This window comes from Palaemon carinicauda, chromosome 29, assembly GCF_036898095.1.
Source record: "Palaemon carinicauda isolate YSFRI2023 chromosome 29, ASM3689809v2, whole genome shotgun sequence".
In the NCBI taxonomy this organism is placed as follows: domain Eukaryota; kingdom Metazoa; phylum Arthropoda; class Malacostraca; order Decapoda; family Palaemonidae; genus Palaemon; species Palaemon carinicauda.
In genome coordinates this window covers 79,635,474-79,707,562 of record NC_090753.1, presented here as the reverse complement: position 1 = coordinate 79,707,562, position 72,089 = coordinate 79,635,474, and the positions used below count along the sequence as shown (strand labels likewise).

Here is a 72,089-nt window from a genome sequence, read left to right as displayed (position 1 = left end):
GGACAAGACGCTAGAAGCGGTCTCGATCCCGATTTCCGAAAAGATGAAGTCTTGTCTGACTTGGTGGAAGGACAATATCAACCTAAGAGAGGGTCTTCCCCTGGCTGTTCAGACTCCCAACCACGTTCTCTTCTCGGACGCATCGGACGTGGTCTGGGGCGCGACACTAGACGGTCGGGAATGCTCAGGACTGTGGAACTCGAGTCAGAGGAGCATGCATATCAACTGCAAGGAGCTGTTGGCAGTACATCTGGCCTTGAAAAGCTTCAAGTCTCTCCTTCGAGGCAAAGTGGTGGAAGTAAACTCAGACAACACCACGGCCTTGGCGTACATCTCCAAACAAGGAGGTACCCACTCACTGACGTTGTACGAGATCGCAAGGGACCTGCTCATCTGGTCAAAAGGTCAAGACATCTCCCTAGTAACGAGGTTCATCCAAGGCAGCTTGAATGTCATAGCAGATTGTCTCAGTCGGAAAGGGCAAGTAATTCCAACAGAATGGACCCTCCACAAGGATGTGTGCAAGAGACTTTGGGCCACTTGGGGCCAACCAACCATAGATCTCTTTGCAACCTCGCTGACCAAGAGGCTTCCAATCTATTGCTCCCCAGTCCCGGACCCAGCAGCAATACATATAGATGCCTTCCTCCTAGATTGGTCACATCTGGATCTCTACGCATTCCCACCGTTCAAGATTGTCAACAAGGTACTGCAGAAGTTCGCCTCTCACGAAGGGACAAGGTTGACGTTAGTTGCTCCCCTCTGGCCCGCGAGAGAATGGTTCACCGAGGTACTTCGATGGCTAGTAGACGTTCCCAGAAGTCTTCCTCTAAGGGTGGACCTTCTACGTCAGCCTCACGTAAAGAAGGTACACCAAAGCCTCCTCGCTCTTCGTCTGACTGCCTTCAGACTATCGAAAGACTCTCGAGAGCTAGAGGCTTTTCGAAGGAGGCAGCCAGTGCGATTGCTAGAGCAAGGAGAGCATCCACCATTAGAGTCTACCAGTCGAAGTGGGAAGTCTTCCGAGACTGGTGCAAGTCAGTTTCTGTATCCTCGACCAGTACCTCTGTAGCTCAAATAGCTGATTTTCTCTTATACCTGAGAAAAGGACGATCCCTTTCAGCTCCCACTATCAAGGGCTACAGAAGCATGTTGGCATCGGTCTTCCGGCATAGAGGCTTAGATCTTTCCAACAATAAAGATCTTCAAGACCTCCTTAAGTCTTTTGAGACCACCAAGGAGCGTCGTTTGGCTACCCCTGGATGGAATTTAGACGTGGTGCTAAGATTCCTCATGTCAGACAGGTTTGAGCCGTTACAATCAGCCTCCCTGAAAGATCTCACTCTAAAGACTCTTTTCCTGGTATGCTTAGCCTCGGCTAAAAGAGTCAGTGAGATTCATGCCTTCAGCAAGAACATCGGATTTTCGTCAGAAAAAGCCACCTGTTCGCTACAACTTGGTTTTCTAGCCAAAAATGAGCTGCCTTCTCGGCCTTGGCCTAAATCTTTCGATATTCCCAGCTTATCGGAGATTGTAGGCAATGAACTAGAAAGAGTCTTATGCCCTGTGAGAGCTCTTAAGTTCTATTTAAAGCGTACCAAACCTTTACGAGGCCAATCTGAAGCTTTATGGTGTTCAGTTAAGAAACCATCTTTGCCTATGTCAAAGAATGCTTTATCATACTTTATCAGACTGTTAATACGAGAAGCTCATTCACATCTGAGTGAGGAAGACCGAGCTTTGCTTAAGGTAAAGACGCACGAAGTTAGAGCTGTTGCAACTTCCGTGGCCTTTAAGCAAAATAGATCTCTGCGAAGTATAATGGACGCAACCTATTGGAGAAGCAAGTCAGTGTTCGCGTCTTTTTATCTAAAGGATGTCCAGTCTCTTTACGAGAACTGCTACACACTGGGACCATTCGTAGCAGCGAGTGCAGTAGTGGGTGAGGGCTCAACCACTATAATTCCCTAATTCCATATCCTTTTAATCTTTCTCTTGAAATGTTTTTAATGTTGTTTTTATGGGTTGTCCGGAAGGCTAAGAAGCCTTTCGCATCCTGGTTGATTTGGCGGGTGGTCAAAGTCATTTCTTGAGAGCGCCTAGATTAGGGGTTTGATGAGGTCCTGTTGTATGGGTTGCAGCCCTTGATACTTCAGCTCCTAGGGGTCTATCAGCATCCTAAGAGGATCGCGAGGCTCCGTAAGGAAGACGTACTTATAAGGCAGAGTAATCGTTCAAGTCGACTTCCTTACCAGGTACCTATTTATTTTGTTTTTGTTATTTTGATAACTTCTAAAATGAAATAAAAACTCTTAGCTCATAAAATGTAAACATATTTTACTGGTCTCTACCCACCATCCTGGGTGTGAATCAGCTATATATTCACCGGCTAAGTTAAATATTTAAAAATGATATTTTAATTATAAAATAAATTTTTGAATATACTTACCCGGTGAATATATAAATTAAATGACTCTCCCTTCCTCCCCAATAGAGACGCAGTGAGACGAGGAGAAAATTGAGTCTTTGTTTACATAGAGCTTGGTATCTGGCCGACAGATGGCGCTGATGGGCACACCCGCAACCTGTATAGCGATCGCTGGCGAGTTTTTTTGTACAGTTTTTGTCTGTCGAGCAACAGAGTTGCAGCTATATATTCACCGGGTAAGTATATTCAAAAATTTATTTTATAATTAAAATATCATTTTATGCAGTAGAAACATTGTAATTTGACAAGAATTTAGTGCACATGAAATGGAGTGATTTCAAAATCATGAAGTTCATGGCTTACTAGAACTCTATATAGTTATACATGTAAGATAGATAAGAATCTTGCTGAGCGGGTTTATAGTGGATGTGAATTACAGTACAGTACAGTAGATTGATATTTTCAGTGCTTAAGATGGTATGGGTACATGGTGAAAATGGAAGAGAACCCATCCCCTAGAAAACTGGTTAGTCAGTGTATGATAGGGGTTGGGGTAATCAGACACTGGCCAATAGATTTACCAATTAGATTTGGAAGAAAAGTTTTGAATGAGAACTAGACTTGATGAGATTTCCTGAAATGGAAAACGATTAGAACAACTAATCAGATATGTAAAACCCCCAAAGGGAAAATTATCAAATAAGAATATGAATGGTATTTGTATAAACTAGTTTTCAATTATATTAAAATTAAGCTTTAAAGCTTTTTCAGCCTTCAAATTGAAGCTTATGTACAGTGATAGCAAAAATACCATCACGATAAAGGATAATTTTTTGTGTCTGTAGATTTAGTGTTATTCTAAGATATTGGTTGTATTAGGGGCTATATATTCTAGAATGTTATCTACTAAAAACTCCGTCAATCAGCACTTGTTCGTCAGGTAATCATTGTTCATTTAGTATTGTTAGTTCTTTCGTCTTTCCTTATTGTGATCGGAATTTGGAATTACAAATACATTTCTGTTCTAAGAGTTACCCAGTATTTGTATTGGTTAATTTTCCTACACCATAATTGTTCAAATGAATTTGGAATTTTACTAAATGTCATTTTGTGCCAGAATTTAGAATTTAGGATTAAGTGTGAAGATGATTTTATAAGTTTCTCAATAATTTCAAATGGAATAGTGAAAATAATTTTAATATTCTATAATATATGAGGTTTCAGTAACTTTTCAAGAATTTTTATGTTCTTACAGTGGTCTGGTTTTGCCTGTTACTGACCTCAAGATATTTCTAATTGTAAATTTGTTTTCAATTTATTATATAGACAACCTGCTTTTTCCAGAACCTGTCAACTCGAAAGAATTTAACACAGTACAATATAACAAATGCACGTGGGAAAGTAGTGCATTTTTGCATCTATAAAACTAGCTTCAGGCTGGGGGAAGATATCATAGCTACATTCGATTTTAGCACTGCTGAAGTTCCGTGTGTGCAGGTAAGTCACTTTGTTTATTGTAAAGAACCTAATGTTTGAAGCACCAGTCAAATCTATTAGGTATAGTAGTACTTTATATGATAAATATGCCAGTTTCATAGCTAGACTCCTATACAAATAACTTGATAAAGTATTTCTCTGTGAGTATGTTTAGTAAGATTGCATATGTTTTTATTTCATGGAAATTATTAAAAGTACAGCAAAGCCCTGGTAATTTGATCTTTAAAAATTAATCTTAGATAAACACAGTCCCATGAAATAGTAACCTTTGATTTTTACTTTTTTCCAGTGTGTTTGAAATTAATAAATTGTACTGGTTTCTTTGTAATGACTTAACTGTACTAGTGTTTGTATCTTCTTTGCTTGCATCAGCTTGGGAATATATGCGTTCCTGTTTGCTGTATATTACTATTGGTGATGGAAGAGAATAACTTAGTCTTCATTCTTTCTTTATACTATTCTCTTTTCCAATCTTATTCATTTGGAAGATTTATTGAAAATAGTGTCATAGAAGTGGGACAGTTTTATATATTAAAATGTATACTCAACATAATACATTTTTAAAACTGCCAAGATTGGTAATGATTATATAAAGCTTTTGTAAATAAGATTTAAATTGAAAATATATAAAAGATAAGGTAAATTAATCCTAAGCACTATTGTTTATGTAAAGGAGACTACCACCTAAAATTAAATATAAAAAGTCCCTTGTGAAGTGAACTGATAAGGTTACTTACATTAGGTAGCAGCAGTAGGGGACTCAGCAGTATGAAGCTTCATCTGTGGTGGAAATGTGGGAGGGTGGGCTGTGGCACCCTAGCAGTACCAGCTGAACTCGGCTGAGTCCCTGGTTAGGCTGGAGGAACGTAGAGAGTAGAGGTCCCCTTTTTTGTTTTGTTTCTTGTTGTTGTCGGCTACCCCCCAAAATTGGGGGAAGTGCCTTTGGTATATGTATGTATGTATTAGTTTGAGGAAGTATAATAAATAAAGTAGAGTATAAGTTTATTTTATACCATTACTGCAAAGGGCATATACTGCATTCCTATGGTAGTGATGTCCATTGGTTGAAAAATAGATAATCTTGCATTCTCAATTTTGCGCAGTGTCCACAACAGCTCAGGAATTTATCTTAACGTAAATGTATATTCTTTCCCTTTCAGTACTCGGTAACTCTTCAGAGTGAAGAAGTGATAGCTGAAGCTTGTCGACAGCGTCCGTCGCAGAAACCCATGATTATGGCTTACAGCAAAACTCATGAAATGTGTCTGAATATGACTCATACGCATTTGTTACTTCCAGTACCTCTCCATGTCACTCCAACATTTAGTACTGATATAGGTAAGTTATAGCTTATTCTTCTAGGTGACAAGTGCAATCTTATTCTCTTTGTGTCCTCTTAATATGGCTTCATGCATTTGTAATGAAAAAAGGGAAAGAAACATAAAATTTAGTCAGAAATGGGATATTGAAGTTTGTGTTGAAGTATCAATTACTTAATTTGTATCTTGATTATCAGTCAACTTCTTTTAAGAGCTGTAGACTGGTTCTGACTACTTTTAAGAGTTCTATTGTAATATATTATAAGTTTGGTTCTTCCAGTCTCCTATTTTTTCCATTATAAATGAGGTAATTGTGAGTATGAATTATGGAAAATCAGAGAGGGAAAAGGGGTCCTACCATATTTAAAATACAGTAAGTCCTTGGGTTACAACAGTTTCGACTTACAACGTTTCATGGATGCAATGCAGTTCTGATAAAGGAATTGTACAATCAGCCCTCCGTCTTTGTGGGAGTCGGGTAACGGATACCCGTGAAGGTAAAAAACCATGTAATATTTATGCCCTAAGGGGAATCAACTCATAACTTCCTGAAACCAGTGACCATTGCCAAAGTGCAGTAGATTAACACCTAAGATAGCTCAGTGTACATTGTTTTCATATGGTTTCTACTATGGTATTGTAGTTTATATTACTTTATAAAAGTAATTATTCATTATTATTATTAATTCAGTATAAGAAAGTAAGGTGACCCATAACACGTAAGTCATTGCCATGCAACCCTGTGTATGAGTAACAATAAAACACTTTTGCTCCTAACAAACAATACTCAGTGATATAGTAGTGTACAGTGTACATTATTACTCTCATAGGGGATTGTTGTTTTAGTGAGGTCGCCTCACAACCCTAATAACTTGTAGCCAAATTTGTAGCATGTAAGTACATGCATTACTGTATTTCATATACAGTACTGTACTGTAAATACAGTGTTAATAATTCTGTTTCAATGAACGCATGAATTCACTTAGACAATTAATATTAAAAGTACTGTAAGAGAAAAAAAAAGACTACAGTTTGTGTACAACACCGCTTGGTGTTTACAAAGTTCTATGCAGCAAAATCTCTTGATACATGATGCAGTCCTTGGAGTGCAGTAGTAGCATTGAATATTGAACGTGAAATTTTTATTATTATTATTAATTGCTAAGCTACAACCCTAGTTGGAAAAGCAGGATGCTATAAGCCCAGGGGGCCCAAGAGGGAAAATAGACGAGTGAGGAAAGGAAACAAGGGAAAATTATTAAATATTTCAAGAGCAGTAACAACATTAAAATAAATATATCCTAAATAAACTATAAATACTTTAACAAAACAAAAGGAAGAGAATTCAGATAGAATATTGTGCCCAAGTGTACCCTCAAGCAAGAGAACTCTAACCCAAGACAGTGGAAGACCATGGTACAGAGGCTATGGCACTACCCAAGACAAGAGAACAATGGTTTGATTTTGGAGTGTCCTTCTAGAAGAGCTGCTTACCATAGCTAAAGAGTCCCTTCTACCCTTACCAAGAGGAGAGTAGACACTGAATATTTACAGTGCAGTAGTTAACCCCTTGGGTGAAGAAGAATTGTTTGATAATCACAGTGTTGTCAGTTGTATGAGGACAGAGGAGAATCTGTAAAGAATAGGCCAGACTATTCGGTGTATGCGTAGGCAAAGGGAAAGAACAGTAACCAGAGAGAAGGATTCAGTGTACTACTGTCTGGCCAGTCAAAGGACCCTATAACACTCTAGCGGAAATGTACATGTTATTATTCTGACATACGCAGTACGTAACATCGTTACATAAGATACGTAATTTAACACTGCTGTAAACAAAAGAAAAATAATTATTAGTTTTATATACGAATGGATTGATCTCTCTCTCTTACGCACTCATATAGAGATCATATTTAAAAAAAGAAAGCACTTTTTCTTTTTTATCTGTATTTAAGGCTTCTCTGTGTTTTTAGTCTTAGATTATGACTTTACTACTGATTTGGCATAGCTATATGACTTTGGTGATTACATACAGTACTGTATTTAGGTATGTTCCAACTCGTATCAAAACTAGAGTTACATGTTGTAGGAACGGATATCCATTATAACCATAGGGTATACTGTAAATCATCGTACCTATCCACAAATATAAGGGACAGGGCTCTGCCAAATGAAATAAAAATGCTATATTGTTCCCTCTGAGTTGGTGGAGATGATAATTAGTGTTAATGCTCTGTATTACCCATCGAGGGTGGGCTGTGGCACCCTAGCAGTACCAGCTGAACTCGGTTGAGTCCCTTGTTAGGCTGGGAGGAACGTAGAGAGTAGAGGTCCCCTTTTTTGTTTTGTTTCATTGTTGATGTCGGCTACCCCCCAAAATTGGGGGAAGTGCCTTGGTATATGGATGTATGTAGTACCCATCCAGAACACTGTATACATGGTTTATTCAGTATGATGTCATAATGCTATGTTTTATTTTACTGAAATGCAGTACTGTATGGAGCTCATGTTACAAATAAAGTGACTGAGATCTCAAAATTTGAGATGTGTGAAATGTAATAAGAAAGGATATAATATAGTTCATAAGAAAGCATTAGAAATGGAATGAGTCGAGTGACAACCAGCATAAATGCCTTCAAAATCATAGAGAAATGGGGTGGATGAAAGTTTAGACTAGATTATAGTTTGAATTTAGGTTTATTTACCATTTGTTGCAGGTTACGATAGTTTACCATTGATTTTTTGCTGGCTTGGTTTGGGTATTTGGAAAAATTACTAGAATTGGCTAGAAAATTAGATACAGTAGATTTATCCTATGTGGATATCATGGTGAGGGGTAGATGGAGATGGTAAGTTATAGAAAATTAGAAAGTGAAAAGGGGTTCTACCATATTTGAAAAACCATTCTATAAATTGAAAGTAGAGGAAAGCCAAATAAAAATCAAGATGCTGTACTGCACTGTATTATTATTTTTGAGGTAATACAGACACATCATGGTAAAGAGAACAACTGAATTTCCTTGTGAATTCATAGTCTATTAAATCATTCTGGAAAAAGGCTTCATGATTTGCATTAATGCACTGTATTAAGCATCCAGAACATACATGACTTGCTAACTGCGACAATATTATGCTAAGATTTTTGGCTGTAATGCAGTAGGGAGCTCATACTGTATTAACAAATACTGTAGAGTTTCCGAAAGGTGTTTATTGGACTGAGATTTCAAAGCTTGAGAGGGTTGGAACTTGGGATGAGAAAGGATAAGGATAGGATGTATAGCCAATTTCTTTTAGCGAAGCATATTTGCACCGACTCGCAGGGTTGCCCTTTTAGCTCGGAAAAATTTCCTGATCGCTAAAAGCACCGTTTCGAGTTGGTGCAAATCTGCCTCGCTAAAAGAAATGGACTATAGTTGATTTAATAGAAGTAGAAATGGAAACAGTTGAGGTATTACCATTATGAAGGCTGAGAAAATCATGGAGAAGTGGGATAGGTCGTGATATACTGTATAGTACTAGACTAGACAAGAATCTATTCACATTTAACCTTGTGAAATAAAATTTGATGTAAAAGCTTAAATGAAAATGATGAGTAACATAATTATGAATATAAAGTTAAATTGGAAATAATATCAAGGAGCAACCATTTATTCTTGATAGGGAAGTCTATGTTGTAAGTGGCGTAGACTTTTAATATATTTGCCGCTAATAATTTCTTAATGCCTTTAAATTTCCTCTGATATAAATATATTAAAAGGAAAAGAGATCAGTTAATTAAGTTAATGATACATTATGACTGATCCATCTTTTTCAGTGACCCTCCAGTGGCGTTTACATTTTGAGTTTGTGACGAGCGTAAATGAAATTGCTGGACCATCACCGCCGTCCGGAACCAAAGATCAAGTGGAGTGGCGTGCACCGAGTGCTTTGAATATTGAAACTATGGTTTGGGATTTGCCAATCACTATTCTACCCACTACCCCAAACCAAGTAGCCCAAGCAATATGTATGCCTGCGCAACAAAGTCTTCCGTTATAAAAACTTATAAAGTTTAATATAATTTTTATAGCGTATCAGATTATAATCTATGGATTTTGTTATTGTTGTATGTATGTTTGAGAAATTATATATATATATGTAGTTTGGTTCATAAAAGGTGAGATTGAGTGAGGAAGTTTTTCAACCTGTACTTTTTAAAAACTGGAAGTATTTATGGTAATTATTATTCTTGATAGATTTGGTGAGCACCATCTTGTAATGAATTCTATGTCCAGAATGAAAGCAACTTATAACCAGCCAACACACTTCAGAAGAAAAGGGCAAAGGGGAAAAAGGAGAACAAGATAAGGTAGTGTCCCTATCCAACAAAAGTAAAGTAGTTTCCGATGATTTAATACAGTTCATGCAAACTATTAATGATCCAACTATAACCTATTCCCACAAAATCATAGAGTTAATCTTGACAGGTAAAAATTAAATGAATCTTCGGCCCTTGGACTGTTCCAAGTAACCTCTATAGTGCTCTCATCATTGAATGTTAAATAAAAGACTTCTTGATCAAGAGTAACTTGATGCCTCAGTCCCACATCAGTTGATCATAGCAGACAAGACTGGAGGACAGTACTGTATTAGGTACAGACTATGAAAGGTAAGAAAAGTACACAAAGTATGAATTAATTCAATCTCTAGTATTTTCTTTAAAAAAAAGTTTATTTCCTCTTCCATTTTCCTATGGAATATTTAGTTGTTACTGTACCTTGCCAAGCAGATTGTGTTTAGCTTGCAAAGAAATAATTATTTCTATGAATCTCCCCTGATGTTCATATAGCTTTATCTTGAAGCTGACTCAATACTTAACTTTTAATTGGGGATGTTTTTTTTAATTGTTTGTATGTTGGCAAAAGTAGTTCACTTGCTTTGATAATGTGTTTTATTTTTATGTTTGGAGGATAGTAGTTTGCTTACAGTAACACACTAAGTTATCTTCAGTCAACAGTGGACCTCTTTGAGTATTCAACGTTAAGTAAAGTAACATTTACGATTATCATCATCATCATCATCTCCTCCTACGGCTATTGACTCAAAGGGCCTTTGTTAGATTTTGCCAGTCGTCTCTATCTTCAATACTTTTCCATTCATCGTCTCCTACTTCCTGCTTTATAGCCCTTAGCCATGTAGGGCTGGGTCTTCCAACTCTTCTAGTGCCTTGCGAAGCCCTGTTAAACGTTTGGTGAACTAATCTCTCTTGGGGAGTGCGAAGAGCATGCCCAAACCATCTCCCTCTACCCCTCACCATGATCTCAGCCACATATGGCTCTCGAGTAATCTCTCTTATAGTTTCATTTCTAATCTTGTCCTGCCATATAATTCCCAATATTCTTCCGAGTGCTTTGTTCTCAAATCTAGAAAATCTGTTCGCTATTGTTTCATTGTCATACCACTACTCATGTCCATACAGTAACACCAATCTCGCTAAACTGATATACAGCCTGATTTTAGTATGTATTTCAGGGAATTTGATTTCCAAATATTACTTAACCTAGCTATTGTCTGATTTGCTTTTTTCAATCTGTCATTTAACTCTAATTCTAAAGACCCTGTATTAGAGATCATAGTTCCTAAATATTTAAATGATTCCACCTCATTAATCCTTTCTCCTTCCAATGATAATTCATCTTGCATTGCATATTCCGTTCTCATGATCTCTGTCTTTCTTCTATTTATCTTTAGCCCAACTTCATGTGATATTTCATGCATTCTGGTAAACAAGCTTTGCAAGTCCTGTGGTGTTCTGGTTATAAGAACAGCGTCATCAGCATACTCTAGGTCAACTAATTTCCTGTTACCAATCCAGTCCAATCCTTCTCCAACATCCCCAACTGTTATGTGCATTACAAAATCCGTGAGGAGGATAAACAACATAGGTGACAACACATTACCTTGGAGTACTCCATTGTTCACTGGAAATTCATTTACTGTATGCCTTAGTAATTTTGCTTTGTTTATATTTAGTTCAGGGAAAGTCCAGAGAAGATTGTAAATTGTCCATTTCTATTTGTGCTTCCTTTGCTATTTCCTGAATCTTGTTCAAATTTTTGGACAGGCAGTTTTCGAGATATTGTGCGAGAGTTGAAGTAGATGCTGATGATCAACCTCTTGTTAACTGTAGAGTATAAAAGCAGAATATTGTAAGTTTTTGGTAGAAGGGAAAGAGAATTTTCTGTACAATTATGAATTTACTTTAGTAAGCTTAAAGTTGAATCTTGTTTTGAACAGAAGTGAGCCCAATTTAAGTAGGATCGAAACATTTACTGAGTTAGTACTAAACAAAGCAAGAGCTCTACTTCTTCTTCTACTTCTTAGTCTGCATCTTTTCCCACCTTTATGTGGGGTCGATGTTCTAGCCAGCATTCTCCATCTACCTCTGTCCCACACTTCATCACCGGGGTCAAGGTTTAAAACCACTTTGGGTGATAAACTTGGTTTTGACCTTAACTCAGGTTGAAAAGATGCGAACATCTTGGTAGCTGTCCTTGAAGTCATTATGTTTACCTTACTAGTTATTATTATTATTATTATTAATATTATTATTTTTTCAATATTTAACTTAGCCGGTGATTATAATAGCTGCAGCTCTGCTGCTCGACAGAAAACTCTACGGAAAAAATCCGCCAGCGATCGCTATGCAGGTAGGGGGTGTACTTCAACAGCGCCATCTGTCGTCCAAGTACCCAGTACTCATTGTAAACAAAGAACTCAATTTTCTCTCTGTCGTGCTACCGGCAAGACCTACTAATTCGCTGTTGCTAACTGGATTTGTTTTCACAACTATTTGGTGAAGTACACTATTCTAGTTTTGAGCTTTCGCTGTGCAGGCTTTCTCTTCAATAAATCCTTGCATTCTTTTTTTGATATCGGATTATTTGTTGATGACTTTGGATAATTTTTTAATTCCCCTTTGACCAATTCAAAATGGCTGACCCTTCTCAAGTCCCAAAATTCAGGAAGTGTAATGCTAGGGACTGTTCAAGGCGTCTTCCGAAGGCCTCTATCGATCCTCACACCGTTTGTTCCAATTGTCGGGATAAAACCTGTCAATTGGAAGATCGATGTGAGGAATGCGTTGGGCTTTCGGAATTCGATTTTATCGAATTCCAAAAATATACACGTAGGCTAGAGAGAGATAGAGTCAGGAGAAGTTCATCTCGTTCTGTTGATTTTTCCTCTCCTCATGCCCCACAACCTATTCCTTCCCCTGTAGTGGTTGCTCCTAATCCCCCTTCTGGCACTCAGGAACCTTCGATGGCTGATATGATGCGTGCCATCCAAGCTCTGGGTGAGAGAGTTGAGTCCCTGGCTAGTGACCGTAACCAGCTCATGGCGGACGTCAAGGAGCTGAAGTGTAAAAGTGCAGTGGGAACTGATCAAGTGAGTGATAGTGTTGTGGATAGTGTTGCGCTTGAGGGTTCGTCTGTTCGTGCCTGTCGTCCTCCTAGTCCGGGACCTCTTGCAAGCTCCCAAGTCCAGGGGAGAAGCAATGTCGTACGACCAATGGGTTCGAGAGGCTTTAATCAGCGAACAGACGTTCCCTCCGTGGTTTCGGGCGTATCTACCCAAGATCGCCCCACCCACACAAAGACGAGAGAGCCCATTTATTCCTCGTCTGCGGAAGAGGTTTCTCGCAAGAAACCATGGACCAAGGTCTCACGACCACTTAAGCGCAAGTCGGTCCCTTCCGCGCAAGTCCAACGGCCCAGTTGTAGCCACTGGGTCAGTTCGGACTCGCTGCAGTCTTCCGATGACTGCTCACCTCCTAAGAGAGGCAAAGCGGTACCGCCTCAGGCAGTTACACCGTCTGTCGCCGCACCTGCTCCTGCAGACCCTAAGTGGTCTTTGCTGCAGACCATGCAGTCCCAATTAACGTCTCTGATGCAGGACTTTCGTGCGGAGAAGGTTGCTGCTGCACCAGCCTCTTGCCTACAACCAACCACACACTCGGTTGTGCGTCCTGTGGACGCTGAGGCAACCTTCTTGCGCACTCCAGCTGAGAGAGTCCCGCCACCCATGCGTTCCAGTGTGCCCTGCCAGCCGCATGTTGACGTTCAGCGACGCACGGAGCCTTCCGTTGACGTTCGCGAGGTACAACAACCGTCAGAGTTGTTTTGTTTTGACGCGGTGCGTCAACCTCCGCAACCCAGTGTGGTTGCCACTGCTCACCCTCATCAGATTAGACAGTCTGGAGTAGACGCTGTGCGTCCCCGCGCTGCTATGGTTGTTGCCAGCTCACAGACTGGGCAACAGTTCCATGACGTTGCGTCCGGTTCAGTCACGCGTGCACCCGTGCGACCGGACTCAGCTAACCAGCCGTTATCTACTCCATTGCCGCTTCCTCCTCAATACTCGGATGATGGACTTTCTGAGGATGATGATGCGGCACACGTTGATGAACCACATTCGGACCTTGACGAGCCTAAGTCCACGCAACCCTCTTTGGACTTTAGAAAAGTTCTTGCTCTGTTCAAAGAGATGTTTCCGGACCAGTTTGTGTCTGTGGCTCCGCGCTCTCCTCCGTCAGAGTTTGTATTAGGTACGCCGTCATCCTCGCCTGCCTTTACTAGACTCGTCCTCGCACGCTCGTCCAAGAGAGCTTTACGAGTGATAGGAGAATGGATGCAGTCCAAAAAGAGTCTAGGGAAGACAGCCTTTACGTTTCCCCCTGCTAGACTCTCTTCCAGATCGAGCGTCTGGTATGCCACGGGAGAAGTTCTCGGCTTGGGAGTTCCTGCCTCTGCCCAGGGCGACTTCTCAAGTCTTGTAGACTCTCCCCGCAGGCTAGCCATGAGACGCTCTAAGATATGTTGGTCATCTTCGGACCTAGACCACCTGTTGAAAGGGATATTTAGAGCCTTCGAGGTCTTCAACTTTTTAGACTGGTGTCTGGGAGCTTTGAGCAGGAAGATCTCCCCGACAGAGAAGGAAACTTCCTTGCTCATCATGTCCTGCATGGACAAGGCCATACGTGACGGGTCTAGTGAGCTTGCTGCATCGTTCGTATCCGGAGTCCTCAAGAAGCGTGAGAACCTTTGCTCTTTCCTGTCAGCTGGAGTGACACCTTGTCAAAGATCCGAACTTCTGTTTGCTCCTCTTTCTAAGTGCCTTTTTCCAGAGGACTTGATTAAGGAGATTGCTGCTTCTTTGATACAGAAGGACACTCATGACCTGGTTGCGTCCTCTGCCCGCAAAGCCACCCCTTTGCCTACCTTGTCAGCTAGACCAAGGATGGACACTCCAGCGTCCCGATTTATTCCGCCCTTTCGTGGCAGAGCCTCCAGCAGAGGAGGTGCTCGTGCCGAAGGGAGACGTGGGAAGAAGAAAGGAACCAAGTCCTTTAAAAGCAGAGTCTGACTGCCAACTTCTTCAGACAGCAGTGGGAGCCAGACTCAAGAACTTCTGGCAGACCTGGGAGAAGAGAGGCGCAGATGCACAATCTGTGAAGTTGCTCAGAGAGGGGTACAAGATCCCGTTTGTACGAAAACCCCCTCTAGCAACGTCTCCCATCGATCTCTCTCCCAGGTACAGAGAGGAAGACAAGAGACGAGCATTGAAACAGGAGGTGTCTCTCTTACTAGAAAAGGGAGCGGTAGTCAAAGTCCTGGACCATCAAACCCCGGACTTCTACAACCGTCTCTTCTTAGTGGCAAAGAAGACAGGAGGGTGGAGGCCGGTGCTAGACGTCAGTGCGCTGAATGTCTTTGTCACAAAGCAGACGTTCTCCATGAGACCACAAAGTCCGTTCTAGCAGCGGTCAGAAGGGAAGACTGGATGGTCTCTTTAGACCTAAGGGACGCATACTTCCACGTCCCCATCCACCCAGACTCCCAACCTTTTCTGAGATTTGTTTACGAAAAGGTTGTCTACCAGTTTCAAGCCCTGTGCTTTGGCCTAAGCACAGCTCCTCTTGTGTTTACGAGGCTGATGAGGAATGTAGCCAAATTCCTTCATTTAGCGGACATCCGAGCCTCCCTCTATTTGGACGACTGGCTTCTAAGAGCTTCTTCCAGTCGTCGCTGTCTGAAGGATCTAAAGTGGACTCTAGATCTGACCAAGGAATTGGGTCTCCTTGTCAATATGGAAAAGTCTCAAGTGGTCCCATCCCAAACTATTGTGTATTTAGGGATGGAGATTCACAGTCTAGCTTTTCGGGCTTTTCCGTCGGCCCCCAGAACAAGTCAAGCCCTGTTATGCATCCAGAACATGCTGAAGAAGGAACGATGTTCAGTCAGGCAGTGGATGAGTCTGATAGGGACACTATCATCCCTGGAACAGTTCGTATCATTAGGAAGACTACACCTCCGTCCTCTTCAATATCACCTAGCTGTTTACTGGAAAAAGGACAAGACGCTAGAAGCGGTCTCGATCCCCATTTCCGAGAAGATGAAGTCTTCCCTGACTTGGTGGAAGGACAGTATCAGCCTCAGAGAGGGTCAGCCCCTGGCTGTTCAGACTCCCAACCCCGTTCTCTTCTCGGACGCATCGGACACAGGCTGGGGCGCGACATTGGACGGTCGGGAATGCTCGGAAACTTGGAACTCGAGTCAAAGGACAATGCATATCAACTGCAAGGAGCTACTGGCAGTTCATCTGGCCTTGAAAAGCTTCAAGTCTCTCCTTCAAGGCAAAGTGGTGGAGGTGAACTCGGACAACACCACGGCTTTGGTGTACATCTCCAAGCAAGGAGGGACCCACTCTATGACGTTGTACGAGATCGCAAGGGACCTCCTCACCTGGTCAAAAGGTCTAAACATTTCACTAGTAACAAGGTTCATCCAAGGCAACTTGAATGTCATAGCAGATTGCCTCAGTCGGAAGGGACAAATCATTCCAACAGAATGGACCCTACACAAGGATGTGTGCAAGAGACTTTGGGCCACATGGGGCCAGCCAACCATAGATCTCTTCGCAACCTCGAGGACCAAGAGGCTCCCAATATATTGCTCACCAATCCCGGACCCAGCAGCAGTTCATATAGATGCCTTTCTCCTAGATTGGTCACATCTAGACCTATATGCATTCCCCCCGTTCAAGATTGTCAACAAGGTACTGCAGAAGTTCTCCTCTCACGAAGGGACAAGGTTGACGTTAGTTGCTCCCCTCTGGCCCGCGAGAGAATGGTTCACCGAGGTACTTCGATGGCTAGTGGACGTTCCCAGAACTCTTCCTCTAAGGGTGGACCTTCTACGTCAGCCACGCGTAAAGAAGGTACACCAAGGCCTCCACGCTCTTCGTCTGACTGCCTTCAGACTATCGAAAGACTCTCGAGAGCTAGAGGCTTTTCGAAGGAGGCAGCCAGGGCGATTGCTAGAGCAAGGAGGACATCCACCCTTAGAGTCTACCAATCGAAGTGGGAAGTCTTCCGAAACTGGTGCAAGTCAGTATCGGTATCCTCGACCAGTACCTCTGTAACTCAAATAGCTGACTTCCTTTTATACCTGAGGAAAGAACGATCTCTTTCAGCTCCCACTATCAAGGGTTACAGAAGCATGTTGGCATCAGTCTTCCGTCACAGAGGCTTAGATCTTTCCAACAACAAAGATCTACAGGACCTCCTTAAGTCTTTTGAGACCACGAAGGAGCGTCTTTTGGCTACACCTGGTTGGAATTTAGACGTGGTACTAAGATTCCTCATGTCAGAAAGGTTCGAGCCGCTACAATCAGCCTCCTTTAAAGATCTCACTTTAAAGACTCTTTTCCTGGTTTGCTTAGCCACAGCTAAAAGAGTCAGTGAGATTCACGCCTTCAGCAGGAACATCGGATTTTCATCTGAAACGGCTACATGTTCTCTACAACTTGGTTTTCTAGCCAAAAACGAGCTACATTCTCGTCCTTGGCCGAAATCGTTCGATATTCCAAGCCTATCAAATATGGTTGGAAATGAACTAGAAAGAGTCTTATGCCCTGTGAGAGCTCTTAAGTTCTATTTAAGACGAACTAAACCTTTACGAGGACAGTCAGAAGCTTTATGGTGTTCAGTTAAGAAACCATCTTTGCCTATGTCAAAGAATGCTTTATCCTATTTTATCAGACTGTTAATACGAGAAGCTCATTCACATCTGAGTGAGGAAGACCAAGCTTTGCTGAAGGTAAGGACACATGAAGTTAGAGCTGTCGCAACTTCAGTGGCCTTTAAATAAAATAGATCTCTGCGAAGTATAATGGACGCAACCTATTGGAGAAGCAAGTCAGTGTTTGCGTCTTTTTATCTTAAGGATGTCCAGTCTCTTTACGAGAACTGCTACACTCTGGGACCATTCGTAGCAGCGAGTGCAGTAGTGGGTGAGGGCTCAACCACTACAATCCCCTAATTCCATAACCTTTTTAATCTTTCTCTTGAAATGTTTTTTATTGTTGTTTTTGGGTTGTCCGGAAGGCTAAGAAGCCTTTCGCATCCTGGTTGATTTGGCGGGTGGTCAAATTCTTTTCTTGAGAAGCGCCTAGATTAGAGGTTTTGATGAGGTCCTGTGGTATGGGTTGCAACCCTTCATACTTCAGATCCTAGGGGTCGCTCAGCATCCTAAGAGGATCGCGAGGCTCCGTAAGGAAGACGTACTTAAAAAGGCAGAGTAATTGTTCAAGTCGACTTCCTTACCAGGTACCTATTTATTTTATTTTTGTTATTTTGATAACTTCTAAAATGAAATAAAAAATCCTTAGCTCATAATAATGTAAACATATATTGCTGGTCTCTACCCACCCCCCTGGGTGTGAATCAGCTATTATAATCACCGGCTAAGTTAAATATTGAAAAATGTTATTTTGATAATAAAATAAATTTTTGAATATACTTACCCGGTGATTATAAATTAAATGACCCTCCCTTCCTCCCCAATAGAGACGCAGTGGACCGAGGAGAAAATTGAGTTCTTTGTTTACAATGAGTACTGGGTACTTGGACGACAGATGGCGCTGTTGAAGTACACCCCCTACCTGCATAGCGATCGCTGGCGGATTTTTTCCGTAGAGTTTTCTGTCGAGCAGCAGAGCTGCAGCTATTATAATCACCGGGTAAGTATATTCAAAAATTTATTTTATTATCAAAATAACATATTATTATTATTATTATTATTATTGGATCCCTTGACTGGCCAGACAGTATTATATTGGATCCCTCTTTCTGGTTACGGCTCATTTTTCTTTGCCTACACATATACTGAATAATCTGGCCTATTCTTTTCACATTCTCCTCTGTCCTCTTTCACCTGACAACAGTGACATTACCAAACAATTCCTCTTCACTCAAGGGGTTAACTTCTGCAATGTTATTGTTCAGTAGTTACTTTCCTCTTGGTAAGGGTAGAAGAGACTCTTTAGCTATGGTAAGCAGCTCATCTTGGAGGACACTCTAAAATCAAACCATTGTTTTTTAGTCTTGGGTAGTGCCATAGCCTTCGTACCCATGGTCTTCCACTGTCTTGAATTAGAGTTCTCTTGCTGGAGGGTACACTCGGACATGCTATTCTATCTTGTTTCTCTTCCTCTTGTTTTTGTCATATGTTTGCAAGTGAAACTTTGTTAAGATTTGGCCTAGGGTGGGTTTCACCCAACTCGCATGTCTACAATTTTTAGCTGCAAAAGTCAAAAGATAGTCGTTTCATACTGTCAGTGTCATCTTGCTTACTGCATTGAATTATATATTATCTTATTTCATAATGAACTTTTGATACAATATCTGAAATTTATGAATTTAGTTGTATTTTTGTTTGTATCTCTGAATGTTTGTATGTTGAGGACCTTGTAATCTATAAGGATGAATCATATGTAGCTAAGTTATTGTGCCTGGTAGCCCTCTTGCAGAAGATGTAGGAACCACAGATCTAGCTGAAGACAGGACTAATTACCCAGGAAGTATAAAAGTCAGGGTTTTACTTGCTCCTGACTAATCGAGTCAAGTCTGGCTGTATTGCCATTTCTCTAGGGAAACCTGTATTGGTACTTGATTACATCTCCTCTATTGCAGCCATATTACTTGAGGAATTCATCTATAAATCTCTGCGTATACTGTCCACAACAGCCCTGAACTCCTTTACTGACCCCAGAAACTAACCTATTTCTCAATGAATGTACTGGTATTTATAAAAATGCATTCTACGTGGCATTCACACCTAGATTGGGTAGGTCATCTTGTTTGATAAAGTGCAGTTCTTCTTGATATGGTAGGGATTAAAAAGAGGGGAGAAGGATAAAAGAAAGCCCTTGCATAAGCCTTTTCTTAAATTGACTTCACTTTCTCCCTCACTGAGAAATTATAGGTTTGAAGGTTGTTTTAAGTAACAAAATTCCATCAGCTACTGCTAAGCATGTTGACTTATTCATTTGGTGGGGAGAGTTTCTCGAAAGTTCTGTTAACCCTTTTACCCCCAGGCTATTTGGAACTTTCCAACCCTTAACCCCCAGGCATTTTATTTTTTTCAGGCACATTCTGCAATATATATTTTCTAAATTGCTCTATTCTTTTGGAAAATGCCTGAAGTTTCTCATAAAGTTATCAAAAATATGCAAAAAAAAATGTAAACAGCAGTTTTTTTGCAAGGACGTACCAGTATGTCCATAGGGGTTAAAGGGATGAGTTTTGTGAAACATACCAGTACGTCCTTTGGGGTAAAAGGGTTAAGCAGAATGCTGAAGGAAGAATTAGTGTCATCCTCTTCTAGTTCTGGATTATTTGAAAAACTTTGCTAATCGCTCTCCTCTAGCCTTTTTCCCCTCAAGTCCCTTACCATCACTTTTCTGGGAGAACCGAGGAGGTAGCAACACATTTGTATCCGATACCATGTTAATCTGGTATAATGGTTTTGCTACTATGCTGTCAAACGCCATCCCCACAGGTTCTTTGGCTGGTGCTAAACTCTTTTCTGCTGACTGGATCTAAGTTACTTTGACATTCACATTTTCTTATGGGCCAAGAACCTGATAGACCATGCCCAATTTTTCCATGTTTAACAATTTTTTCTACTCTTGTCGGTCACTTTGGTGTTTGCCTTTACCTCTGATACTTCTTGTTGATGAAGTGAACCCAGGTTGCCTAAAATGGCCATCTCAGGGTTCATTGCTAAGACTTTGTATGTGCAGTATTGCCAGCCTCATGTTCTGTGACTAAAGTATGTGGGGTCAAGGTTTAAAACCACTTTGGGTGATGAACTTGGTTTTGACCCTAACCCGGGTTGTGAAGATGCGAACATCCTGGGTGCTGTCCATGAAGTCATTAAGTTTTCCCTTACCAGTTATTACTATTATTATTGGTTCCTTTTGACTGGCCAGACAGTACAGTACTGTACTACATTCTCCTCTTTCACCTGACAACACTGAGATTACCAAACAATTCATCTTCACTCAAGGGGTTAACTTTTGCAATGTTATTGTTCAGTAGTTACTTTCCTCTTGGTAAGGGTAGAAGAGACTCTTTTAGCTATGGTAAGCAGCTCTTCTAAGAGAAGGACACTCCAAAATCAAATCATTGTTCTCTATTCTTGTGTAGGGCCATAGTCTTTGTACCCATGGTCTTATATTAGAGTTGTCTTGCTTGAGGGTACACTCGGGCATGCTATTCTATCTTGTTTCTCTTCCTCTTGTTTTTATGAAGTTTTTATAGTTTATATATAATAGATCTTATTAAATGTTGTGACTCAAATTAAAATATTTTATTTTGATTGTTATTACTTCTTTTTGAAGTTTATTTGATTTATTTTTTTGTTTCCTTTCCTCACAGGGCTATTTTTCCCTGTTGGAGTCCTAGGGCTTATAACATCATTCTTTTCCAACTAGGGTTAGCTAGTATTAATAATAATAATACAGTACTAATAGTTAAGCTACAACCCTAGGTGGAAGAGCAGGATGATACAAGCCCAAGGTATCCAACAGAGAAAAATAGTCCAGTAAGGAAAGGAAATAAATAGAACTATAAGAGAAGTAATGAATAAATAATACAAAATACCTTAAGATCAGTAACAGTGTTAAGATAGAGCTATCATAGCTTGAACTTTCCAAGTTCCACCATTTAAACTGCCTGATTAGGAAGAAACTAGCAAACTTTGATGATCACCTGCTTCCTGTAGAGTAGAAGCATTAACAAACCCCCAACCTTGAGGGTCTTGTATAGAATTCTTTTAGCTTCAGTTGTCCAAACTACTACTACCTGCTCCCACAAACTCTTCCCACATAGCCCTAAAATTCCTTCAAAGAATCCTTGAACCATTGGTGCCATTTCCTCTCCAAAGCTATCCATTGGTCATCATCATATCTTATCATGCCACAACAATAGCCAATTGAGAGCAGTTTTGTCAGCTTCTACAAGATCGTCATCAGAACAGGTAGGACCTCTTAGGCAACCTTGGAGTATGTAATTCATAGATTGGATGGGTTCTCCACAGGTGCACTAAGCACTCCTAGAAGTTCCCACCTGAGCAATATATCCCCAGTTCTTCCTACCTTTGCTCTAGTACAATTCAGTCTTTTCAGCTGAATGAAGTGCCCTTGAGGAGATTTTCACTTGGCTGAGGGTTGCATTCACTGAGATGCTGGTCAATCTCAGTCCATCTCAATCTGTAGGATGATAGAGATACATTGTCAAGGCGGTTCACAGTCTCAAAGCTCTTAGGTGACCTCTAGTCTTGGTTGCACCCCTAGGTGGTAGTGGAGAGGGTGTCTGTTGTCAGACAATTGCTTCTCTTTCTCTACCTTACTAATTGCATCACGTCTTATGAATGGTAGACAATTCCTGCAAACTTGTAGAGGCCTGGGACGGATGTTTATTTTAGGTTGCTTGTGATGATGCGACAGACTTTGTTGAGTTCAGAGTTAACTTACAGAGCATGGTAAGACCTGGACCATATGGGAGAATAGTATTAGGCTGTTGAATAGCACAGCGCCAGAGCAGACTACTTCAAGGTGACAGGCTGGACTCCGCACTATGAGTTTGCCAGCTTATTCAACAAACTGTTATGGCTCAAAAGGTTTTTCTTTAGCTTCTCCACATGTTGTTTGAAAGATTGTACTATCTAGAGCTAGTTACACCAAGACAGACAGGTAATTTACTTAATTTAATACAGTCCGCCCTCTCTTTTTGAGGGATCATTCTTCGAGATTTTGCCACACACACAACCGTATAAATTTTATTAAATAAAACATGACATTCGCAGAAACTACTCTCACGGTGTGACGCTTTCAAACAGCCTGCGCTCCTTTTCACCTACCTCGCTTCTCCACTTCCCTCTCCTCCAAGCACAACATCCCATCTCACACTGACTCAGCCTTAGTCTAGTCTGGCATTCTCTCTCCTCGTGTGTGTATCTCCCGCTTCGTTCCTTTTTGAGCAGTATCATAGTTTTCATGTAAAAAAGTTATGTATTTGTATACAGTACAGTAGTACATACTTCTGGTCATTATGTATATGTATGGAGTACATGTAATGTACTCTACATCACTGCGCAAGAGACGACGCACGAGGAGTTGATGTTTCAAGACTGCTGCGTAGAAATTCATATGAAAATGGTTAGTGGTCTTTGTATAAAAAATGTACACTTAGTTAATCTTAAATGCAGTATCATTTTTCAATATTTAACTTAGCCGGTGATTATATAAGCTGCAACTCTGTTGCTCGACAGAAAACTCTACGTTAAAAATCCGCCAGCGATCGCTATGCAGGTAGGGGGTGTACTTCAACAGCGCCATCTGTCGTGCAGGTACTCAGTACTCAATGTAAACAAAGAACTCAATTTTCTCTCTGTCGGGCTACCGGCAAGACCTACTAATTCGCTGTTGCTAACTGGATTTGTTTTCACAACTATTTGGTGAAGTACACTACTGTATTCTAGTTTTGAGCTTTCGCTATGCAGGTGTTTTATCTTCATCTCAAAACTTGAACTCGTTTTGGATAGATTTAATTATAGTGACAAAGAGAGTATGGACTTTCTTTCACTTTTAAATGCCCGACCCTTCCCTTAGACGGAAGTGTGTTTAGGTTTTTAGTAATTATCTTATCACGTTATAGATCTATATATTTTATATCTCCGCCTTTATTAGGCCTCTTCGATTAACTTTCCATTTATTATAAACATATAAAAATAAATTTTAATGTTTTGTTTATATGCGACCTTTCCTGATAGTAGGCGGTCCTAACTTGGAACCGAAGTTAATCAACGTTGAGCCCTTTATATCGTAATTAGCTTTTAAAGAATTTAAAACTTTTTAAATGTAATATTTTATGAAAGAATTTCTTTGATAGTCTTCGTACTGTTTTCAAAGATGAACTAACGTTTAGTTTTTTATGCTACGCAGTTGTTGACGTTCAGGACGTTCAACATGCGCTCTATCGTTACGATAGAGAGAGAGTGTATCACGGTTTCACTTTGCAGTAAGAGTAAATCGATTCTGACGTTTTGTTCATTCTTTCTTAGCTTTAATGTTTTAAATTCTAATTTAAAGGAACTTTTTATTTGAAAAACCTTTCAGTTTTTTCCTTTAGTCAAATAACATGTTTTTTTTTTGACGATATATAATTGGGCTCTTCTCTTAGGTGCGAAATCAAGAGAGAAAGAGAGAGAGAGATAGAGACGGAGGGAGAGAGAGGAGAGAAAACGTTCCGTTCAAGCGGGTAACGTTGTTCTCGTGTTACTCTCGTCCCTAGTCTCTGTACGGGGAGGAAGGATAAAACGTTTTTAGGTTTTTATTCTCGTCCCTAGGCTATGTGCGGTGAGAGATTGAAAACGTAGTTATATGAACTAGTGTTTAGTCTCTTTCCCAGCCACTGATTTTTCTTTTTATCTTAAAATATGTTTTCTGTTTTTTGCTGGTATTATGAGCTTGCATTATACGACTAATTTCGCAATTACTACCTTTTAATGAAGGGTAGAATTGCGTGTTTCAGGTAGAAATAAGTGCAAAACAGAAAATCGAAGTGATAAAGTGATATGCGCAAAGTGTTACAGTGTTGCGTCCGAGGCGCAAAGTGTTACAGTGTTGCGTCCGAGGGTTCGTCTGTTCGTGCCTGTCGTTCACCTAGTCCGGGACCTCTTGCAAGCTCCCAAGCCCAGGGGAGAAGTAATGTCGAACGACTTATGAGTTCGAGAGGCCTTGACCAACGAACAGACGTTTTCCCTCTATGGTATCGGGTGTTTCTTACCAAGATCTCCCCTACCATAAGACGAGAGAGACGTTGTTTCTCCTCGCCATCCGTAGGCTTTTCGCATAAGAAACCTGTCACAAGGTTTCGAAGCCCTTAAGCGAAAGTCAGTCCTTTCAGGACAGGTCCAGCTTCCTGGTTACAGCCATTAGGACAGCTCTGACCCTATGCAGTCATCGGATAACTGCTCGCCGCCTAACAAAAGCGTAACACAGACTCCGAAAGTCTTTTTTTGTAGGCAAAGTGTTGCGGTCACAGACGTTACCCTCGTCTATTACCACAACCATTTCCGTTGATCCTTAAGGGGTTGTATGGCAAAACATGCAGTATATGCTTGCCTCCCTTATGGAAGACTATTCTGCCGATTAGTCCGTTGAGTCTAGCCGTTTATCTCATCGATATCCTGGCTTTCAGCCAACCTAACGTTCCTTTGTGCTTACTGTTGACGTTGGCGTAACTTAGTCACGTCAGTCAGGTTGTTTAGAACCACACTCGATGCGGTCTCGCGTGGTTTTTCAGCCGCATTTGGACGTTAGGCCACTGGCCGATGCTCCTGTTGACGTTCTAGACGTTCACTAACAATCGGAGTTGACTTGTTTTGACGCTGTGCGTCAACCTCCGCATTCTAGAGTTGTTTTGACTGCTCAGTCTAGGCAGTCAAAGCAGTCTCGAGTGGACGCTGTACGTCCTCACGCACCTGTTGTGGTTGACAGTTCAGTTGTTGACAGTTCACAGACTGTCAAGCAGTTACATGACGTTGCGTTCTGGTCCGCTACTAATGCACCAGTGAGAGACTCAGCTTTTATTGGACAAGGTTCCTGTAGATGAGGAAGTTGCTGTTCTCCCTCCTACTGATATTCCCTTGAGGACTCTGTCAGATGGAGAGGAGCCTTAAGCTACTTAGCCTCCTATGGACTTTAATTAAATCATGATGATTTTTTTTTAAGGATCTTCGTCCGGATCTTGTAACTGCTGCTCCTCGTTCGCCTAAACGTCAGAGCTTACACTAGGCCTAGCTACTTCGAAGCCGTTGTTTTTAAGCTAGTGCTCTCTCGCTCTCCTAGAGAGCGTTACGTTGGCTAGGCGACTGGTTTTTCACCAGGAGGAGTTTGGGGGATACAGCCTTTGCTTTCCCTTCTTTTAAACTGGTTTATAGAGCGAGAGTCTGATATGACACGAGAGAAGTTCTCGGCTTGGGAGTTCATGCCTCTGCCCAGATAGACTTCTCAATTCTGGTAGACTCTCCCTGGCGCCTAGCCAGGAGACGCTCCAAGTTGTTTACAGGTCAACTTCTCAGCTGTTGTCGAGCCTTTGAAGTTTTGCTGTACTATTATGTCACGCATAACAAGGCTTTCAGGGATGGTAAACGGTTCCGCCTCAGTCGCTAACCCCGTCTGTTGCCACACCTGCTCCCGTAGACCCTAAATGGACTTTGCTGCAAGACATGCAGTCCAAGCTTGCGTCCTTGATAGAGGACTTAAATGCGGAGAAGAACCTTCTGGCCAACAACCTTCCAACCGGTCGGTTGTGCGCCCTGTTGACGCTGAGGTAACCTACTCGCGTCTGCCAGTTGAGGTGGTTCCTCCACCGATGCGACCCAGTGTGGGTTGCCAGCCGCACGTTGACGTTAAGCGACGCTCGGAGGTGGTTGTTGACGTTCAGGACGTTCAACAACCAGCAGAGGTGACTTGTTGTGACGCAGTGCGTCAACCTCAGCAACCCGGTAGGGTGTTGACTGCACAACCCAGACGGTCTAGACAGTTTCGGGTTGACGCTGTGCTTCCTCGCGCACCCATGGTTGTTGACAGTTCACAGACTGTGCAGCAGTTCCATGATATTGCGTCCGGCTCCGTCACGCATCCACCAGTGCGACCGGATTCAGCGAGTCAGACGTTGCCCACTCCGTTGCCGTTTCCTCATCAGTTTCGGATGAGGAACCATCTGATGAGGACGTTGCTGAACAAGACGATCAGCCCCCAGCCCTGCTATCCATCCAGAAGATGCTGAAGAAGGAACGCTGCTCAGTCAGGCTGTGGATGAGTCTGGTAGGGACGCTGTCATCCGTGGATCAATTTGTATCACTAGGAAGACTACACCTCCGTCCTCTTCTATACCATCTAGCTTTTCACTGGAAAAAGGACAAGACGCTAGAAGCGGTCTCGATCCCGGTTTCCGAAAAGATAAAGTCTTGTCTGACTTGGTGAAAGGACTATATCAACCTAAGAGAGGGTCTTCCCCTGACTGTTCAGACTCCCAACCACGTTCTCTTCTCGGACGCATCGGACGTAGGCTGGGGAGCGACATTAGACGGTCGGGAATGCTCGGGAATATGGAACTCGAGTCAAAGGACAATGCATTTCAACTGCAAGGAGCTACTGGCAGTACGTCTGGCCTGGAAAAGCTTCAGGTCTCTCCTTCAAGGCAAAGTGGTGGAGGTGAACTCGGACAACACCACGGCTTTGGCGTACATCTCCAAGCAAGGAGGGACCTACTCTCTGACGTTGTACGAGATCGCAAGGGACCTCCTCACCTGGTCAAAAGGTCTAGACATATCACTAGTAACGAGGTTCATCCAAGGCAACTTGAATGTCATGGCAGATTGTCTCAGTCGGAAGGGACAAATAATTCCAACAGAATGGACCCTCCACAAGGATGTATGCAAGAGACTTTGGGCCACCTGGGGCCAGCCAACCATAGATCTCTTTGCAACCTCGATGACCAAGAGGCTCCCAATATTTTGCTCACCAATCCCGGACCCAGCAGCAGTTCATATAGATGCCTTTCTCCTAGATTGGTCACATCTAGATCTATATGCATTCCCTCCGTTCAAGATTGTCAACAAGGTACTGCAGAAGTTCGCCTCTCACGAAGGGACAAGGTTGACGCTAGTTGCTTCCCTCTGGCCCGCGAGAGAATGGTTCACCGAGGTACTTTGATGGCTAGTAGACGTTCCCAGAACACTTCCCCTAAGGGTGGACCTTCTACGTCAGCCACACGTAAAGAAGGTACACCAAGGCCTCCACGCTCTTCGTCTGACTGCCTTCAGACTATCGAAAGACTCTCGAGAGCTAGAGGCTTTTCGAAGGAGGCAGCCAGAGCGATTGCTAGAGCAAGGAGAACATCCACCCTTAGAGTCTACCAATCGAAGTGGGAAATCTTCCGAAACTGGTGCAAGACAGTATCCGTATCCTCGACCAGTACCTCTGTAACTCAAATAGCTGACTTCCTCTTATATCTGAGGAAAGAACGATCTCTTTCAGCTCCCACTATCAAGGGTTACAGAAGCATGTTGGCATCAGTCTTCCGTCACAGAGGCTTAGATCTTTCCAACAATAAAGATCTACAGGACCTCCTTAAGTCTTTTGAGACCACGAAGGAGCGTCGTTTGGTTACACCTGGTTGGAATTTAGACGTGGTACTAAGATTCCTTATGTCAGACAGGTTCGAACCGCTACAATCAGCCTCCCTGAAAGATCTCACCTTAAAGACTCTTTTCCTGGTATGCTTAGCCACAGCTAAAAGAGTCAGTGAGATTCATGCCTTCAGCAAGAACATCGGATTCTCATCCGAAACGGCTACATGTTCTACAACTTGGTTTTCTAGCCAAAAACGAGCTGCCTTCTCGGCCTTGGCCAATATCGTTCGATATTCCAAACTTATCGTATGGTTGGAAATGAACTAGAAAGAGTCTTATGCCCTGTAAGAGCTCTTAAGTTCTATTTAAAACGAACTAAACCTTTACGAGGCCCGTCTGAAGCTTTATGGTGTTCAGTTAAGAAACCATCTTTGCCTATGTCAAAGAATGCTTTACCCTATTTTATCAGACTGTTAATACGAGAAGCTCATTCCCATCTGAATGAGGAAGACCAAGCTTTGCTGAAGGTAAGGACACACGAAGTTAGAGCTGTCGCAACTTCCGTGGCCTTTAAACAAAATAGATCTCTGCAAAGTATAATCGACGCAACCTATTGGAGAAGCAAGTCAGTGTTCGCGTCTTTTTATCTTAAGAATGTCCAGTCTCTTTACGAGAACTGCTACACTCTGGGACCATTCGTAGCAACGAGTGCAGTAGTGGGTGAGGGCTCAACCACTACAATTCCCTAATTCCATAACCTTTTTAATCTTTCTCTTGAAATGTTTTATTATTGTTTTTGGGTTGTCCGGAAGGCTAAGAAGCCTTTCGCATCCTACTTGATTTGGCGGGTGGTCAAAGTCATTTCTTGAGAAGCGCCTAGATTAGAGGTTTTGATGAGGTCCTGTTGTATGGGTTGCAACCCTTGATACTTCAGCTCCTAGGGGTCGCTCAGCATCCTAAGAGGATCGCGAGGCTCCGTAAGGAAGACGTACTTAAAAGGGCAGAGTAATTGTTCAAGTCGACTTCCTTACCAGGTACTTATTTATTTTAAGTTTGTTATTTTGATAACTGCTAAAATGAAATAAAAAATCCTTAGCTCATAATAATGTAAACATTTATTGCTGGTCTCTACCCACCCCCCTGGGTGTGAATCAGCTTATATAATCACCGGCTAAGTTAAATATTGAAAAATGTTATTTTTATAATAAAATAAATTTTTGAATATACTTACCCGGTGATTATATATTAAAGGACCCTCCCTTCCTCCCCAATAGAGACGCAGTGGACCGAGGAGAAAATTGAGTTCTTTGTTTACATTGAGTACTGAGTACCTGCACGACAGATGGCGCTGTTGAAGTACACCCCCTACCTGCATAGCGATCGCTGGCGGATTTTTAACGTAGAGTTTTCTGTCGAGCAACAGAGTTGCAGCTTATATAATCACCGGGTAAGTATATTCAAAAATTTATTTTATTATAAAAATAACATTTTATACATATTGTACCATACAGTATTACAGTAATGTATATTGTTTATTAACTATATTGTACAGTATTGTACATAAATTATTACATGTACTACTGTATACTCTACAATATGTAAATGTAGGCTACGTGTGCAGAGTTGTCAAACAATGCGAGTCGTCTGAACGAAAACAGTGAACACTTACAGTACAATTAAGCTGTACTGTAGTAATATTACTCTACATATATTACAGTAATATACACTACAGTGTCAGCAAGTGTCCCGATGACTTCTATAGTGCTATGTACTGTACTGTACTGTACTGAAGACTTACCATGTCCAGTACATAGTGTAGACGTGCAAATGTACTGTATACTTACTGAAATATTTTCAGTCAATTATAACATAGTTAAACTGTGATAGAAACCAAGTAAAAACAAAATTAGGCAGTACTTAGTATTTTAATTGACCGCCCATAGGCAGTGAGCAGCGAGTTGGTAGTGTTAGGAGTTATCCCACCCTAGGGCAGAAAGTATTAGAAGATTTTCGCTCTTTGCGCATGTCTCTGTTACTCAACCCCATGAAAAGTGAGGGCTGACTATATTTTCCCTTCATCATTTGATGTTCAGGGTTTTGTTTGCCAAGCAGTTACGGTATTTAGGTGGAAAGCGGACTTCCGTCTTTACTGGGTTGTTATTAAGAAAATATTTTTATGGTACTCTTTGTAGGTCCTCAAAAGCTTTAGCGGCATTCTTCTATTGCTGCAAAGTTCTTGGCTTATACTGTATAGCAATGCAAAGGTAGTCGGCATGCAGTGCTATAAGTTGTTAAATTTAGGCTGGTCGTTTGTATACACGTTGAATAGGATAGGAGCTAGAACAGAGCCCTAAGGAAGTCCATTCTTTTAGAGCGTCCAACAGCTACGTCTATCATTCATTTCAACAAAAGGGCAAGGAAGGCTTGACCACAAAAGCGGATGAGCCGCCATCTTTACTTACTCTTAACGTATCCTTGCGTAATGCTTTCACAGAATTGATAGTTCACTATACATTGGATGAAGCAATTCTAATTTTTTTTCCTGCGCTTTAGATTTGTAATCCCTATTCCATGACTTTACATAAGCATGATACATTTGCATCTTATGCTCTGATGTACCTTCCATCAAGCCTACTTCGTCTTGACCGATTGCGTTCCTCATACAGATCTGATACCTTATTAAATAATTTTTAACTACGCAGGGATAGTATAACAAATTCAAGCTTCAACAAACTTATATACCTTACTATCTTGAACTAAAAAGGGATTTTGACGAAGGAAAAATCTATTTCTGGGCGAGGGACCCGTGTCGCCCAGTGGAATGCTCCTTAAAGCACCATTTCAAAGGTATAAATACTGCTAAATATACCAGAGAAAAAAGTTGCATGGAATGCTAGGAATATATCCAGCTCGCTCACCCCTAAAGGGTGTCGGTATTAAAACTGGGGCGAGTGATACCACTACCAGAGATCCCTTTCCAATTAGACTTCTTCCTCCTCAAACCCCCCCCCCCGTTACTACGAGGTGTCGTTCACTACAGCTACTGCCCCCCCCCCCCCCCCCCACCTAACCTTCTCCCATCATTCCTTGTTAGCACCCGTGATCGTTCGGACGTGTTTTTGAAAATGTCAAACGTTTTGGAGATCCATGCTCCCAAATTGAGTATTATATTTGTCTGTTTGGGATTTCTAGGTAGCGACATACGTTCATTCAATAACCTTGTTGGGTTTTATCTCAGAGGCAAATGGGTTGCTCATAACCATGATACGAAAAGAAAAGAAAAAAGCCAACCAGAAGAACAGCTATGCTTCCAGCCAAGTCAACACCTTGGGAGGCAGTAAGTTCTAATGTCAGGGGTGTTTTGGAAGAGAATGCATCATACCCAATAGGAAGAGCTTAGATTATTTATGCAAATTAAAGAGTTGAATTTGTTCCTTCCATAGGAGGCAATAGCAATGAACATTGGGCAGTGATACACAATTCACAGTAGTTTGTTACTTAAATGGAGATATTTTGAATGACAAGTTTTACTTTATAAAAATATCAGATAAGTAAAGGAGCAGCTGCTTATGTAATTGTTTTAGTATCACATAATATAACAAATTGGTACATCACAACGTAGCACTTTGGTTTCAGGAGTCGATAAAATATTCCACATTTGCCCAAATGCCAGAGTCAATTCACACAGTCACAGCTGTTCTTAACTGTTCAGTATTATGAAAACCCAAAGAAGAACAGTGAAACAAGGAAAAAAGTATCTTACACCATTAATCAGTTTATTTACATGTTCATACTATGCGGATACTTTGTAACATTAAAAATTATACAGGGTTTTGATTATCACAGCTTTATTTTCTGTATGCTTTTGTGTACAAATACTGCAATGTGTAACTTATGATAGACCCATACATATTATATATTCAACAAGGTTTCTTTATTCACAATATAGCTAACTGAAGCCAGACAAAAAGAAATGTACAAGTATTAATGTTACTTGAGGGTAAAATGCATCACTCCATTCTAATTTATTCTAAGATACAGAGTGATCACACTATACAGTTGCATACAACTCTGCAGGATTTTAATAAATAGCTAGGAGCATATTAACCATTATTTACACAAAATTAATGCATTTTGACTAGGGCACATGCCTTTCTACGCTGGACCTCCCCTCTGAAATGGAAAAAGAACAATGCATGTTAGTGTCATTAGGAAAAGTAATTCTGTCATTAGCAAGATACAATGAAATAATATATTTCAGATAGTACCCTGATGCCGAACAAAAGTACTTTCAGAGCTGAATAAGTCATAACAATAAATTATTGAAATCCTACAAATATGATATTTTAATTATAAAATAAATTTTTGAATATACTTACCCGGTGAATATATAATAGCTGCTGCTCCAGCGGCTCGACAGAAAAACACACAAAAACTCGCGAGCGATCGCTATGAAGGTTGCGGGTGTGCCCACCAGCGCCAACTATCGGCCAGATACCGCACATGCATGTAAACAAGCCTCAATTCTTCTCGTCCCGCTGCGTCTCTATTGGGGAGGAAGGGAGGGCCTTTAATTTATATATTCACCGGGTAAGTATATTCAAAAATTTATTTTATAATTAAAATATCATTTTTAAATATTTAACTTAGCCGGTGAATATATAATAGCTGATTCACACCCAAGGTGGTGGGTAGAGACCAGAGTTAATTAAGTTTACAGCGTATATGCTTAGAGTTTTTGACAGTTATAATATAACAAAACCCAAATATATAGGTACCTGGTAAGGAAGTTGACTTAGACGATTACTCTGCCTTGTAAGTCTGTCTTCCTCACGAAGCCCAGCGATCCTCTTAGGATGCTGAAAGACTCCCAGGAGCTGAAGTATCAAGGGCTGCAACCCATACAAACAGGACCTCATCAAACCCCTAATCTGGGCGCTCCCAAGAAATGACTTTGACCACCCGCCAAATCAACCAGGATGCGAAAGGCTTCTTAGCCTTCCGTACAACCCAAAAAACAATATTAAAAACATTTCAAGAGACAGATTAAAAAGGATATTGGAATTAGGGAAGTGTAGTGGTAGAACCCTCACCCACTACTGCACTCGCTGCAACGAATGGACCCAGTGTGTAGCAGTCCTCGTAAAGAGTCTGGACATCTTTTAAGTAAAATGACGCGAACACTGACTTGCTTCTCCAAAAAGTCGCGTCCATGATACTTTGCAGAGATCTATTTTGCTTGAAGGCCACGGAGGTTGCTATAGCTCTAACTTCGTGCGTCTTAACCTTAAGCAAACATCGGTCTTTCTCATTCAAGTGAGAATGAGCTTCTCGTATTAAAAATCTGATAAAATATGACAAAGCATTCTTTGACATAGGCAATGATGGTTTCTTAACTGAGCACCATAATGCCTCAGATTTACCTCGTAATGACTTAGTACGAGCTAAATAGAACTTAAGTGCTCTAACAGGACATAATACTCTTTCCAGTTCGTTGCCTACGATCTCTGATAAGCAAGGAATATCAAAAGATTTAGGCCAAGGACGAGAAGGCAGTTCATTTTTGGCCAGGAAACCAAGTTGAAGTGAACAAGTGGCTTTTTCTGTAGAAAAGCCGATGTTCTTACTGAAGGCATGAAGTTCACTGACTCTTTTAGCCGAGGCCAAGCACACCAGGAAAAGTGTCTTGAGGGTGAGATCCTTCAGGGAGGCTGAATGTAATGGCTCAAACCTGTCTGACATGAGGAACCTTAGGACCACGTCTAAGTTCCATCCAGGAGTTGCCAAACGACGTTCCTTAGAGGTCTCGAAAGACTTAAGGAGATCTTGGAGATCTTTATTGTTGGAAAGATCTAAGCCTCTATGCCGAAAGACCGAAGCCAACATGCTCCTGTAGCCCTTGATCGTGGGAGCTGAAAGGGAGCGAACCTTTCTCAGATGTAAAAGAAAATCAGCGATTTGGGCTACAGAGGTACTGGACGAGGACACAGATGCTGACTTGCACCAGTCTCGAAAGACTTCCCACTTCGACTGGTATACTCTAATGGTAGAAGCTCTCCTAGCTCTTGCAATCGCACTGGCTGCCTCCTTCGAAAAGCCTCGAGCTCTTGAGAGTCTTTCGATAGTCTGAAGGCAGTCAGACGAAGAGCGGGGAGGTTTTGGTGTACATTCTTTACGTGGGGCTGACGTAACAGATCTACCCTTAGAGGAAGACTTCTTGGAAAGTCTACCAGCCATCGAAGTACCTCGGTGAACCACTCTCTCGCGGGCCAGAGGGGAGCAACCAACGTCAACCTTGTCCCTTCGTGAGAGGCGAACTTCTGCAGTACCTTGTTGACAATCTTGAATGGTGGGAATGCATATAAGTCCAGATGAGACCAATCTAGGAAAAATGTGTCTATGTGTATTGCTGCTGGGTCTGGGACTGGAGAGCAATAGATTGGAAGTCTCTTGGTCATCGAGGTGGCAAAGAGGTCTATGGTGGGTTGACCCCAAGTCGCCCAAAGACTCTTGCACACGTCCTTGTGGAGGGTCCATTCCGTAGGAATTACCTGACCCCTCCGACTGAGACAGTCTGCTAAGACGTTCAAGTCGCCCTGGATAAACCTCGTTAACAGGGAGATGCCTCGATCTCTTGACCAAATGAGCAGGTCCCCTGCGATCTCGTACAGCGTGAGGGAGTGGGTGCCTCCTTGCTTGGAGATGTACGCCAAGGCTGTGGTATTGTCGGAGTTGATCTCTACCACTTTGTTTCGAAGGAGACTCTCGAATTTCATCAAGGCCAAGTGGACTGCCAAAAGCTCCTTGCCGTTGATGTGCATGCTCCTCTGACTTGAGGTCCACAGACCTGAGCATTCCCGACCGTCCAGGGTCGCACCCCAACCCAAATCCGACGCGTCTGAGAATAGTACGTGGTTTGGGTTCTGAACTGCTAGGGAAAGTCCCTCTCTCAGACTGATATTGTCGTTCCACCATTTCAGGCATGCCTTTACTGGTTCGGAGACCGGGATTGAGACCGTCTCTAACGTCTTGTCCTTGTTCCAGTGAAAGGCTAGATGGAACTGGAGAGGTCGAAGGTGTAGTCTTCCTAGCGAGACAAACTGCTCCAGGGAAGATAGAGTTCCTACTAGACTCATCCAATTCCTGACTGAGCACCGTTCTCTCTTCAACATTAGTTGGACTTTTGAGCAGGGCTTGATCTATTCGGGTGGCAGACGGAAAAGCCCGAAAAACTGGACTGCGAATCTCCATCCCTAAATACAGTATAGTTTGGGATGGAATCAGCTGGGACTTTGTTTTCGTAACAAAGACGTTGAGCGCACTGACGTCTAGCACCGGTCTCCAACCTCCTGTCTTCTTCGGGACTAGGAAGAGACGGTTGTAAAACCCCGGTGATTGAAGGTCCGAGACTTTCACCACCGCTCCCTTCTCTAGCAACAGATACACTTCTAGGTTTAGGGCTTGTCTCTTTGACTCCTCTCGGTACCTGGGAGAGAGGTCGATGGGGGATGTCGCTAGAGGAGGTTTGCGTACAAACGGAATTTTGTACCCCTCTCTGAGCAACCGAACAGACTGTTGGTCTGCGCCCCTCTTCTCCCAGGCCTACCAGAAGCTCTTCAATCTGGCTCCTACTGCTGTCTGAGGCTGTGGGCAGTCAGACTCTGCCACGTGAGGACTTGGCTCCTCTCTTCTTTCCTCTCTTTCCCTCGGCACGAGTACTTCCCCTGCTGGGAGCTCTGCCACAAAAGGGCGGGATAAATCTGGATGCCGGAGTGTCGATCCTGGGTCTAGCAGCAAAGGATGTAGAAGGAGTCCCCTTGCGAGCAGAGGACGCCATCAAGTCATGGGTGTCCTTCTGCACAAGCGAAGAAGCTATGTCCTTAACCAATTGTTGCGGAAACAAAAACTTTGATAAGGGAGCAAAGAGCAGTTCTGATCTCTGACAGGGAGTAACTCCTGCCGAAAGAAAAGAGCAAAGGGACTCTCGCTTCTTTAAAGGCGGGTTTACACGGCCGAGCCTGCTTGTCGAACCTACTTGTAGAACGGCTCGAAGAGCTTTCAGACAGTACATCGAGCCTCAGTGTGCCTCGTGCTAAAACAACGTCAACATGTCTCTCGACCAGGACGATTTGATAGCCATTGCTGTAGCAGTGGCACTGAGAAGGAAAAAAAAAAAAAAGATCAAAGTGGACGAAGGACTGGCTACTAAAAAGAGAGAAATTTTCAAACACCAACTTGCTTGTTATTATTATTATTATTATTATTATTATTATTATTATTACTAGTACTAGCCAAGCTACAACCCTACTTGGAAAAGCAAGATGCTATAAGGCAAAGGGCTCCAATAGGGAAAATAGCCCAGTGAGGAAAGGAAATAAGGACATAAATAAATGATGAGAATAAATTAACAATAAATCATTCTAAAAACAGTAACAACGTCAAAAATTAGAGCCAGATGACTGGCGCAATTATTTGCGTATGGATGAAGACACGTATATTGATCTACTGAATCGTTTCAGCCCTTTGATTACTTATGAAGATACAACTATGAGGAAGGCCATAACTCCACATGAAAGACCAAGTGTCACTTTACGCTATTTACCATCAGGAAGAATTTATTTTTTTCGTCACGGCGTCTCGTGTGCAGTCAGGCTCGAGTTCTTTCAACATTTCATGCAGAGCCGCTATTCCTTTGTTTCTGGTTACTTTATTGGAATAGTCTTTTGATTTAACTTTCCCTAAAGCTGGATGAGCCCGATATGCATGTATGAAATCAAGTACGACTTCCTTCTCATTCTTGCTTTCATTAATGGCAGCCATAATTCATTTCTTTAATGATGTTTCCTCTAGCAGGTTTGAATAACAACTGAGGTTCGATGCTCGACACCCGTTCACACCGCTCGTCAAACAATGTAGCTCCGCCCACAAAAGTCAAGATGAGCCTGACTTTCATCGAGCCGTTCGACGAGCGCGCTCGACAACCAAATAGCCCGTTTACACGCTCGAACATCAATTCAAACACAGGGTTGTCGAGCCAGGCTCGACGAGCTGCTCGCCCGTGTAAACCCCGCTTAAGACTCCCGACGTAAAAGAGGAGGCGAGCTCATTGGAACCATCGCGGATGGCTTTATCCATACATGACATTATCAGTAAGGAAACATCTCTATCAGCCGATGAGATTTTCCTACTTAAAGCTCCCAATGACCAGTCAAGGAAGTTGAAAACTTCAAAGGCCCTGTATACGCCTTTCAGCAGATGGTCAAGGTCCGAGGAGGACCAACTAATCTTCGAGCGTCTCATGGCTAGGCGGCGGGGAGAGTCTACGAGGCTTGAGAAGTCACCCTGGGCAGAGGCAGGGACTCCCAAGCCGAGAACTTCTCCCGTGGCATACCAGACGCTCGATCTAGACGAGAGCTTTGACGGAGGGAAGGCAAAGGCCGTCTTCCCCAAACTCCTCCTGGTATCCAACCAGTCGCCTAAAAGTCGTAAAGCTCTCTTGGAAGAGCGAGAGAGCACTAGCTTAGTAAAGGCTGGCATGTTAGCAGGTAAGCCTAGAGCAAACTCAGACGGTGGCGAACGAGGAGCAACAGTGACAAAGTGATCGGGAAAAAGCTCCTTGAAAATTAACATGACTTTCTTAAAGTCCATTGAGGGAGGAACCGTTCTAGGTTCGTCTACATCCGAAGGATGATCATCATGATGAGGGTCAGCAACGTCCTCATCTGAAGGATCCTCATCCGACAACTGCTGAGTAACAAGCAAAGGGGTTGGCAATGCTTGACACGCAGAGTCCACACGCACTGGTGCATTAGTAGCAGTCCAGGACGCTACGTCATGTAACTGCTTAACAGCCTGACTGTCAACAACAACAGGAGCGGGAGGACGCTCGACGTCAACTCGAGACTGTTTTGACTGCCTAGACTGAGCAGTCAAAACAACTCTAGACTGCGGTGGTTGACGCTCAGCGTCAAAACAAGTCAACTCCGCTGGTTGGCGAACGTCCCGAACGTCAACAAGAGCATTAGGAAGTGGCTGAACGTCCATATGCGGCTGAAAGTCAACACGTGACTGCATCGAGTGAGGCTCTACAAAGCGTGACTGACGTGACTTAGCAACGCCAACGTCAACAGGACGAGCAAAGGCTCGTTTTGGCGGCTGAAGGCCAGGATCTCGATGAGTTAAGCGGCGAGGATCATCGTGAACCTTTTCAGCAGAATAGTCTTCCATAAGGGAGGCGAGCTTGATCTGCATGTCTTGCAGCACAACCCATTTAGGATCAACGGGAATGGGTGCGGTAAAAGACGGGGTTAACGTCTGAGACTGCACAACCTTGCCTACACCAAGACTCTCTGAGCCTGTGTAACGTTGCTGCTTAGGCGGCGAGCAGTCTTCCGATGACTGCAAAGGGTCAGAGCTGTCCCAATGGCTACAACCAGGACGCTGGACCTGTCCTGAAGGGACCGACTTTCGCTTAAGGGGCCTAGAAACCTTGCTCCACGGTTTCTTATGCGAAAAGCCTTCGGATGACGAGGAGAAAATGGTCTCTCTCGTCTTATGGTAGGGGCGATCTTGATGAGACACGCCTGTTACCATAGAGGGAACGTCTGTTCGCTGATCAAGGCCTCTCGAACCCATAAGTCGTACGACATTACTTCTCCCCTGGGCTTGGGAGCTTGCAAGAGGTCTCGGACTAGGCGAACGACAGGCACGAACAGACGAACCCTCGGTCGCAACACTGAAAACACTTTGCGCACTAATCACTTTCCCACGATTTTCCGCTGTGGCACTCTGACACTTTAGCTCTTTAACGTCAGCCATGAGTTGATTACGATCTGTAGCTAACGACTCAACTCTTTCACCCAAGGTATGAATGGCACGTAACATGTCTCGCATCGATGGTTCCTGAGTGCCAGTAGGGGGTTCAGGCACAACCACTACAGGGGAAGGATTAGGTTCAGGGGCATGTGGAGAGGAAAAATCTACTGATCTAGAGGAACTCCTCCTTACCCTATCTCTCTCTAGCTTACGAGAATACTTGTCGTATTCGAGCCAATCGAATTCCGAAAGGCCCACGCATTCCTCACACCGATCTCCTAATTGACAGGTTTTACCCCGACAATTAGAACACACAGTATGTGGGTCGAGAGAGGCCTTTGGAAGACGCCTATTGCAATCCCTAGCATTACACTTACGAAATCTAGGGGCTTGAGAAGCGTCAGCCATTTTGAATTAGTCAAAGAAAGTCCAAAAAACAATCCAAGTCATCAACAATTAAATCTGTCCAACAAAGAGTTCAAGAGTTTAAGTTGAGGAAAAACACCTGCACTGCGAAAGCTCAAACCAAAATGAAGTACTTCACCAAATATGTTGAGAAAACTCCAGGTTATACAGCGAGTATTGATACGTCTTGTCGTTAAGGCCGACAGAGAAGAATTGAGGCTTGTTTACATGCATGTTCGGTATCTGGCCGATAGTTGGCGCTGGTGGGCACACCCACAACCTTCATAGCGATCGCTCGCGAGTTTTTGTGTGTTTTTCTGTCGAGCCGCTGGAGCAGCAGCTATTATATATTCACCGGCTAAGTTAAATATTTAAAATTATTTATTCATGACTTCTGTAGAGAAAATATTGGTTATGATAAATTAAAAGCAAGAAATACAGACCGATTAAAAATCACTAGTTCATGTTCTTAAAGATTTTATCACTATTTCCATTCAATCGATGGCTGCTTTTCAAATGTTAGGAGAGATTTCTGGATGGAATTACGATAGTCACAAAAAGGGCATACCAAATACACAACCCAAATAAACCCGACCATGAAAATGAATGCCTTGCTTTGAGGTCAATTTAAGCAATATTACACGTAGGGCACTACTGATTAGGACCACTCCTAGGTGATCAAGAGATGGCTATAGATTAGTTGGTAGCTCCGGAAAATGGTTTGTTTTCATTGCTTGTTAGATCTATCGTACTTATTACGACAGAAGTCTAAATTTAATACAGTAATGGTTTTCCTATTTGTTGAAATGAGTAAAAATAAGAGATTATGTTGAAAACTTACATTAATGTAATCGATTTCATCTTGAGCGATTGGACGTCGGCGATACTTAAGGGGAGTCTGCCACTCTTCTAAAACAGGCGCAGCAGCAGCAGCAGCAGATGGTTTAGGGGCAATGGGATTTGCTACAGCACCAGCAATAGCAGGTTGAGGAGCACCATGAGCTAAAATAAAAATACAAATTTGAATGTACAGTATAACTCCCTTATAACATGAAAATAACTTTGAGAATAAATATGAATATTTAACAGAACATAAACTGCAGATATAGTTGACTATTTCCGTTAAATATTTTAAAGTTTTTCATACCAGAATGGTAGATAAGGGAGTAGCAGCAAAGGAGATGGCCAAGAAAATCATAAAAAAGGCAAAGAAGATTGGAACTGGATAAAAGTATAAGATAGAAAACTGGTGCAAACTCATTGCACATCTTACCCTGTATAATACTGTAATAGAAACACTAGAAATAGCAATGTCAGTGATTAAGATTAAGCTATTAAGCTAGGGATGATGAATGTCATTCAAGTGAGATAACTCCCAATATTTTACCAGAAGTTCTCATGGATGGAGGTTCTTCTAAGTGAATGAACCCCCACTCCTCCTCTCTCACCTCCCTCACACCACATACGACTCTCCTCAAAGGTAAAGTGCGAGATATTTTGTCAATGATTTCTGCAGTATTTTTCCTTGTGAATTGTTAATTTTTATTCATTTCTGATGTTAGGGACTACAATTTGTGCAATACTTACCATTAACCCTTTTACCCCCAAAGGACGTACTGGTACGTTTCACAAAACTCATCCCTTTACCCCCATGGACGTACCGGTACGTCCTTGCATAAAAATGCTATTTAAATTTTTTTTGCATATTTTTGATAATTTTTTGAGAAACTTCAGGCATTTTCCAAGAGAATGAGACCAACCTGACCTCTCTATGTCAAAAATTAAGGCTGTTAGCGCAATTTAAAAAAAATATACTGCAAAATGTGCTTGAAAAAAAATAACCCCAAGGGGGTTAAGGGTTGGAAATTTCCAAATAGCCTGGGGGTAAAAGGGTTAAGAAACCTTTTGAATTTAGTATAAATGAGTATTACAGACATGATCTCATAGAGTGAAACTCCTTTATCTCTTATGGAAAAATTTCTTAAGGATATGAGCATTTTAGGAAACTCCCTCCCTCCCACAACGAATTACGTAAACTTGTAACCCATGGTACTTACAAGAGTATTATAATGATAAAGAATACATTTCAGTGCTGAAGAATTACTAGATCCAATTTATTGAAGGAAAAAAGATAAACATTTAATACTAATGAAGTACTGACTAAATTTACTGTTCATTTCAAATCATAGCTTTTCAAGCATCCGGAGCGTTTCTCACTCGTCACTCATTTCTACAATTAAGTACTGTATACATTATTACTATATGATTAAATGTGTCTATGCTGGAATGGACCTCCCTGATATCAATATGTCAAGTGTGAACTTGGGTTTGGACCAGTCTGCTTTTCCAGAGCGGATTACAGCTCGAGTTCTTAATGATGATTAACATCTCATTAATTCTATGCGGTTTAAAGTAGAGGAAATCTTGATTTCTTTAAATTTCCTTTGCAATTCATATTTACAGTATATTGTGGATATATATAAATTATGATATAACATTTTATAATTATGGCTTTTAAAATAACAGAAAAATTTTCAGGAATTCCAGGTGTTAGTAAGAAAGTAATGCAAATTGTTCAAGTTAACTTTAAATGTAAGGCATAAGTAAACCAATAACAAATATTTATAGTTACCTAACTCAGAGATGCCACCTTTACGAAACTTAATCATTGGGATGTGAGGTTTCACAGCCTGGAAAAAAATAATAAACTTTAAGGCCAAGGAAATTTAATAATAGCTGTTGGAACAGTTCATAACATGCAGCCCAGTTTCCACATTGTGCTCTTCTTACCAAAGCTAGTTGGAGTAAGATCTTTATCAAAATAAAAGCAAATTTTTGGTAAAATAAATAGTTAACTGTAAAAGCTGCTGCATATAAGGCATGAGTGGGAGTAGAAGTGATACAACCATTCAGGTAGATCATATCAGAACTGCAACATCAACATACAATGTTATTACAACAGTAGGTAGGTTGTATTATATTACAAAACTAAAGGGGCAATCAGTAGAGAACATGTCTTTGCCATGCCAAGCAGTCTTATTTTCCACTACGTACTTTTACTTCAATGTATCTTCTTCAAAATCAAATAGATTTGTCCTTGGGTCATATCCCACATCTCCACCAAGTGTTGTTGAAATTTGTTCAATAGTATTAGCAAAATTTTATTTCCAAACAAAAAATAAACTAGCAAAATATTTGCCGTTTCTTAAAATAGCGATTATTTTCAAAGTACTGCTGTGTCCTTGTACTTTGATGCAATTTATCCTAAATGTTACGGATTCATCATTTGGTCATACCCAACATGACCAAATGAACGATGACAGGTGAATGCATACCCTTCACAAAATGTTCGATTTTGGTGAAGGCAATAATGATTAGATTGCAGTAAATGAAAAACGATACATAAAAGATTAGCTCTTATAACTCTATGCATCTGACTGGAAATTAGATGTCTACAACTTTCAGATACTGTCCTGTACCATTTCTCTTAGCCTTTCTCAATCTCCATGAAGGCCTCAAAATACAGAACAATTGAGGTTTGGCTATATCAGGAGAAAAATGTTATTTTTATTAATAAAATAAATTTTTGAATATACTTACCCGATAATCATGTAGCTGTCAACTCCGTTGCCCGACAGAATTCTATGGAGGGATACGCCAGCTATCACAATACTAGAAGGGGGTGTATTTACCAGCGCCACCTGTGGCCAGGTACTCAAGTACTTCTTGTTGACACCTCCTCAATTATTCCTCGGTCCACTGGTTCTCTATGGGGAGGAAGGGAGGGTCGATTAAATCATGATTATCGGGTAAGTATATTCAAAAATTTATTTTATTAATAAAAATAACATTTTTCAATATTAAACTTACCCGATAATCATGTAGCTGATTCACACCCAGGGGGGTGGGTGAAAACCAGTGTACAAGATTAAAGGATAGCTAAGTATCCCATATTTCATATAATCAGTTATCCACAATAACAATGAAATAATAAGTACCTGGTAAGGAAGTCGACTTGAACCGTTACTCTGCCTTTAATAAGATCGTCTTCCTTACTGAGCGCAGCGTTCCTCTTGGGAGGCTGAATCAACTCAAAGGTGCTAAAGTATACAGGGCTGCAACCCATACTAAAGGACCTCATCACAACCTTTAACCTTGGCGCTTCTCAAGAAAGAATTGACCACCCGCCAAATCAACAAGGATGTGGAAGGCTTCTTAGCCGACCGTACAACCCATAAAAAGTATTCAAGAGAAAGGTTAAAAAGTTATGGGATTATGGGAATGTAGTGGCTGAGCCCTCGCCTACTACTGCATTCGTTGCTACGAATGGACCCAGGGTGTAGCAGTACTCGTAAAGAGACTGGACATCTTTGAGATAGAATGATGCGAACACTGACTTGTTTCTCCAATAGGTTGCATCCATAACACTCTGCAGAGAACGGTTCTGTTTGAAGGCCACTGAAGTAGCCACAGCTCTCACTTCATGTGTCCTTACCTTCAGCAAAGCAAGGTCTTCTTCCTTCAGATGAGAATTTGCTTCTCTAATCAGAAGCCTGATGTAGTAAGAAACTGAGTTCTTAGACATTGGTAGAGAAGGCTTCTTGATAGCACACCATAAGGCTTCTGATTGTCCTCGTAATGGTTTTGACCTTCTTAGAGAGTACTTAAGAGCTCTAACTGTGCAAAGTACTCTCTCCAGTTCGTTCCCCACCATGTTGGACAGGCTTGGGATCTCGAACGACTTAGGCCAAGGACGGGAAGGAAGCTCGTTTTTAGCCAAAAAACCGAGCTGCAAGGAACATGTAGCCGTTTCAGATGTGAAACCTATGTTCCTGCTGAAGGCGTGGATCTCACTTACTCTTTTACCTGTTGCTAAGCACACGAGGAAAAGAGTTTTTAATGTGAGGTCCTTAAAAGAGGCTGATTGGAGCGGTTCAAATCCTGATGACATTAGGAACCTTAGGACCACGTCTAGATTCCAGCCTGGAGTGGACAACCGACGTTCCTTTGAGGTCTCAAAAGACCTAAGGAGGTCCTGTAGATCTTTGTTGGAGGAAAGATCCAAGCCTCTGTGGCGGAAAACCGCTGCCAACAAACTTCTGTAACCCTTGATCGTAGGAGCTGATAGGGATCTTACGTTCCTTAGATGTAACAGGAAGTCAGCAATCTGGGTTACATTGGTACTGGTTGAGGAAAACTGCATTGGCCTTGCACCAGCTTCGGAAGACTTCCCATTAAGACTGATAGACTCTGAGAGTGGATGTCGTCCTTGCTCTGGCAATCGCTCTGGCTGCCTCCTTCGAAAAGCCTCTAGCTCTTGAGAGTCTTTCGATAGTCTGAAGGCAGTCAGACGAAGAGCGTGGAGGTTGGGTGTACCTTCTTTACGTGAGGTTGACGCAGAAGGTCCACTCTAGGAGGAAGAGTCCTGGGAACGTCGACCAGCCATTGCAGTACCTCAGTGAACCATTCTCTCGCGGGCCAGAGGGGAGCAACCAACGTCAGCCGTGTCCCTTTGTGAGAGGCGAACTTCTGAAGTACCCTGTTGACAATCTTGAACGGCGGGAATGCATACAGGTTGAGATGGGACCAATCCAGCAGAAAGGCATCCACGCGAACTGCTGCTGGGTCTGGAATCGGAGAACAATACAAGAGGAGCCTCTTGGTCATCGAGGTAGCGAATAGATCTATGGTTGGCTGACCCCACAGGGCCCAAAGTCTGCTGCAAACATTCTTGTGAAGGGTCCACTCTGTGGGGAAGACCTGACCCTTCCGGCTGAGGCGATCTGCCATGACATTCATATCGCCCTGAATGAGCCTCGTTACCAGCGTGAGCTTTCGATCTTTTGACCAAATGAGGAGGTCCCTTGCGATCTCGAACAACTTCCTCGAATGAGTCCCTCCCTGCTTGGAGATGTAAGCCAAGGCTGTGGTGTAGTCGGAGTTCACCTCCACCACCTTGTTAAGCTGGAGGGACTTGAAGTTTATCAAGGCCAAATGAACTGCCAACAACTCCTTGCAATAGATGTGAAGTGTCCTTTGCTCCTGATTCCATGTTCCCGAGCATTCCTGTCCGTCCAGTGTCGCACCCCAGCCCGTGTCCGATGCGTCCGAGAAGAGACGGTGGTCGGAGGTCTGAACAGCCAATGGTAGACCTTCCTTGAGAAGAATGCTGTTCTTCCACCACGTTAGAGTAGACCTCATCTCTTCGGAAACAGGAACTGAGCCCGTCTCTAGCGTCATGTCCTTTATCCAGTGAGCAGCTAGATGAAACTGAAGGGGGCGGAGGTGGAGTCTCCCTAACTCGATGAACAGGGCCAGCGATGAAAGTGTCCCTGTTAGACTCATCCACTGCCTGACTAAGCATCGGTTCCTTCTCAGCATGCTCTGGATGCATTCTAGGGCTTGGAAGATCCTTGGGGCCGACGGACAAGTCCGAAAAGCTCGACTCTGAAGATCCATACCCAAGGAGACAATGGTCTGGGATGGAACGAGCTAAGACTCCTCAAAATTGACCAGGAGGCCCAGTTCCTTGGTCAGATCCATAGTCCATTTGAAAATCTCCAGACAGCGACGACTTGAGGGAGCTCTTAAAAGCCAGTCGTCTGACGGAGCCGGACACAAGATCATGATACTGCTGCACAGTCTGTAAACTGTCAATCATGGGCAAGCGAGGAAGTACAGTGACAACCCGAATCTGTCTAGACTGTCTGGGTCGTAAAGACAACTCCTTAACGGGTTGCTGAGGTTGCCCACTGCGTCACAACAAGTCCCTTCTGTTGGTTGTTGAACGTCTTCCCCGTGACACATTGACTCCGTAAACAAAAAATCCTCTAACAAGGACTAAGCTTGGACTGCATGTCATGCAACACAGCTCAAGGTCTATGGGAGCAGGTGTGGTAACAGACGGGATTAGCGGCTGAAGTGTAACCATTACCTTCCCTGTAAGCATGTTATGCTTAAATAAAAGTCCATAAGAGGTTATGCAGCTAAAGGCTCCCTCCAAATGACAGAGTCCTCAAGGGAATATCAGAAGGAGGGAGAAAAGAACTTTCTCATCTACAGGGACCTTATCCTAGAAAAGCTAAGTTCTCTGAGTGAGGGTTCACTGGTGCAAAGCAGCAGACTAGAAGGCAACGCTATGAAACTGCTTGACAGTCTAGTGAGTTGGCAACAACCCAAGATGTGTTGAGAAGCATGCGGTAAGGTATGCAGAGCATGATGTATGCAGAGTATGCTGTATGCAGAGCATGCTGTATGTAGAGCATGTTGTATGCAGAGCATGCTGAATGCAGAGCATGCTGTATGCAGAGCATGTTGTATGCAGAGCAAGCTGAATGCAGAGCATGTTGTATGCAGAGCATGCTGAATGCAGAGCATGCTGAATGCTGAGCATGTAGTAAGCAGAGCCTGCTGAAAGGAAAGCAGAGCGTGTGCATGGCGTTTAACATTTCTCAGAAATTCCATGACCAGTGCTAGAGTGCTTTATGCATGCTTGCATGGGGTTTAAACCATGGTATGCTGAACAGCAGAGTCAGAACGAGCTGGAACAACAACAGAGGTTTCCTCAACTTGAGGGAAAACCTGAGGTTCAGACTGCATAGGCTGAACAACAGACGGAGCAGAAGGCAGGTGCAAGGGTGAAGGAGGTTGACTCCTAGCAAGAGTTGCACCCAAGGATTGCACCAGCTGAGCGGAGGACGGAGGCGGAGTAGTCCGTTCCTGTTCCTGAGAGATGAGTGGAGCATGAGAAGGTTGAGGCTGCGTAGAACAAGGTAAAGTTCTAGCAAGCTGAGGCTCCTGAGGCGCAAGTGCATGGAGGGTTGAACTCGGTGCAGCGCTGGTTGAGCAGACAGACTCACGGAGGGGAGAGGTTGTTGTACCCCAACCGAGAGTTGCACCACTGGAGGAGCAGCAAGGGGAGGAGGAGGAAGAGTGTAACTCTCCTGATCCCAAAGCAAGGGTTGCCTTAAAGAAGGCTGAGGCTGAACAACACTGTGAACAGCAAACTCCGAAAGTGGTTCAACATCGTACGCCTGGCAGATGGTGCTGCGACCAGGCGGAGCAGGTGCAGGCTGGGCGAGCACAGGCGGAGCAGGTGCAGGCTGGGCGAGCACAGGTGCAGCGAGAACAGGTGGAGGGAGTGCAGGAGGTGCAACACTCTCAGCCCGACACTCACGCATCAAGTCCGAAAGCTGTGCTTGCATGGACTGTAGTAGAGTCCACAACATCGTACGCCTGGCAGATGGTACTGTGATCAGGCGGAGCGAGTGTAGGAGGAGGGAGTGTAGGCGGAGGCGGAGGAGCAACACTCTCAGCCCGACACTCACTCATCAAGTCCGAAAGCTGTGCTTGCATGGACTGTAGTAGAGTCCACAACATCGTACGCCTGGCAGATGGTACTGTGATCAGGCGGAGCGAGTGTAGGAGGAGGGAGTGTAGGCGGAGGCGGAGGAGCAACACTCTCAGCCCGACACTCACTCATCAAGTCCGAAAGCTGTGCTTGCATGGACTGTAGTAGAGTTCACAACATCGTACGCCTGGCAGATGGTGCTGCGACCAGGCGGAGCAGGTGCAGGCTGGGCGAGCACAGGCGGAGCAGGTGCAGGCTGGGCGAGCACAGGCGGAGCGAGAACAGGTGGAGGGAGTGTAGGCGGAGGAGGAGGTGCAACACTCTCAGCCCGACACTCACGCATCAAGACCGAAAGTTGTGACTGTATGGACTGCAGTAGAGTTAACTTGGGGTCGGCAGACACTAAGTTCTGCTGAGGTAAAGCCTTAACAGCAGAGATCTGTTGTGGCAGAACCTTACTCCTCTTAGGCGGAGTGTAATCAACTGATGACTGAGGAGAGTCAGAGCTAACCCAATGCTGCATTCGGGTTGTGAACTTTAACTTCGTACGTCTGGCATAGGTCTGGACTTAACGTTTAAGAAGTCTTGAGACCTGAGACCAGCATTACTCTGCCTTTATTTTCTCCCCTAATCTCTTCTGCAGACGAGCAAAATAAGGGCTCAATCGTCTGCGGGTGGGAGTGACGGTCTCGGTAAGACACGCCCACAACCACCGAGAATACTTCTGTGCGCCGATCAAGGCCTGCTGAACCCTTATGCCCTTCGACATTGCTTCTCCCCTGGGCTTGGGAGCTTGCAAGAGGTCCCGGACTGGGAGGACGACTGGCGCGCACAAAAGTACCCTCACGCACTAATCACTTATCACTTTGATTTCTGTTTGCACTTATTTCACTGAACTCGAAACTTTAAGTGGTTTGTACCTGAAATACGCAATTCTATCCTTTCTCAAAGTTAGTAATTGCGAAAACAGAATTACAATGTAACAGAAAAATCTAATGAAAGATAATTCAGTGGTTGGAAAGAGACTAAACACTAGATCACTCTAGAAACGTTTAGTTTCTTCCCCTAAAGAGACTAGGGAGAAGAGCAAAAAACGATAACGACGTTACTCGTACGCCTGGCAGGCTTGAATGAAACGTTTATCCTCTTTCTCCCTCCGTCTCTATCTCTCTCTCTCTCTCTCTCTCTCTTGACTTAGAACCTGAGAGAAGAGCCCAATCATATATATCGTTAAAACATATTATTGTTAAAGGAAAAAAAACTGAAAAGTTCCTTTATTAGGATCAAAACCATTAAGTTAAGAAAGAATGAACAAAACGCTAGACACGGTTACTCTTACTGCAACGTGAAACCGTGAACATTCTTTCTCTATCGTAACGATAGAGTGCAAGTTGAACGTTCTGAACGTCAACAACTGCAGAGACAAAACAAAACGTTAGTTCAGCTTTGAAAACAGTACGAGACTGTCAAAGAAAATCTTTCAAACTCTGTGGCGGAAATAGCATAATATGTTAACAGGTAAAACCGAAATGACGGGCTCAAAGTTTATTAACTTCGGTAAAAGACCGCCTACTATTAGGAAGGTCGAATATAAACAAATATAAAAATTAATTAATTTTAATGAGTTTATAATAAAAGGAAGTTAATCGAAGAGGCCTATAAGAGGCGGAGAGATATATAACTTTTGTTAAGCAAAATTAAGAAAGAGAGTCTATACTCTCTTAGACACCAACACTTCCGTCTAAGGGAAGGGTCGGCCATTGAAAAGTGAACGAGAGTTCATACTCTCTCGTCACCAAAATTAATCAAATTAATTCCAAAAGCTAACTAAGCTAATATAGAAGTTTCCAGTAAAGCGACAGCCGAAATCAAAGAGAAATACTTCACCAAAGTCGTGAAAATACTCCAAGAACATAAGCGTATCCCAGAACGTCTTGCCGGAAGCACGACAGAGGAATAATTGAGGAGGTGTCAACAAGAAGTACTTGAGTACCTGGCCACAGGTGGCGCTGGTAAATACACCCCCTTCTAGTATTGTGATAGCTGGCGTATCCCTCCATAGAATTCTGTCGGGCAACGGAGTTGACAGCTACATGATTATCGGGTAAGTTTAATATTGAAAAATTCAACTGGTTAGATAATACACTGATAGCAATTCATGAGCTATTTGCGAATTCTACTACTGTACAGTAGTTTAATGACACGAGACTACTTTAGACTGGCTGGTGTTAAACTTAATTTCTTTTTTTTTTTTTAAATGTCTACCCATATCGCCTAGGGTAGGGGTCTGGATCTAGAGACCAAAGCTCGCAGTAAAGTAGGATGCATAAAAGTTAATGTGTCATACTCTAATATATGTGGTAGCCTACTGGAAACGTTCGTATCTGACAGTCTGTTGGACGGGAGTTCAACTATTGAAAAGTTTCTAGGCATGTTTGCATCCTTACCACCCTTGTGAACTAGGGATGGGAGTTTTGTGGGAGCCTGTAGGTCTACTTATCAAGGCATCAGTAGCCATTAATTGGCCCTCCCTGGTCCTTGCTTGATGGAGAAGGGGCTTAGGCACTGATCCATGTATATATGGTAACTCCCCGGGCATTGTCGCTCTTGCTTCTGCCATTCATGAGCGACCTTTCAAACCTTTAAACCCGTCTCTGATCTTGACTCGACTAAGTTACTTAGACCTTTGGATTAGTCTGAGGCCATATCTTATTTCCACACTAGTGTACCATTACCTGTAAATACCAAATCCCCACATTCCCCTACCTAACCTAGAACTCTGTGTCTCTACTGACTCAGGACACCATATTATTAATCATCAATAATCTTAGTATCCCTGAACAGCACACAGGTAAAATTTTGTCATATCAATAATAATACAGTACAGTGGTAACAAACTTGAATATGTTCCCTATAAGATCAAAGTTTTATGTGTGAGAGTAGTTTAAAGATAACTGAAGGGTTAATTCTAATAGTCTTGCCTTCTCCATCATGAGGCTCAATACTTCACAGTATTCTAAAAGTTTTATTCCAGCTGTGGCCAAGTTGTGGAAAGATCTCCCTAATCGGGTAGTTGAATCTGTAGAACTTCAAAAGTTCAAACTTGCAGCAAATGTTTTTTATGTTGAACAGACTGACATGACTTTTTTTATAGTTTATATATGAAAGATCTGATTTAATGTTGTTACTGTTCTTAAAATATTTTATTTCAATTTTTCATTTCTTTCCATATACAGTATTTTATTTATTTCCTTATTTCCTTTCCTCACTTGGATATTTTTCCCTGTTGGAGCCCTTGGGCTTATAGCATCCTGCTTTTCCAACTAGGGTTGTAGCTTTGCTAGTAATAATAATAAAAATATTACATGGAGGCAGGTTTTATCCCATCTGGCAAGGACAAGACGACTTAAGTGCGGATCTTTTTAGGTAGGGCTTTATTTGTTTGATTTAGTATAATGGGATTCAACTTCCGGGGGTTGTATGTATGATGATGGCCATGCCCCATAACTCCCCTATTTTCAACCCTATCACTTGGAATATGGCAGTCTAAGGATGGTCATAGGAGTTAGATAAGTAGATAAAACACGGCTTGTAGGTTAGGTTAGATGAGGAAGTTTAGGTTAGGCGGTGTTCTATGCAGGTGTTCCTGTCCGTCATTATACAAGGGCTGACTTCTGTTTTTCTATGCCCGGGCTGATCCGTATGCTGACCTACAAATGCAACACTGAATTGCAAAAAATTTTTGCAAAAAATTTTTTGGTATATCCTCGTCTTAACTTTGCGCAAGCATAAGCAACTATTGAAATCTTACGCTCCTCCCTAACGTAACCAAGGAGGACCTATCAATAATGCTTCACTTCGCACTTAACTAACCTGACCTAGGAAACTTCTTCTCAGTCATTGTCCATTGAAATACCTCTACAGAAATCAAAAGGTAAATATATGGTTCTATTGTAGTTTATTACAGGGTAATGTAACCTAGGGAAAAAACTACTTTTTTCTATAGAAAGACATCCGTTTTCTTCGAAAATGACGCTCGTTCCTGTCGGAAACAAATAGTTTCAGAAATATATATAGCCAGTGGCGGAACAAGAACCCTTATATTTAGCGTTGCTAATATTAGCGTGCGCAGCTCATCATTACCGCTTGCTAGTACATACGAGTTTGATGTTTTTGTTTTCTGGCGAGTGAAGCGAGCCAGCGGCGGAACAAGAGCCATTATATTTGAACATATTAACAGAAAATATATGTTTTCCCGTAGTAAATAACGTGATTTAACCAAATTTGACCTTCATTTCAACCGCAACAACAACTACCATTTGTCCGGCTACTTGAAGTTAGTCGAACTGGTTGTTCTGTTTGTTTGGGGTTGAAACGAAAGTCAAATTCGGGAGCCTTTGTATATCAGCGGCCAGTTCCTCCCGCGTTCATTAAATATGGACATCAACTAACCTAAACTTTCCCCCCTAACCTATCCTACAAGCCGTGTCCTTACTTACGTAAAGGGGGGCCTAATGCCCCCTGCGACCCCCTTACTCTGCCGTATTCTAAGTTAGCCATAATAACATAAACAGGTGGCCGCTATCATACATACACCCCCAAAATCGGTTAAATCACGTTATTTACTACTGGAAAACTTATATTTTCTATTCGAAATGATACCATGTAGACTTGTAAAACTTTACCAAATATATACCCCATTGGCCTAACCTAAGCTTCCTCGGCACATCCATTCACATAGAACTGTAAACTTATAACATTTGATCAATCACATCCGAATAATTACCTTCCATGCTGCTCCTGCCACGGAACTCATTTTAACATTAACTTGCATAATATGTAGTGTAACCAATTTAACCAGACTGATAGAATGTACGAAAAGGTAAGGAAATTCACGGCACCGTCCAGTCGGTCACGAAATATCTAATATTGTAACCAAAGGCTTCCTTTAAGCGGTCTTAGTTGCGATCAAATGGCTCCCTTAAATCTGTCTGGTGTTTATTTTCTTCTTCTTTTATATTTATTAGCGAAATGGGTAAGAAAATCGCAAAGAAAAAGGGTTTGTCATTATTATTATTATTATTATTATTATTATTATTATTATTATTATTATTATTATTATTATTATTATTATTACCTGCAAAGCTACAACCCTAATTGGAAAAGAAGGATGCTATCAGGCCAGGGGCTGCAACAGGGAAAATAGCTCAGCGAGGAAAGGAAAATGAAATATTCTAAGAGTTACATTAATATCTCCTATATAAACTCTAAGCACTTGAACAATACAAGAAGAAGAGAAGTTATATAGATTAATAATAATAATAATAATAATAATAATAATAATAATAATAATAATAATAATAATAATAATAATAATAATAATAATAATAATATAGCAAATTATTCAAGTTTTTCACCACAAACCAAAAATTTCTTTTTTCCTAATTAGGATAGAAAACAAAAACGACGAAATGAAATTAACCTAGTTAATTTATTATTTTATAGTATAAATGTACTATTTTTTGTTTACTTAGTAATAAGCTATATTTTAAATTATTGACATGAAAATTTCCGGACGTTTGTCTCATAATATTGAATAACTTGTTTTACAAGTAATATTTCCAAAAGTAGAAAACCATCTTTAGTGAACAATCGAGCATGTAAGTTTATTTATATTTATTTGTAATTATATGAATTTTACCTGTTTGATAAAATAAGATAATTTTACTTAATTCCCCGATCTATTATCACAACAACTTTGATATATTTTTGCGTCCACAAAAAAGAGTAATATTGAACTAGATTAATTTGTTGTCTTATCTTATTTCGATTTATATAGAAGAAATTAAAAATAAATAAATATTTGTATGATATGACGATACAATAATCAATACTTATTACAATGGTCAAATCCACAGACCAACAAAACCTGTTGTCAAATCTTAAGGCTATGTGCTAATTACTTATGCAAGTTTTATTTGCGTTTAAAAAACGGTATGGCTGCTATGGCGTTTAATGTACATTTTCCCATTACCAGCAGATGTCACTGTGTGCTGTAATGACGTAGCGTTTTCTGTAACTAACTCATTGTATTCCTTGATATTCCTTGTTTTCCCCCTAGCCAATCAGCAACGGATTTAGCCCCTCTTTTCACAAAAAGGATGACGTAAATGACTATGATTGGCTAAACTCTCTTGTTTTGACATAAAGGTGTAGAAGACTACAAATTTTACCTATTTCTGTTGGTAATTACAGAAGTTTTTAAGCATTTTTTAAGTGACGCCTCTGTAGAAATTTGTGATTTTATACTTGAAGTTACCTGTTCTCAATGGCAAAGTTATCGAAGCATTTCAGAGCGAGTGTTAGCCATAGGTATGGATTATTGTTGGAAATCGAAATTAAGACAAACTGTATTGGAGTCTACAAATTGGTAAGATGTGTTGTGTTAAATCGTGATATGCAGATTATTTTTTGTTCTATTAATTGTGATGACTTAAGAAAATAGTTTAGGAATAGATTACTAACGCGAGTAAAAATTTTCCGTTAAGGCCACCTAATTGTAGTCCGAGTGTATTATGCTGTAGGATAACAGCAACATAATAATAATTTGGTATTTATTCAAGCTACTCCCCCATTAGTGTTAATGTCTAAATTGGATTACCAAAGACACATCTCCCCAATGGGAACTTGGAGGAACCGAGATCGGGTGGTTTTATTTTAGTTGCGGACGGAAAAAGCTCTGGGCATTTCTTTAGGAAGGGTTTTACTATAGTTACAGATGGAAAAAGCTCTTCTAAAAAATATAAACAGGCATTCCTTTAGAAAGGGTTATATTATAGTTACGGATGGTAAAAGCTTTTCGGTAATTTTGTATTGTATTACAGGGTGAGATTTCGAACAGAAATTAAACGTTTTCCTATAGTAAATAACGTAATTTAACCGAATTTGATGTTCATTTCAATCGGAAACAGATCAACCAATCTGGATAACTTAAGTTTTTCCGACTTTTTACTATAGTCTATGGGTTCCATCAATCACTTTATTTATAATTCTGTACATATTGTTTTTATTATAATTCTTGTTAGTCTAGTTTTTAAGTATGATGTCTCGGTTTTTTTTTTTTTTTTTTTAATTCTTATGCTGTCTGAAGACATTGAGCGAAATCCGGGACCAGTACGTCCTAGATTTCGTCAATGTCGTCTTCTGTATTGCAATATTCGTGGTCTTCATGCAAATATCCAAGACCTTATAGTTGCGTCCAGACAGATATTCTTTTGTGCTCAGAAACTTTGGTTTCCAATATGAGGCACTCGTCAGAGCTCCTTATAACTAGTTTTAAGAAGCCAATAATGTTGAAACGTGATGCCGTCCCTATGGCCAGGGGAATAGCGGTGTATATTAGGACCGAGTACCCTGCTTCTCATAAGTCCTGCTATCAATGTGGATGTCATGAGATTCAGGAATAAAAGTTTGGCAGGCATAACAACTTTTATTTGTGTTCCATCTACCAGAATCCAGACATGGATGATTCTATCTTCAATTGTTTTCTTACCATTATGGCTAAGATACAAGAGGATGATAGAAAGGCTTCTTTTGTCTCTGTTGGTGATTTTAATGCTCACCATAGGGAGTGGTTAAGTTCTATATCTCCTACCGATCGCCATGGCTTAAGAGCTTTAGACTTTGCTTCTGAATCAGGCTGTGAGCAAATCATAAATGAAGCTATTCACAGGTCTGGTAATTGCTTGGACCTGGTACTGTATACACTGACTCCCCTGGCGTTATAACTAGTAAGGTTGGTTGTCCAGTCGGGACATCTGATCATGCCTTGATTTCATTAGTAGTGAAGACTGAGCAGCCTGTCCCTGATATATCATACTGTTGTAAAATTTATATGAAATCCCAAGCAGACTGGAATGGGGTTTTGCATGATCTTTTGTGCTTGAATTAGTCACAATTATACAGTAGTGTAGATCTTGTTGTCCCTTTGAATGAGAATCTAGTCAACATAATTGATAGGCGTATTCCTTCTCGTGTGCTAAGGTACCGAGTGAAGGACAAATCGTGGTTCAATGATGATTGTAGACGTGCTTATTTGGAGAAGCAGGTGGTCTATCATCTTTGGAAGGGTAACAGATCAGATTTGACCTGGAACAACTATACTCAGCTTCGAGCTTTTTCTCAGAGTTTATGCCTCAACGGAAAAGGAGTACAATTTAACCATAAAAGAAACCCTTTCTGGTACAACTCGCGAACATAAATGGTGGTCTACCCTTAAATCTGCACTCTTTGGTGTAGATGCAACAGTTCCTCCTTTACTTAAACCAGATGGCTCAGTCACTCACTGTCCAAAGGAAAAGGCAACCCTGTTGGCTGATGTTTTTGACAGTAAACCGAGTAATGAAGAAGTTGAACTTCCTCATTCCTGTTTTCCTGACACTAAACTAACTAGTTTAGCTTTTCGATCTCGTGAGATTAAAGCTCTGTTGATGGACCTTGATGCTTATGGAGGTATAGACCCAAATGGCATTTTTCTTTTGTTTTTTATAAAGACAGCAGATTCCTTAGCTCCAAAGTTGTTATTTTGCGCAAGTTAGCAAGAAGAGGAGCTTTTAGCACTTGTTGGAGAATTGGTAATGTTACTTCTCTATGTAAATGTGTTTGTGGTAGCTCAAGTCCCACTCAATACCGCCCAATTTCCATAACTCCCTTATTATCTAAAATTTTTGAATGTCTTCTGGCAAAACGTCTTAATAGTTTGCTGAAGGTAATCATCTATTCCCTAGTTTGCAATTTGGTTTTCGTAAAGGCCTTGGAGCATGTGATGCCCTTCTTACAATCTCCAATGCTGTACAGAAATCTCTTGATTGTGGTCGGGAAGTTCATATGATTGGCCTTGATTTTAGTGCTGCCTTTGACCTTGTTAATCATGAGGCCCTTATTTTCAAACTCAAACAGTTGGGAGTGGGTGGGTCGTTTCTTAGCATTATTATTGATTTTTTAAGTAATAGATCTTAAAAAGTTGTTGTTGATGGGCACCATAGTGAGTATAGGAATGTGATATCCTGTGTTCCACAGGGTAGTGTTCTTGGCCTATTACTTTTCATACTATATACACATGACTTGTGGTTTTGCCTAGAAAACAAGCTTGTTGCATATGCAGATGATGCTACTCTCTTTGCATCAGTTCCATCCCCTGAATGTAGATCTGGGGTTGGTGAATCCCTTAATAGAGATTTAGCTAAAATTAGTGCATGGTGCAAATTATGGGGTATGAAGTTGAATCCTAATAAAACTCAAAGTATTATTGTAAGTAGGTCAAGGACATTGGCTCCTCAACATCCGGATCTCAGTATTGATAATTTTTCTTTAGATTTGTATGACACTTTTAAGATTTTTGGTGTGATTCTCGACAGCAAATTTATTTTTGAGAAACTCGTTATGTCTGTGTCTTCTTCAATTGCACAAAAAATTGGCTTATTGAGAAAGTCTTACAAGATTTTCGGTGATCAATCTATTCTGAAGTGTTTTAATTCTTTCATTCTACCTTGTTTTGAGCATTGTTCTCCTGTCTGGTGTTCAGCTGCTGATTTTCATCTTAATTTGTTGGACAGAAACTTACGGTCTATTAAATTTCTTATTCCTGATCTAGATATTAATCTTTGGCACAGTCGTTCAATTAGTCCATTATGCATGTTGCATAAGATTTTTCATAACTCTGACCATCCTTTACATCCAGATATCCCTGGACAATTCTATCCTGTTCGTAATACTAGGCATGCAGTTAATTCTCTAATAGCCAGGCCTTCTCCATCATGAGGCTCAATACTACACAGTATTCTAGAAGTTTTATTCCAGCTGTTACCAAGTTGCGGAATGATCTTCCTAATCGGGTAGTTGAATCAGTAGAACTTCAAAAGTTCAAAGTTGGAGCAAATATTTTTATGTTGACCAGGCTGACATGAGTCTTTTTATAGTTTATATATGACATATATGGTTTTAACGTTGTTGATAGTTTATATAGGACATATCTGTTTTGACGTCACTGTTTTTAGAATGATTTATTGTTAATTTATTTTCATCATTTATTTATTTCCTTATTTCCTTTCCTCACTGGGCTATTTTTCCCTATTGGAGCCCTTGGGCTTATAGCATCTTGCTTTTCCAACGAGGGTTGTAGCTTGGCTAGTAATAATGATAATGATTGCAGTAGTATAACAATGAGCTGGTGAAAGTTTTGACGGCTCTGCAAATGTCATGGTCTAGGTGCTGGAATAAACTAGTGATTAAACGTAGGCTTCCAATTATGGGGTACTTTTTTAATTAAATCCCATATAACTACTGATAGGAAGCAATTGTAGTACACGTGACTAAATGTGCAATTTAACTTTGCAAATTTTTAAAGCTTTCAAGGTTGTATTTTAGTCTAAGGAAGGAAAGTGTTAGACAAAGCTCAAATCAGCAGTGAGAAGGTAATCTCTTCAGGAAGTGATTATCGTATATCGAAAACTTCATCAGATTCCATCTATTCATCAACACTGAAGATACTGAATGACAAATTTGAGAAAGGATGTTTGATTTATAGTTCTTTTAGATTTAAACAGGAGTCTAATTTTCATTGATTTTGTATCTGATCCCATGAACTTTTGGGGGGGATGTTTTTTGTGGGGAGATGATTTTTTTATTTTTTTTTATTTTGCACTTATGGTTTTTTAGAACTTTTTTTTTGTTGGTGACTCATTTTCTCTTGAGCCATTTTTGTGGAAGATTTTTTTTTTTTGTGGGTGGTGCGGGGGGAGACTTTTAGGGTGGGGGAGAATTTTTTCTCTTGGAGTGGCACTTTTTTGTTGGAAGTTTTCTTGTTGGGAGATGCTAACCTTAGAAAAGCCACTAAGCCACTCATTGTGTTATGTTTCCACAGTCCAGTACAGTTGTCTAGTTTTTACTTTTACCATTTTATTACGCCGAATGCACTTACTTTGTTGGGAGAAGTTGTCTGGAGATGCTAACCTTATAAAGCCACCAATGCCCTCATTGTGTTTTGTTTAATTTATATTCGCACGTTTAAAAATCTTCCCATTTTTATTCTTACAAGTTAGATCACAATATTCTTTAGCTTTATGTGAATTTGGTGTAGCCTACAGTTATATACAAAATTTACATGGACTTTTTGCAAGTATAGGTTACTTTAGAGAGAAGCACAAGATCTTGAAATTTCGTTGATGTTGAACAATTCAGGCAATAGTATTTATTATTATTTTCAATTTTAGGCTACAGTTACGTATTTGGTCTGCCAAGTTTTTATATAATCCTATGATTGTGGAATTGTATGAAAGTTATATGGTAAGAAAATTAGCTTTGAAGATAGATTAAAGGGATTTTGACAAAGGAAAAATCTATTTCTGGGGAGATACCTGTGACGCTCGGTGAAAAGGGTCCTTCCTTACACTTTTCTGATATAAATACTTCCAAATATACCAGAGGTTACTACCCTCGCGCGAGCACCCAGTGGGCATCGTGTATAAAGCAGGGGCGTGTGAAAACCACTATTCACTGGCTGTCTTCCATTTAGATAATTCCTTCATCAAAGGGAAGGGCCGTAACAGAGGCCCTAGCTACCTTACCTGAGCCACTCTACCGACGCCCAACGCGAGCGACATCTGTACTACATCCTTCTGCAAGAACTATGGCTTGGTAAGGAAAGGGTGGGGCAACGAAAGGGAAAGGTTTCACCGGGCATCACAGATATCTCCCCAGAAATAGATTTTTCCTTTGTCAAAATCCCTTTTCTGGGTCGACCTGTGACGCCCGGTGAAAATGTACCAGAGAATGCCTTCCAAGCCCAAAAAACACTATCAAATAAAAGGGATAAAGTCAAACACCATGTACCAAAAACAAAATACTATATTAAGGTAGGCAAACTAAAAATATAACACTTAGCCAAACAGGAATCCCAAAGATGGAGTAACAATAAGATGAAATGCAGGGAATCATCCCGAGAATCAAAACACAACACAAACTCAATCCTTACATGGCTAAAGAATGGTAACATGAAATAACATAAGGCAAGGTTAAACATACTAACAGGTAATAACCAAAAATGGTAACATGAAATAACATAAGGCAAGGTTAAACATACTAACAGGTAATAACCAGGGTAATGAAGTACTATAATGGTAACATATTCTAGGGCTAAACGAACCACCCAGGTGAGCGGCGACGTGGCGGGAGTGGCAGGTAGGAGGGAGAAGGAGAGAGATGGATGAAAAGGAAGAGCAAAGAGGTTATTGGGGGGAGATAAGACTCCCACCTGCAACCGTGGGGAATTTAAGGGCCTGTAGGTTCTTCAAATAGTGGCGTTTGAAAACCATAGGAGATTTCCAACCCGTATACTTCTCAAGGTCATCAAAATCCATGTTCTGAAAGTAATTGATGGAGGTTGCTACTGACCGGATATCATGAGCATGGGGGAATGATTCCGGGTTAGCTTCCTTAATAAAGTAAAGGATTTGTTGTCTGATGCCTTGAATGGAAATAGTGCCTCCTTTTTCTCTGAGAAACAAGGGTCCAGACGAGCGGGTGGCGGTTCTAGCTAAGAATGCCTTTAGTGTAGTGACTGGATACAGAGAAGTATCTTGGAGAAGAGGGATAATCTTCCAAGGGGACCACCTATTCTGCGGGTCCTCGTTTTTAGCTAGGAAAGCTCTGTCTGGAGAAAGTAGAACTTCGCCTGACGGGAGGAAATCCATATTTTCAGGATTACGTGAGAGAGCTGCTAATTCCGAGATTCTAGCACCTGAGGCCTAAGCCGTTAAGAATAAGGTCTTCCTAAGAAGAGTGATGTAGGAGCAGTATTCGTTATCCGTGTCTGAAGCTAGCTTTAGTAAGTCGTTCAGAGACCAAGAGACCTTTTGTGGGCGCGCCGAAGGTCTGAGCCTAGCGCATGCCTTCGGAATAGATGTAAAATAGGAATCTGCCAGGTCAATATTGAAACCCACGAGGAAGATCATCTTCAGAGCCGACTTAATAGTGGTTATAGTGCTAGCTGCTAGGCCCTTGTCGAATAGGGACTTAAAGAATGAGATGGCCAAATTAGAAGTCATGCGAGAATGTTCTGAATTCTTTAGGAAATCTGCTAATTTCTTCACGGCCGAATCATATTGTCTAATTGTAGAGTCCCTTTTGTCTGATTCTATGAAGAGGACTTTTTCCAGGTCAATGTTTGCGTCTCTGGGGACTGCAAACTTCATGAAATCCACAAAGTTAGGGTTTTGGCTATCCTTGAGGAATCTGACAGTCTGAGTTTGGACTAATTGGGTCAGCTTGGGGAATGGGATCCGGAAGGGGCGGAGTTTCAACTTGAGGAGGAGAGGAAACCAACTGCTCTTTGGCCTGTGCGGTGCTACTAAAGCTACTGCCCCTTGGAAGGAGCGTAGTTTGTGTAAGACTTTCATCAGAAGATTCACCGGAGGGAATAGGGAAATCTTCTTCCAATGGTTCCAATCCAGGGTCAGAGCGTCCATAGCATATGCCTGAGGGTCCAGGTTTGGGGTCACATAACAAGGAAGTTTGTGGTTCAGTTTTGTCGCGAATAGATCCACCTGGAGACTGGGAACCAGCCTGGAAATCCACCGGAAAGAATTCATGTCCAGAGACCATTCTGACTCCAGTGGTTTCGTCCTGGATAGCGAGTCCGCTATCACGTTCTGGACTCCTGCCAGGTGAGTTGCCGACAGGAACCAGTTCTTTTCTACTGCCAAGGGGAAAATCGTGACCAGGACTTGGTTGAGGTTGGGAGATTTCGATCCGCTTCTGTTTATGCAGTGCACCACTGCTGTGCTGCCTGAGATTATCCTGATATGAGTGGACCGTGGAGGGGATAGCCGCTTCAGGGTCAAGAATACTGCCATGGCTTCTAGTACATTGATGTGGAAGTGTCTCATGGCAGGGGACCTGGAGCCCTGAAACATCTGTTGGTTGTAATATCCCCCCAACCACTCGGAGACGCGTCTGTATGAATCGTCACTTGTGGAGGAGGGAATTGCAGAGGAACCGATTTGGAAAGGTTCTCTGGTTTGGACCATGGCCGGAGTCTCTCTTTCAGGATTGAGGGGATCGACGAAATCTTGTCTCGTAAATGTATTGTAGCTCTCTTTCTCCAAACTCAGTTGATGTCTTTGAGTTTGGCTTTCAATAAGAGGTCTGTCTTAATAATTTTCAGTTTCAATCTCATAGTGTGATAGTGCAATTTTCTAATGAATTGTTAGGAATTTATGATGGAACTAGCGAGTACGTCATACCTTCCTGTATGTGGCCACAGTACTGGTTGGGTCGCATTGTAAATGCAGTCGAATGACAACGATAATTATAGAACAAGCCGAAAACTATGCAATAAGACCGGCGGGACTTACAGCGCAGATATGACTGCAGTATATAAACTGTGCTGTTATTAGTACAGTAATTTGTTTCTTTGGTTTTATATTTGTACAAGGGCAGTATCAATCATACAGTTGCACTCGCCCTTGATGCCTTTTGTTCAGTCGGGCTAATCTCATTTAAAGTTGTCACCATCAAAATGTCACATTCTTAGAGATAAGAATACTGTGCATTTCCTAACAAAGTAATTAGGACTGCCAAGTTGAAGTCTTAATTCAAATTGCATATTAGCACCAAAAATATACCATTCACACTTTTAAGGAAAATAAGTAAGAAACTTTCAATTTCATCGAAAATACTCTAATTTTTTTTTTTTTTTCTTACAATAATAACAATTGCAAATGCAGCAGTTTCTAATCCCCTGCTTGGACATGTCCTTATTCATGTATGAGATTTTGCCCTATTCTTCACCACGCTGGGCACTGCAAGTTGATGGTGGAGACTATAGTCTGATTGCTCACAGCAACCCAACCTAGTATGGATGGCCCTGACTAGTACAGCATTGTTAATCATGGGGATACCCAAACCCTTTCACCACGTTAAGCTATCCCCACTCAGAAAGGGTACATCACCATGTGAAATGTCATTGACGTATATATATACAGTAGAGGATATAGAAGTATTATTCCATCTTTGATAGAGCTCAACTTCACTGTCTAGTGAACAGAATTTCTTTTCCAGGATATTAGTATATACTCATTATTTAATGCAGATAATTCATATTATTAATCATGTCGAGGATTTTATCTTCCAAACTGCATATGGCTGATTGGAAGCAAAAAAGACTCAAGTTAAACTGTGATTGATGATGTTGCCTGGTACTAGATCTGTTTCTTAAATTCAGATGAATGAAAATAATTCCTGATTGTTTTTACTACTTTCTTACTCCCATTACTAAAGGGAAAAATTTAAAATTATATGTGAAGTACCGGTAACTTTTCTCTTTCTGAAGTTAATATCTAGCAAGCAGTATGAGTAAAGTATGTAAATTTCTCTTTCAGCTTACTCTCTAATTTAACATTATTTTGGAAAGAAATTGTCATTGTTAGTGAAGTAGTTGAAACCTCTTGCAATAGACTTAGACATGAATGTTAAAATGCTACTTCCCTGAATACTAAGAGGAAATATTCTGATGATAGTACAATTTTTTTTTGTATTCACTAATAATTAAAAAAAATAATTTTTAATGTACTAAGATATATTTAGACTTGGTTTTTTATTTGAAGTTCTATATAGGTTATTATCTTTTTATTTTGTTCCAGGTTCTGATTATAATTATAGACAAGAGGTGGAGGAGATGCAATTTGACTGAAAAAAAGAACAACTTTTCAAAATAATGTTGAGAGAAGACTACCTGCATTGAAAGGCTTTACTGCTAAGAAGGGAAACATTTCAAAGACGACAAGAGGTGAGAAAACATGCACGCTTCCCTTTCAATTTTTCTTAAACGTACAGTTTGTTGTGTATGGTAAAAAATACATAAGGTGATGATAATTTTTGTACAAAAGAATCTTTTACAAATTCAGTTCAAATTGTATAGATTTGGGAAATATGTAAAACACCCATCCATTCACTTTTTATTTTTTTATTCTCTCTGTGCAGTATTTGTGTGTTGTCCCAATTATGGCCCACAGGGTTGTAGCATTTACTTTTCCAGATAAGGTTGTAGCTTTGCTAATTTCTGGGCTCCGACCCGTGCCGCCCAGTGAAATGCTCCTTTAGCACCATTTCTAAGGTATATAACTGCTATATATTACCAGAGAAAAAATTGCATGGGAATGCCAGGTTGAACCCAGCTCGCTCACCTGTATAAAGTGTTGATATAATACTGGGGCGTGATAATTCACAACCAGAGGTCTCGCACCATTTAGATATCTCCTGTCAAAATCCCCGAACAGCGATGTGCCGTTCAACATCGTACTACTACTAGCAATCCCACGCCAGTGACTTCGCTCCTTTCTATAGCACGCATCTTGTTAGCCGCATTTTGTTTTGTGTGTGGATTTCGCTGGTTTTCTCTGGATTTACCTCAAGATGTCCGACTCCACTGTCACTACATCTAAGTTAATTACCAGATCTATGAGTTTTGTGATTTTGGAGGGGGCCTTGCCCCTTTTTGTTTATATTATTCAGCTTTATTATTCTCGACCAATCTTCTTTTCGAGGTTTTCCGGGGACAACCGGGACTGATCTCAGCTCCCGACCTGTTCCCCCCAAAGTGAAGGCTCATCGCAAGCCTTTATATAAAACTCACAAATCTTCCCAAGACCACAACCCTTCGAGATCGTCATCCTCGAAGGCTAAATCCTCCTCCACCAGTGTCTCTCAAAACCCAATTATTGTGCCCTCAACATCTCAAGGAGTAGTCTCCGTTCCGGCACCTGTTCCCGCTCAGGCGGGATCATTTAACAAGGAGGAATTTTCTGAGAAACTGTTTACTCGTTTTGAGTCGATGCTATCGTCTCATACGAAGCAATCACATGAGAGGATAGCTTCTGTGGAGAGCTTAGTCCAAGGCCTCATGAGTTCGGGGCTACCACCACCACAACAGCAGTACCCCATTCCCGACGCCTCCAAGCTTCCTCCTTTCAATAAGAATAACCTTTGGAGGTTAGCATTGCATGCCCCCTTTTCGGAGGGTATGCTGTCAATCGAGGGTTTCGGTACACGGCCTCTTACGGATTACGAATTCTACCCGCCGGGTCTTGAATTCCCCTTCCCCGGCTACGCTCGCCTCACGGAAGAGGCTCTGATCCGTTTAGATAAGGTTCCAAAGGAAACTGTTATTTTTCCTAATGAACAGGCACAGTCTGTCTTGGTCCGACTGTTCCATGAGTGGGACTGCTTGAACACCATGCTTACGGCCCACAAAAGTTCTATACTATGTTTGTGGCCGACGACCAAACCCCTACACCATGTGCGACCAAGATCCTGGAGTCGGTCTTCCAGGCTATCAAAGACGAGAAGCCTTTACCACAACTCAGGGAGACCGACTTAACCTCCCTCCTCTTTCCGGGTGACAGTGAATGTTGGCGGAATGCCACAGCTACCTTTTCAGTAGGTAAGTTGAGCCCGGACTGTGCCTCGACGCAGTTCAGCGAACGGCTTCCCAAACTCCCAGAGTCTCTTATTAAATTAGAATTTGATTCTAGGTGCAGATTCGGCAGGTCTCTCAATTCGGTCACCCTTTCCGAATTGACCGTTGCCACTTACAATGAGGAGGACCTCCTTAAGGCCCTCACTAAGTCGTTACTGCAAAACTTCATGGCTGACGCCTATGATTTTGCAAGCGCCAAGACCTGCTGTCGACGACACGTCCTCTCTGAAGCCACCATTAGGCACGAGCCTAATAGGCTCATCAAAGCTCCAGTCTGGGGCCCGGATCTTTTCCCGGAGGATTTGGTTAACTCGGTCCTTAGCGAGGCAGCTAGTGCCAACCAAAACCTCAAAGTTAGATGGGGCCTCGTTCCAAAGAGGAAATATGAGCCTACTGGTACCCCAATTCGAGGTAGGAAGAGATTGAGGCCTTTCCACTCTTCCCCATTCAGTGTTCAACCGGTCTCAGTTCAACCGGCTCCCCAAGGCCCCCAGCCTTCTACATCAAAGGGCCAACAGCAAGAACAATATGTCCTGGTCCCTCAGTCTCAAATCGCCTCGACTTCCTTCTCCCCCGCCTTTAACCCCATTTATGAGGCTCGGAGCTCCTTCCGTGGCTACCAGCGTCACAGGGGTGCCAGGGGTTCCTTTCGTGCCCGAGGTAGCGGAAGGGGTTACCACCGGGGCAAGTCTTCCCGTGGAAGCAGAGGAGGCAAATCATCCTCCACCCAATGAGACAACACAGGTAGGAGGGAGACTGTACATGTTTCGAGACCGTTGGAAGTTCAGCGATTGGGCTTCCAGCATTATCTCCAAAGGGCTAGGGTGGAGCTGGATACAGAGACCTCCTCCACCGAACAGCTTTTACCTATTGCCAACAGAAGAACTACGTTCCTTCACGACAGATCTGCTACTAAAGAATGCGATCCAAAGCATACGTCGCTTAAGATTTCAAGGACGCTTGTTCAGCGTGCCAAAGAAAGGCTCGGACAAATGAAGGGTAATCCTGGACCTGTCTCGCTTAAATTCCTTCATTCGTTGCGACAAATTCCATATGCTTACCGTCTCGCAGGTGCGGACCTTACTTCCCCGTGGGGCCGTCACCACCTCCATCGATCTTACCGATGCCTACTATCATGTTCCAATAGCAAGGCATTTTCGTCCTTTTCTGGGCTTCAAGCTAGGCAAACAAGCCTATGCATTCAAAGTGATGCCGTTCGGGCTCAACGTAGCACCCAGAATCTTCACCAAACTAGGAGAGACAGTCATTCAAGAGCTTCGCACTCAGGGGATACAGGTAGTGGCCTATCTAGACGATTGGCTAATCTGGTCAGACAATGCCCAGAATTGCCGCGTAGCAACGAACAAAGTCCTCACCTTCCTTCGACAACTGGGATTCCAAGTCAACTTCGGGAAATCCCGCCTGGTGCCGGAGACCAAGTTTCAATGGCTGGGACTACAATGGGACCTATGCTCCCATACGCTGTGCCTCCCCAAAGCCAAAAGGAAGGAGATTGCGAGGAAGACAAGACAATTTCTCAGGGAGAAGTTGACCTCCAGAAGGAACCAAGAGAAGATCCTAGGTTCCTTGCAGTTCGCCTCCGTGACAGACATCGTCCTACGGTCCAAACTCAAGGACATAAACAGTGTGTGGCGCCCCAGAGCAACCGCAAAACGCCGCGACAGACTTGCTCGCCTTCCCCCAATCCTGAGGAAAAGTCTACAGCCTTGGACGAAGGTCAAGAATCTCTCCAAGTCGGTTCCCTTACAACATCCGGTCCCGGGACTCGTCGTCCACACAGACGCCTCCTTAACAGGGTGGGGAGGTTACTCCAAACACAAGAAAGTCCAAGGGTTATGGTCACCGGTCTTCCAACACATGCACATCAACGTCCTAGAGGCCATGGCAGTCTTCCTCACTTTAAAACGTCTCGATCCAGCCAGGAATCTCCATATCAGACTGGTTCTCGACAGTGTAGTCATAGTTCACTGCCTCAACAGAGGAGGCTCCAGACCAGCCCAAATAAACCACGTCATGTTGCAGATTTTCTCCATGGCGGCAATGCACAAGTGGCACCTGTCAGCAGTCCATCTAGCAGGAGTCCGGAATGTGGTAGCGGACTCCCTTTCCCGGACGACTCCGCTAGAGTCGGAATGGTCACTAGACAATCGATCTTTCCAGTGGATACTATCTCAAGTCCTGGGTCTCCAGGTGGATCTGTTTGCGACGGAATCCAATCGCAAACTGGATTGTTACGTAGCCCCCAACCTGGACCCTCAGGCTTATGCCACGGACTCTATGATTCTAGATTGGAATACCTGGAAGACGATTTATCTGTTTCCTCCGGTGAATCTCCTGCTGAAAGTTCTGCACAAACTCAGATCCTTCAAAGGTCAAGTGGCTCTCGTAGCCCCCAACTGGCCCAAAAGCAATTGGTTCCCCTTGTTGCTAGAGCTAGGTCTCAGCCCCCGGCGGATTCCCAATCCGGTGCTCACACAGACAGTACAAACTCGCAATGTGTTCGCTTCCTCAAGGATTCTGAATGCCCTAACTTTATGGACTTAATGAAGTTCGCAGCCCAACGAGGTGCGAACATCGATCCTTTGAATACTATTTTCCTGGAATCTGACAAAAGGGACTCTACTCTCCGTCAATATGACTCAGCTGTCAAGAAATTAGCTAAGTTCTTGAAAGATTCCCAAGTTGAGAAAATGACAATGAATCTAACTGTGACATTCTTCCGGACTCTCTTCGAATCAGGCCTGGCAGCCAATACCATTACTACAATCAAGTCAGCCTTGAAAAAGATCTTCCATATTGGTTTTGACTTTGATTTAACGGATTCATATTTCTCATCCATTCAGAGAGCTTGTGCCAGACTAAAACCTTCCACTCGCCCTAGCGCAGTTTCCTGGTTTTTAAACGATGTTCTTAAGCTAGCCTCTGACACTCCAAATGAATCCTGTAACTATATGGCATTATTAAGAAAGTAACTTTTTCTTTTGAGCCTCGCCTCTGGCTCCAGAATCTCGGAATTGTCAGCTTTATCTAGAGACCCAAGTCATATAGAGTTTCTCTCTTCAAGTGAGGTCCTTCTCTCCCCTAACAAAGTGTTCCTGGCTAAAAATGAGGACCCCCAGAACAGGTGGTCCCCCTGGAAGATTGTTCCACTTCCTAGGGATCCATCCCTGTGTCTAGTTACCACCCTGAAATCCTACTTAAGTAGAACTTCCACTACAACCACAGAGCCCTTATTTATTAGAGACCACGGAGGAACTATTACCCTTAAGGGAATCAGGCAACAAATTCTTTATTTTATTAAACAAACTAATCCTGAATCATTCCCACTTGTCCATAATATTCGAGCTGTGGCTACCTCAATTAATTTTTTCCACCATATTAAATTTGATGAGCTCTCAAAATATACGGGTTTGAAGTCCCCTAAAGTTTTCAAGCGCCACTACCTAAAACCTTTAGAAGCTCTTAGATTTGCCACAGTAGCTGCGGGGAATATAGTTCCTCCCGAGGGTACTGAGTCCTAATCACAACGTCTCGCTCTGTCCTCTTTCCCTCCTGCCTGGCTTACCTGTTGTTCCTACCTGTTTTGTTTACCATGATGTATTATTTTATTATTCAATTGATCGATTTCACGAATTATTTTGATTTCACTTGTTTTTGAAATCCCCGAGCTGATCTTCCTTTATGTTAATTATTTATATTTATGATTGTATGCTTTACTGCATTTTGCTTACCAAGCTGTATTAACATTATTCATACCTGTTGACTTTCCCTACGGGTTTCATTTTGATTATGTATCATATCTAATTATCACTGTCATTTACATGTTGATCTATTTTACGGGTTTCCACATCCCTCTTTTTTTTTATATTAAAATTTATCAGCTATATTAATTTTGTGTTATTCCCTTCAGGTAGTTAGCCATATTGGGTCCCCATTCTCTGGTACGATTTCACTGGGCGGCACGGGTCGGAGCCCAGAAAAGTGATTTTGACGTAGGAAAAATCTATTTCTGGGCGGGAGACCCGTGCCGCCCAGTGAACCCACCCGTCCCTCCCTAATTGGGCCCCAATCTAGGGTGCTATAAGGAGTGACGTCACTGGCGTGGGATTGCTAGTAGTAGTACGATGTTGAACGGCACCTCGCTGTTCGGGGATTTTGACAGGAGATATCTAAATGGTGCGAGACCTCTGGTTGTGAATTATCACTCCCCAGTATTATATCGACACCTTATACAGGTGAGCGAGCTGGGTTCAACCTGGCATTCCCATGCAATTTTTTCTCTGGTAATATATAGCAGTTATATACCTTAGAAATGGTGCTAAAGGAGCATTTCACTGGGCGACACGGGTCTTCCGCCCAGAAATAGATTTTTCCTACGTCAAAATCCCTTTATTATTTCCCGTTGGGTGTTTGCAGAATATGTATTGAAACATAGCTATTGTTCTTGGATTTTATAGGGTCTTTATTGAATATTTCTTTGTTGGTTTATAGACTTATGTAATACTTATCTAAAAGCTGAAGTATCCATTTTACTAACTCTATAAAGTTCATAAAAATTAGTGACAAACATGTAACTTGAAGATTTTAATCCACTGAAGAAATCTTAACCTCACTCTTATGACATTAGTTAACTCTATTGCACACATTGAAGAAAGGGAAAATGGACTGGAAGGTATATAAGGTAAAAGAGTATTTTTTGGATGGACGTTTGAAAGCATTTTAATGCTTTAGTATACTTTGGCTGTGTTATGGTACTTAATGATATTGAACTTTTATTATCATTGTCAAGAGATACCACAAATAATATTGGAAAGTTTTCTATTGAAAATTGTTGGTTTGTTGTATCTGTTTTAGAATGTACTTTCCTTGGGACTGGTGATGCTTGCACATCAAGTTATAGCCCCCCAAAATCTTTTGAGTGGGTAATAATCATGAATCTTATATGTAGGCCCCTAGGACATAAGAAAATTAAGTTAGAATCAAGTTAATTAGTAAAAGGATTCTATTGAACGGCTAATCTGACACCTTTTTTATCTAAATCTGACCCTTCAATTTAAAGTCTTGGGGTTGACTAAATTTTCAATGAGTGCATTTGTAAAGTCAGGTATTTTAGTAATATTACTATTGTACAGTTATGGATGTTACATATATTTATTTTCTTGTCTTGGTTTATCATGTCATTGACGTATATATACCGTAGAGGATATAGAAGTATTATTTCCATCTTTGATAGAGCTTAACTTCACTGTCTAGTGAACAGAATTTCTTTACCAGGATATTGGTATATCTTCTTCTTTGTCTACATCTTTTCCCGCTTCTGTGTGGGGTCGATGTTTCAGGTCAGCTTTCTCCATCTACCTCTATCCCACACCTCATCACCGGTTAATCCCTTTGATCGAAGGTCATCCTTGATACAGTCCACCCACCTTCGCTTTGGTCTCCCTCTCCTTGTTCCCTGTACCTCCATTTCCATAACTCTCCTCCCAATATACTGTTCATCTCTTCTCATGACATGACCGTAACACCTCAGTCTACTTTCTTGGATCTTATCTGATAGTTTTCTAACTCCTGTGGTACCCCTAATTACCTCATTCCCTATTGTTAATATTATTAATCATGGAAAGGATTTTATCCTCCAAACTGCCTATGGCTGATTGGCAGCAAAAACAACTAGGTTAAACTGTGAATGATGTTTCCAGGTACTAGATCAGTTTCTTAAATAAAGATGAATTAAGATAATTGCTGATTGTTTTTACTACTTTCTTATTCCCAGTACTAAAGGGAAAAATTGAAAATTATATGAAAATTATATGTGGAGTACCAGGAACAGTTAATACCTAGCAAACAGTATGAGTAAAGTATATACTTTTCTCTCAGCTTACTATCTAATTTAACATTATTTTGAAAAGAAATAGCCATTAATGTTAGTACAATAGTTGAAACCTTTTGCAAGAGACTTGGACATGAATGTTAAAATGCGATTTCCTTGAATACTTAATGGAAATATTCTAATGATAGTACAGTACAATTTTTTTATATTCACTGATATTTAAAAAAAATAATTTTGATGTACTAAGATATATTAAGACTTGGTCTTTTATTTTGTTCTATAAAGATTATAATCCTTTTACTTTGTTCCAGGTTCTGATTGTAATTAAAGAGAAGAGGTAAAGGGGATGCAATTTGAAAAAAAAAAAAAACTTTTGAAAATAATGTTGAGAGAAGACTACCTGCATTGAAAGGCTTTACTGCTAAGAAGGGAAACATTTCAAAGACAATAAGAGGTGAGAAAACATGCACACTTCCCTTTCAATTTTTCTTTAACGTACAGTTTGTTGTGTATGGTAAAAAATACATAAGGTGGTGATAATTTTTGTACAAAAGAATCTTTTACAAATTCAGTTCAAATTGTATAGATTTGGGAAATATGTAAAACACCCATCCATTCACTTTATTTTATTTTTTTTATTCTTTCTGTGTAGTATTTGTGTGTTGTTCCAATTATAGCCCACAGGGTTGTAGTATATACTTTTCCAGATAAGATTATAGCTTTGCTCATAATTATTTCCATTGGGTGTATGCAGAATATGTATTGAAATACAGCTATTGTTCTTGGATTTTATAGGGTCTTTATTGAATATTTCTTTTTTGGTTTATGGACTTATGTAATACACTTATCTAAAAGCTGAAGTATCCACTTTACTAACTCTTATAATGCTAAAAAAAATTAGTGACATACTTGTAACATGAAGATTTTTATCCACAGGAGAACTCTTAACCTCACTCTTATGACATTAGTTAACTCTATTGCACACATTGAGGAAAGGGAAAATGGACTGGGAGGTATATAAGGTAAATGAGTATTTGTTGGTTGGAAGTTTGAAAACATTTTAATGCTTTAGTATACTTTGGCTATGTGTTTTGGTACTTATGATATTGAACTTTTATCATCATTGTCAAGAGATACCACAAATAATATTGGAAAGTTTTCTGTTGAAAATTGTTGGTTTGTTGTATCTGTTTTAGAATGTACAGTTGCCTCAAAGTATTCCTTTACCCCTTACGCTTATGTTTTATGAAAATAGTATGGTAACACCGCAATGAAAGCCTATTTGTCTTGTAACGACGGACGTGAATGGTCGAGCTATTGGTATGCCAGTGCTCCTATTTTTATAAACACTACTGTAGACAATAT

The 72,089-nt window shown here is 41.5% G+C and overlaps 2 protein-coding genes across 2 annotated transcripts in view; one reads left to right on the top strand and one right to left on the bottom strand.

Annotated features, from left to right (window-relative positions):
• LOC137622285 (RAB6A-GEF complex partner protein 2-like) overlaps window positions 1-9,408 on the top strand; it is a 79,495-nt gene extending 70,087 nt beyond the window's left edge. Inside the window, exons 7-9 of the mRNA XM_068352845.1 lie at window positions 3,773-3,925; window positions 5,086-5,263; window positions 9,056-9,408. Of these exons, the coding sequence (XP_068208946.1) occupies window positions 3,773-3,925; window positions 5,086-5,263; window positions 9,056-9,279 (555 nt within the window). The 3' untranslated portion in view covers window positions 9,280-9,408. The remainder of the gene's footprint in view (window positions 1-3,772; window positions 3,926-5,085; window positions 5,264-9,055) is intronic.
• A 22,193-nt stretch (window positions 9,409-31,601) lies between these two features.
• Window positions 31,602-52,302, bottom strand: LOC137622287 (alpha-ketoglutarate dehydrogenase component 4-like). Its single transcript, XM_068352847.1, has 4 exons — window positions 52,127-52,302; window positions 41,623-41,680; window positions 39,832-39,992; window positions 31,602-31,943 (listed from the first exon to the last, which is right to left on the bottom strand). Exons 1-4 carry the CDS (start codon window positions 52,172-52,174, stop codon window positions 31,926-31,928), a joined length of 285 nt encoding a protein of 94 aa, XP_068208948.1. The 5' UTR covers window positions 52,175-52,302; the 3' UTR covers window positions 31,602-31,925.
• Between the last annotated feature and the right edge of the window lie 19,787 nt (window positions 52,303-72,089).

Excerpts from the sequence above, each read along its gene's own strand:
- LOC137622287 (XM_068352847.1), bottom strand. The coding sequence starts at position 52,174 with ATGCAAGTTAATGTTAAAATGAGTTCCGTGGCAGGAGCAGCATGGAAG. Across the intron at positions 41,681-52,126 it reads TGGCAGGAGCAGCATGGAAG|GCTGTGAAACCTCACATCCC; the intron begins GTAATTATTCGG and ends ATTTTTTTCCAG. Across the intron at positions 39,993-41,622 it reads AGGTGGCATCTCTGAGTTAG|CTCATGGTGCTCCTCAACCT; the intron begins GTAACTATAAAT and ends TTTTTATTTTAG.